The sequence below is a fragment of the Botryllus schlosseri genome, chromosome 12 (assembly GCF_051294905.1).
Source record: "Botryllus schlosseri isolate E-star chromosome 12, Bs_hap1, whole genome shotgun sequence".
Taxonomy (NCBI): domain Eukaryota; kingdom Metazoa; phylum Chordata; class Ascidiacea; order Stolidobranchia; family Styelidae; genus Botryllus; species Botryllus schlosseri.
Genome location: NC_137247.1, coordinates 20788253 through 20860341, shown reverse-complemented (window position 1 = coordinate 20860341; position 72089 = coordinate 20788253). Strand labels below are relative to the sequence as shown.

Below are 72089 nucleotides of genomic sequence, written 5' to 3'. Positions count from 1 at the left end.
ATACAAGAGGGTTGGCTAAGGTGGGCTCTTCGCGATGTAAGTACTGAGCCGTCCAACAAACAGAGATACGTTGCTAGTAGGTTATTCTACAGCTAGTACATAAACGTAAGCTGTGATCATTTCGTTTTCGGTCAATTTATTTGTGATGTAACAATGGACGATCGGTGAAAATTACAATCAGTGAATGACTGATTGCTCTCACAAGTCACACCGGCGTATTGCGAACAATCCGAACATCAAAATGACGCAGCGATTTAATCGACACCGTTTACTAGATGATTTGAAATTGACTCGTAAATTTTGCTCCGAGTCATGAGTCAATCCACATTTCTGAAGCGCCGAGTCAAGTCAGTCAAATCATTTTTGCAAATTGACTCCAGTCAAGTCAAGTCATGCGAAAAAGTTGACTCGAGTCTGACTTAATTATGGATTGCACCGTGTGTTAATTGATAAGAGAGAAGCAGGCATGGCGGCGGCTGTATGAAAATGCTGTTCTCAAATCCACATTGTATTCGTCATTATCGTCGAGAAATGGCTTTGAAATGACATTGCTGTCGTTAAAATACATTCATTAAATACGATTTATTCCTTGTATATGTGGATACATGGGCGGATAATGTATCGATTTAGCAATCCGGCCCGCCAAGCACTTAATTTTCCTACATCCGGCCCGCCGACTGGAGAAGTTGCCCGCCCCTGCCATACATACTCTGATGATGATGAAATGCGGCTTCGACATCCAAAAAGGTTGGGAACCACGGATGTAGACTAGGGTTATGACTAGAAAAAAAATTTCAAAATTTTGTGTGTCCTGTAGTCACAAATGATGAGCTTTTGTGTCCTGATTTCAAAACTCACAAAAGTTAAGACTGTTTGAACAAAAACCTCCCGCACAAAAAATTTCCAGTTTTCACTGTATGGAGGATAGGCTTTCTTTTGTAGATACAGACTATATAATTTATTTATCTACTGATTTGAATTTAACTGACCCAATTCCAATTGCGAAGATTTAAAATAGTATTTTGGTACATTTTGAACGCCCAGATTGAATTATTCCTATCGTGTTCTTGTTTACAGTCAATATTAAATAATTAATAAATAATTATTAATTCCGATTTTAGATGTAGACTGTATATATCGTATGATTTCAATTTGTCTGGCAAAAATCAAACTGGGTGTTCGAAAAGCCGAAAGTAGAACAACTCTAGGTATTTTCAGCGGTCTAGAAAACCGCTTAGAAGAATATGATGTAGAGGAAAATTTGAAAATCTCATATATCATATGTGACACCGTAGCATCTGTTGATACTGGACGGCAGAATGGCGTTGTTTCGAAACTGCGAAATGCAATGATGAGCATGGGTTTTCATATCCCTTGCCAACATCATATTATCGATTCTTAAAGCATATATTAGAGTTCTTCGATCCAACGTCTTCAAGAAATCCAACTCTCAGCTACAAATTTGGAGATGATGTGGTAAAACACTACGAAAACTAGGTGCAATCCACCAAGCACGAATTTCAGATGAAAATATTAGAAAACCGAGGATGTATAGATCATTTTAAGTTTATCTATGGCATGTGCAGAACATACCGTTCTTTCAAAGAAAATAGTATAGATTACCACTGATCAAATGGCATAAACTTCCATCTCTACGCAATGCGAGAGGGTGCTCAAGGGTTGCGTTGCGTACTTCCACTTCCCCAGATAGAGAATAACTCTGGAGATGCTTATTTATCGCAAATGCGTGTCAGGAAGACTGGTATTCTAACCAGATGTCTAAAGATGGAATATACTAGAGCCCGACCGATTATCGGTTCGTCGATATTATCGAGACGATATCACACTTTGAAAGAATTATCGGTATCGGCCATTGGAGTTGAAAAATTAACGGCAATTTGCGTGTGACGTCACAACATGGCGGAAGGAAGCCAGAAAACTATAATCTTTGATCGCTAGACTGAGAATATTGATATATTTCATATAGCTTACACTTTACAGGTGTCCAGATGCAGCCTTTCTAGTTCATTTCATGTTCAAGTGTAACAATGGCTGTAAAGATGTTCAAATAAATGCCCTCTGAAGATTTGCTTATGTATACATCCAACTTCTTTTGAATATCGGCTGAATGTATTGGGGTTATCGGCTAAGATGTGAGATATTGGTTTTATCGGTATCGACCCCAAAATCCAATATCGGTCGGGCTCTAGAATATATCAAAGATTATTTGCTGCTATCTTTGCGGTCGAATGTCCTGCAGCGATAAAGTGCCCCAAAACCCCATTGGAAGTCGGATATGTCCGTCGTGGATGTCCCTAGCTTTAACATAATAACAGAAAGGGAAGTCAAATTGATGAATGAACTTTACAATAAGTGTAAAAGGACATATATTTGAAGATTAAATTTGTAGCAAAGAATATCTTTGAATTTTAAATTTTTCCCATATTTGGACCAGTGTCGAAAATTGATGTTAGTTTGTGCGGGACATTTTTTTCGATTTGAACAAAATGATTATAATTTTATTAATTTATACCAAAATGTTCATCTATTCCTGCTACAGGCAAATTTTTTTTTTTTAGTCATAACCCTAATGTAGACATATGATATTTGACTGCTCCCTAGATTTCGTTTCTGACCATAGTTTATTGGTAGTGAGAGAGTGTGTAGATATACTTGTCATCAGTATAGTGTATAGTTTAATCACCCATACATATTAGAGCTGTGGTTCTCAACCGGTGGTCCGCGAAGCAATTTCAGGGGATCCGTGAAACCTTCAAATTTGCAAAATGTTTGATCGCCTAATTTTTATTTATTTTTTTCATTAGAGAAATCACGAAGCAGTTTTGCTTCATAACAACTAAGACTTAACGACTCACGTAAACAGAATGGCAGTCAGAGATGAAATATTCTACTGTGTAAACTGATTTTAATCGCAAAATTTCCAATAGCCTACTGATAGAAACATATTGCAGTTTAGAGATGTTTTGTTGAGGTCTCGGAACAAATTCGCTTGCAAAAATCCACTTTCTCCTGTGATATAATAACCGCTATTACAGAATAACTTCAAGATGAGCTGCTCCATAGAAATGAATAGGCTGAACGTTACATCAGTAATAAAATAATGATGATGGTGATTATATTGGTGCTATGTTTATTGCGATCAGACCTAAAGGTGTCATTGGGAGCGTTACGTGTACTCGCGACCATCTATATCTGTGGATTTTTGGCACTGGTTCATTTCAAATCTACGGCGCGGATATTCGAGACACGCAGTGTCTTTCAAGAAATGCAGCAACAGAATTCGCTTCGAAATATTGAATGTCCTCCCAATTTCTACAAAAATAGTGTGATGTTAATTTCAAGAAAGTTCATTTTGTTGCTGTTTATCACTACCCTACAGTTAATATTTGCACAAGACAGATGACGTTTGCACAGTAATCGTTAAATTTGAACTAAAACTCGTGGGGTCCGCGGGGGTCCGAGACTGTCCAAAGGAGTCCGCGAAGACAAAAAGGTTGAAAAACACTGTATTAGAGTATTTGTGGATTGTCCATGTTATAAAAACTTGTAACATATGAATATAAAGAAGGGCATTTTGAAATGAATACTATCTTAATTTCACATTGAGTATTTTGAGACGTGTACCACAAGGATACGATTTTGCAGGCCATCGTGAAGAATATGTTTGCATATGTCGAATGGTTTTGTGAAAGTCATTTCACCGTCATCGTGGAATATAATTTTCGAACTAAATTTGTAGTAGCCTATACTATTGGAGTCGGAGTTCTATGAGGAAAGTGGTCGTAGTCGGAGCAGGAGTTGGTACATTTAAAGACTCTGGAGTCGGAGCCAGAGTTGAAGTCGGTCTATTGAAAATGTCTGGAGTTGGAGTCGGTGGTAAAATTAACCGACTCCACAGCCCTGATCAGAGGCAATGGGGATGGGTAAAGTGACAATTTTGTATTTCAGGATATTTCTCGTACAAAGTTTCGGGAACCTCTTCGAATTTGTTTATTGCATAGAAAGTCACATAGACAAGTATATGATGTTCTGCTAGTGACACTGCTGTTGATAATTTCATCATTTCAATACACCACAAAACTTCGAGAGTACCCTGCATACATATTCCGACCAGTCAACAATCTCGCTCGAACCACTTCTTGGATTTTAATTTATAAATTTTGATTCATTAAATACACTTGTAAACACGCTTTTCTGGCTTGTAAATTTCAAGTTACCTGAACCACAATCCTGCGCAAATATTGATAACAAGACCAACAGGCTAAAGAGCAACCAGTAATTTCGGTTCATGTATTACCCTTCCACGCGACGAATGTATCCAGATCCACAGCTTTATTTTGAAATTGCACGTAGGGGAGATGTGGTACCGATGGATCACTGGGACCGAAAATACTTGAAAAATTCTCCATTATAATTCCATGATTACACTCCGTGAATTTGTCTACAATTATATGCTGACAGAATCTTTCCTCACATGCAAAAAAAAATCGACCTGCGTGAGTTATGGGGTCTGTGACGAATGATTTACGTTTTAGGGGGTGTAAAGTAAATTTGGATTGACATTTGCATTTTTCTATATCCCCTTGCAGACTAACAAACCCGCCATGATTTTTGATGTGAAGTATAGGGCTTGTATCAGCGTATATAATGGCATATATTTTTTGAATCAATGCGATCCTCGAGTGAACTATTTTCAAGTCAATTACAATATTTAGGGAGTGGGGGACCTACGGTACCGTAGCCAAATCAAGCAAAATAGATGGACCAACTAATCACTTAGCAACTGAAACTCGCCTACCCATATGATAGGCTGTAAATCATAGTTACCTGTGGTGTTTTATCGCTATTACGAGGTATTTGAAAGTCAAATTGTCGATTTGCGGGTGATATGTATGTGACATTAATTTTGTAAGTTTAGGCATAAATCAAAACATGATTTTATGCCAACATTTGAGTTGATATAATCTATTTTATTCTTGAAGGTCGCGACGAAACATTCCTCATTGGCTTGCTGTAGCTTAGCTTATAGTACACAACAATACAAGGTAACTAATTTGAGTTTTTGAGGGTATGTCTCATAGGTCCCATATGGTCGTGTGCCTTTGGACCCACCGGGTGGGGACCGATGACACGTTCGAGCAACAAACTTTAAACGTTTATAAATAATTTTTGAAAAGGCGGATATTCATGTAAATGTCCGCCGTAGGTAGAGCTTGTATGGCAGTGTTGAGACAGCAAAAGATCTGCTATTCTCGGCTGACGATTTGAGGGCCAGAGATCATTTTGCAATTTTTGATCCATCGGTACCACATCTCTCCTACTTCCTGCATGAACAATTTTTGCGAATGAGGATCAATTGCCGTATGACGTATGAGACCACATCGAAGTGATTGGTGTGTATTGCGTGGGAGTGTCGACTTGTGATGTGGATATTTTCGGTCCGGTTTTAACAGTTTGCGCTAAACTCATACAGATTGGGCTCGATGCTGAATCCTCATTCGTCGACTTACAGCAGAATCAACCAGGACAGGAGTCATAATTCACATCCGACTTGTAATCGGGTCATTGCCATTCCTCGCCAAGTTATATGACTCAGGTTTTCTTGAAAAATACACCTCAACAAATGTTATTTTGATGTGCTTTATGCAAACTAAAACAGAGGGTTTTTAAGAAACGTGTGCTACTACGTAGCACAAGGGCAGGCCCTATGTCACTGGTTCTCAACCTTTTCATCTTCGCGGACCCTTTGGACCGTCACAGACGGTCTGCGGACAACAGAAGTTTTAGTTCAGATTTCACTCAATTATCGTGCAATCGTCATCTGTATTGTCCAAATGATAAGCAACAAATTGATTTCTCTTGAAAATAACATCATAGCCTACTATCCATGCAGCAATTTGGTTGAGTTTTATTATTTCCAAGCGAATTGCATTTCTTTAATACGAGGTCGGGTCTTGAAAATCCGCGCCTTCGATTCGATATTAACGAGTGCCGAAAATCCATATCCACCAAGATAGGTGGTGGCGAATGTAATAATATCGCTTAACGCTTCCAACTACACGTTTCGGTCTGATCGCAGCCAATATGGCACCAAAATTGACAAACAATTTTTTTAATGTACATAAAACGCCAAGCCTGGTCATTTCTACCCCGCAGCTTATCTTGAAGTTATTATGGAAAATGATTATGTACATCACAGGAGGAAACGAATTTTTATAAACATTTCGAGGTCACCGTGATAGACTACCCATCCAACTTTTTATTTTTCCACAATCCCCAACAAAACACCTAAACAGCAAAAGTTTGTATCAGTAGGTTATTCGCAATTTAGCAATTGAAATGAATGTGTGGGTCGATCTCGGACTATAAAGGGGCGATAATTTATTGCATAATGAGCGGTGATTACCAACCGCGGCTCCCCTTGACGTTTGAAAATCCCCAAAAAATATATAAAAAAAAATCAATTTATAACAAAAGAATTAAATTCATATTCAAAAATCGCCCTCGCTTGGCTTAGAGTCAGGAGTTTAAAATCAAGGATGGAGACCAATTCCTCTGCTGTCGAGTAGCGATTTTCTATAGTTCAGTAATGATTTCGTTACTAAACTCACGCCAAAAAGTATACTCACACTCAAGTGCGCTGGGGTCGGCACTCACCTCACCACCAGACTTGAGTGCAGGTGGTGTTACAACACATTTTCCAACGGTATCTGACCATCAAACCAATATATCCATTGATGCATACAGCAGGCTTATCACCAACTTCATTAATGAGTTCAACCGCCGCATTGACGGAATGAATGCTTTCTTGCCCATGATGAATATGTTTTCAAATCCTATTGCAGTTAATGTGGCCACTGTCCCTTGTAACTTTCAACTTCAGTTGCAAGACATGCAGTCAGATATCGAACTCAAGCAATTATTTAATAGTGAATACTTACTTGAATTTTTGAGACAAATTCCAGAGGCAAAGTATCCCAACTTGATAACCAATGCCCGGAAAAATGATTCTCTATTGTGATCAACTTATGTATGATATGACCACCTCAAGCAGCTACTTCGTACTGCATTCTCTGCAAATACGCCTCGCTTCGACACTAGTTCTTGAAGCTCAAACCTAATGCCAAGTTGGACATTAAATTGATTAGTGTCTTTTTTCTTGTTAGTGTTGCTATTCGTTTGTACGTGCTTATATGCTTTATAAATTTTCTTGTACCTAACGAGTGTATTCGTGCGGCTCCAAACGTACTATGAAATTTTGAAACGCGGCTCCGACACCAAAAAAGGTTGGGTACAGCTGATAATGAGGTATCATCACGAATATTCATTGTGACCAATGTTCCCTCTAAGCTGCGCACGTGAGCAAATGCGCAGTGCTGAAGCGGTCTCTGCGCACAAAAAATCAGAAATGATGTTTTTTTTTATAGTTGTTGCGCACTGTTGTCCAATGGACCACGCAGGTGCGCAGATTCGTGAAAATTAAGATGGAACTTTGCCAGGGCCAAATAGTGTTATCACTGAAGTCTGAAACCGAGCTACAAGTGCGCCCCGCAAAGGTAACTATTGCGCTCCGTGAAGAAATTAGAGTTCACAATCACCTGCGCCTCACGGAATATATTTTTTTAGTATGGCCTCGTACACGTGAGCGATACTGATATCATTTCAATAGCGCATTATTTTCTGGGAATGGCGAAATAACATGGTTTAACAAAGTTATAAATAACAATGGGCTAGCTCGAAGTTAATCTGCGAGAAACTAACGAATGATAGTCTTCTTCGCGTGGCATGAACATTGCGTAAGATTTACTCAGGACCGTAATTTTCGCACCCCAAAACCCCCCAATTTGGAGGGGCCGAGCTCGAAGGGGGTCAAAAATTATTTCGAGAATTAACATAAATCATGGTGTATATTTTGAAATTTTTCAGGAATTTTTTTTCGCGCTACGCGCGTTTTGTTATTGTAAGATATCTGATTATTGGGTACCCTTTCCCAACAAAAATTAGGCATGATTTATAGAAATGAGCAGTTGGGCGTCGGCCATTACCGCACCATGACGCGCCAAGACATATGAAGTTAAAGGCTATGTAACATGCGAATCCAAGAAGTGCGCCAGAACGATCAGCAGCGAGAAAACCTTGGGCGAAAAAGGCTGCCCCGGTGCTGACTGAAAACTTCGATATATACAAATATATGTGTAATTGTCCATGTCCATGGGCGCCTAAATGGCTGGCGCCGAATGTTCCTGTCCTGGCGATCCGAGTCCCACAACAAGACAAATGCCATATCGAGGGAACATTATTTTCCAGTTAAGAAATACCAATTTGAAATCGTCTTTTACTTTAGTACGTTTTGGCGATTTCAATATCTTTTGACCTAGCAGATAGGGGGTCACGAAATAGCATCATGTAACGAAGTCATTATATCAACGGGTACGCCCGAAGATGTTTTATTATTATTTAGAGGGCCTATCTATTTCAACACACCTCACTGGATCAGCTCTACCGTTAAATCTGAATATGTGAGCAGGGAGAGGATAAAAATTGATAGCAATATATATGCAATTCCCGATCATATTGGCCGATGCAATCATGAATTATAGAAAAAATTTTAGCGCTTCGCGCGTTTAGGGACGCAACTACTAAATGGGCACCCAATGTACATGAAAAGTACCGGAAGAAGCCTAGAGCCGTAGGGAGGTCTGGGGGGCGAAGCCCCCCAGTAGTTAGTATTATTACCCTATTGGAGGATGGTTGCGCACTGTTGTCCGAGGGCCTGCGCAGTGAGTTGGCGTGTTTGCGCAGACTCTTGAAAAATTAGAGGGAACATTGATTGTGACATAGTGAAAATGAATGACTCCATAATGTCTATCAGTCTATGCGGCAGAGATGAGCTTGGAGAAGGATTAGAATTTGAGGAAACGGGATTTGTGAAATTTTGGAGGATTAGGATTGGATTAGGATTTCAGATTTTTTAATGGGTTAGGATTAGGATTGCATTTACCGATTTTCGGGGAGTTTAATGTCCTGTGGCAAATGGTAACGAACCTTTTTCGGATCAATATTATGAAGGTGATTCAGAGTGTGGTGATTCGTATACTCTTTTGTATTCAAGCCATCGTGCATCATGTAATCATTGCTTTTCTAATCATTAGTTTCCAATTCCTCTGTTACTTAAATCGCTACTGTTACTGTTACTGTTCTATTTGACGCCGAGATTTAAGTTAGTAAAAGCCAACGAAACAAGAGTCTTCTGTTTACTGGTACGACACAGAGTGATAGTGATATTCTGGGAGTAGGAGCACAAAATGAAATGAAAACTTACGCCGAAGCTATATTCGAAAACGCATTGACGAATCAGTCTTGAGGTACTGGATGCTTTGACAGCCTGAAGTTTTGGTTATGCGAAAAGACTGTGGGAATGTTCCATCGACTGAGCAAACTATAGGTGTATCATTTCCAGAGGTGATCAAAGTAGTCAAGAAGGCTACTCAAGTAGAAGTAGAAGTAGCGACGCAAACATCTACTCAAGTACGAGTAGAAGTACTTCTTACATAAGCAACCTAAAACTACTTGAAGTAGAAGTAGAATTGACTGACTTTAAATCTACTAGGCTATAAGTAAGTAGTGAAACGATCGTAATTCGTTCGCATGAACTGTCAAAAGCTGCAAATGAAGCTATGCGGAAGATGTAGAGAGCTGATTCATATATTGATGCATACCAGGAGGTGTCAAATTTTGACAGAATAAGCAGTCGTCCACATCATGGGATGTAAATGATAGCATTGATATGGAAATGCGATACTAACCCTTCGTTTACTCGAACATCCCGTTTTAGATAATACCATGGCATTGCGCCCTCCCTCATATTATAAGGAGAAGTTTTGTCGGATACAGCTTTTAACACTGCGCGATTAGTATACGTTAATTAAATATATGGCAGATCGTAAAATTGTCATATAGTGTATAACTTTATTTTCGGAAAATATAAAGGCATTACTACAATTGCTTTTTACTTCAACATGCAGGCTATGTTCCCCAGACAAAAAAACTGAAACTGTAATTAGAACTCAACGTATAATGCTCGCGATCGTAATTGGAAGAAAAATACAAATACTACTTCTAAAAAGCGGACAATATATTTCATGTCTTTTGTCCAGAAAGTTTCAACGGCAGTCTGCTAAGACAGGTCTAACGTTGAAAAAGTCAAGTTCCACTTTTTCAGATTAGGACACGTCATGGGAAATTGGGATGCTAGGTATAATAGGTAGGCTAATAGAAAGATTGCGAAACGGTAGTTTCAAACGTGATAGGGGGCCATATACTTACTGTGATGAAATATTTGATATAGGCGACAATGCGGTGTGAAAGGAACCACGCAACCCGGTATCTAAATTATATTCAGCGATACTTTCGTTAAAACATATTTGCCACTAAATATCTACAGTGCGCGAAGCGCAACGAAAATTCTGGGTATTACATGACTTTTATGAAAATTACATGTTTTTATGCTTTCTTATTGGGGATTAAACTACTTCTACTTGACAAACTCAAAATAGCGAAAAGAAAGTCAGTAGTTCACAAAATAATACGAAGTAGAAGTAGAAGTAGCGAAAAAATATCTACTTTAGTCAGTACCAGAAGTAGAGGAAACTACTTGAGTACTTCAAAAAAGTAGAAGTACTTCGTTACTTACCACCTCTGATCATTTCTGCATCCAGCGCTGCAGTTGAGCGGGCTTTCAATGCTGCTGGCAACACAGTAAGACGCGTTCACAGTTAACACCATCGACTGTCGATGGAACTCTTGTATAGCATTCGGAATTAATCAGGTGTAAAAAGCTAGTTGATCTATTTTACATCCGCATTGTTTAGAGTAGACACTGGACAGCCTCAGCGCTGTGCTACTGTCTCGTTCTAGTGCAGCGGTTCTCAACCTTTTTGGACATGCGCCCCCTTGGCGATGGTCAAAAAATTTGCGCCCCCCCCCTGACTCCCCCCTGCATCTAATACTGCGGTGGGCAACCTTTTTGCTAATCACGGCCTCATCTCGATTACTTATGTAGCTCAAGGCCGCATTCCAGGGCATAGCCGTAATGAATTAACTGGACGCAAAATACCTATGTAAATCTGTCCATATCCATTCCCGGTGAACTCCGGACTATTCTAATTTTCACAGCGGTCATTGTACGCACCGAAATCGCGAGTGCCAATATTATGAATAGTTGCTGGGATTGAATATTGTCGCGCCGCGCGCGAAAATTTTTCAGATTCACGAATGAATTCCGTAATTAATAGTAGCAGTATCACATATCAAATATTTATCCTTTCTCAGCCCATATGATCAGATTCACCGTTAGAGTTTTATGGAGGGACTGCTTTCGAAAATTTAAGGCAAATAACAAATGATAATGCATCTTCGGGTGGGCCAATTGCTATTAGTCACTTTGTTGCATGCTGTTATTTCTTGATCCCCCATCAGGATTATCGAATGTATCGGTAGTGGAAATATATCGAAATCTCCCAAATGTACCATGAACAAATTTATTTCGTGAGAGCACACGATTCTGATTCCGGCTCAGTTTGAGAAGGGCGCTACTATATTAAAATCGAAAAATGACGTAATGTTGAATTCCGCGGAGCGCGAAGAAAATTTCAAGATTTAATAAAATCTCTTAAAAATTCGGGAGGGAATTCGCAATTTCAATTTGCATGTCGACGGCCGCCAATAGGCTATATACTAATTGAATTAGGTGTCGACGGTCGCACAAATTCCCTTCTACGGCCGCAGGTTGCCCATCCCTGATCTAATAGTATACATATGGTATATCTTACGCCAAGTTTGAATCCGCATTCCGGTTGTTGAGTCTTTAACATTTTTGACAAATTTCCCCAAACTTGTTTGAAAATAACAAAAAACATTTAACAGGGCATCAATTTAATTCAAGGTAGGTTGCGCTTAAGCTAATCCTAATGCTGGTAGTGACCAGAGACAGCACGGCATCGCTCTGTATACTGCCATGCTAAATTTGATCAGTTTTGGAATTGAATTAAATTGTGTTGATTTAGGGTAGCCTAATTGCGGGCGAAACCGGGCAACCTATATTGCATCTAAGTCTGTCTTACGCAGTGCAGTTTGCCAGCTACCAAGCGCACCGATCTTTAGGCTACTGCCAAAGCTATGAAGTAATGAGTGACTTACACGTGGTAATTGCTCTAAATCTTCATAGAACATCAAAAATTTGCTCAAATGAAGTTGAAATCAGCCTATACTCTATTGAGCGCGACTGCTGTCGTTTGAATTTGGCAAGCTTTCTTGAATACGAAATAAGTTTCATCTTCATTACAATTGTCTTCTCAGAATGGCTGTGAAACACAGAATTCATACAGACTTTGTCAATTTCTCGCGCCCCTCCTGTGAGCCTCCCGCGCCCCCCAGGTTTGAGAACCCCTGTTCTAGTGTGTCCATCCTGTTCGGTTCTGAACACTGCGACGATTGGTTTGCAAATAAGTTACGTCGTGTACTTTGGCGCTCATTGAGCGTTATACTTGTTTTTACAGAATTATAGGAATAAGATAAAGGCTATAGCTATAGACAGATGACAGTTACACGATAATTGTGCTAAATTTGAACCAAAATTTTGGGGGTCCGCGGGGGTCCGTGACGGTTCAAAAGGGGTCCGCGAACACAAAAAGGTTGAGAACTACTGGATTAGGATATGGACTAGGATTTGAAGCTTCGGATTTGGATTGGATTAGGACATATCAATTTCAAACTTGCTCATCGCTTCTATGTGGGGCATTCCCGCCTTTCGCCCCACCTAACTACGTCGCTGGTGGATACGGTGTTTCCGATTCATTTTGGTGATCTCGTGTAGCTCCCTTTTCTAAAAGCCATCTGATTACGGAAATAAAGCAGTAAAATCAGCAGAAGTGCCCAATAGTCTGCGTTTTCTACTCTTGTAGAAAGTAATGCTGTAAAATTCTACAAAATTGCCAAGCAGAACACCAAGGATACCAAGCACAAGACAGAAGTGTGACATTCTGAGACATACCAGAACTACTTCAAGAGGGTCTTTTTCAAAGCCACAGAGGGTCCACATTGCCTTTCTATTTTATGAGAGATGTGATCTCGCTCGGGTGAGCTTGAATATAGTGGATAATATGTTCACGAGATGTCGTTTTCATTTTAGCGGACGTAAAAGTTTGTAATGGCTATATAAAACACGTGGATATATAATGTCTATTGTCAAGAGCTTGTAGAAGACATGTTTAATTTGCCATTGCAGAAGGCAAATCTACTTGAAGTACTTAAAAAAGTCGAAGTACTTCGATACTCACCATCTCTATTTGCAGCGCAATTTATCAATTAATATCGACATCGTCAGAATGATCCATATAGATTCCTTTATCAAGATATATAATACGAAATTTTGTTATCTTGTTCTTCTCCAACTCCGCCGGTGAAAAGCCCTTTCACTAATTCACGCAAAGCGGATGGTCTTAGAGCTATGGCTGCCCATCCAATAAGTCGCTGCTGAAGAGATTCGGCGTCCTAAACATAGAAGATATGCGGAAACTAGAAATCGCCAAGTTTATGTATCAGTTTCACTGCGGTCGTTGCCCCGAATATTTCAATGACTTCTTTACCTCTGAATCAAAAGCGCACAAGTACAACACACGCGCGTCCACGTCGTCCAAATATCATATGATCGACCGAAAAGATCATCGCTCCATCAAATATGCCGGACCTGATGTGTGGAACAGTATCCCGCCGGCCATCCGACAGTCGACGAGCATGTCCACATTCAAGTCGAAATACAAGCAATTACTACTAAATAAATACAGTCCATCCTCAAGATTACCGGACCACGACTGACCTATCGATCTCGCTTCCCATGACATGCCGCCCTATTTCTTGTCGGATTCTTCTTCTATACTATCTTCTTTACTTTCATTCAGTGTGCATGCCTCCTCTTTACATCGCCTAGGCCAAGGTGGGTGTCAGATTCCATAGACTACTCCTTGTCGCTTCGACATCTTCCTGTCTTTTCATTGTATCGCATTTTGTGGTGTATTGAACTGATAAAATTGCTAATAAACCAATGATGATGATGATGTCACAGCCTTGAAAATCGGGACAGTGTTAGATGCCTTCATCAAGCTATATAATACGAAATTTTGTTATCCATCGCGGTATAAAACGGTAGATAACTAAGATTTGTCTTAATTATCCAAAATAAAACAGGCTGATAAAACGGCATGCGCATGCCATCGTGCGGGCATTTCTCAGCGGAATATAATATAATATGACCTCTGATGACCGTGAGTAAATTTGTTGAGTCATATCATTATGTAATCTATAAATGACGATGCATCGCACGAGACATTCAGTTTGAGTTGCCCGCTTGCCCATAACTCTTGTCGTCGTGTCACACGTGTGTAGCGCATTGTCGTCTTCGTCTAATTTGTAATCCTTTTTGCATTAGCGGCTACGTTAGATTATTGACATACTCGGACAAAATGTCACAGGCTCAAGTACAGGCACCAGCCCCAGATTTCAGTGCGACCGCTTTGGTTGACGGCGATTTTGAGGAAGTGTCGCTGAGTAAATACCGAGGTATGTATCAATGTCATCGTCATTTCGATCTAGTGCGATTTTGACTGATGAATGTTTTATGGTCAGGTCGGTACGTCGTACTGTTTTTCTACCCGTTGGATTTCACATTTGTCTGCCCAACTGAGATCATCGCATTCAGTGATCGCGTTCAAGAGTTCAAAAACATTGGGTGTGAAGTTATTGCTTGCTCGACAGATTCCGAGTTCTCACATCTTGCATGGTAAGCCAGATGACTTGACCCTTTGTAGTAGCATAGTTAGCCTCTCAACTATTACACTCAATGCATATTTTCGAAATGACTCTTGAGCTTGAGGTTACACGAGTTATATCGACACTGAAATTAATCCAAATATTTTGTGCTGACACTCGTTAAGAGACCCTGATCCTAAAGTACATCTGCATCCGCGGATAACCCGGAAGCTAGTTGTTCTCAAAGGTAAAACTGTCAGTCTTGAGCTGTGTTGAGAGCTGGAATGCTTATGATGAAAGTATTGTAATGTGATGGAAATTGTCATTAAAGAATGCACCCACAACCCAATGGGCGCAGGAATCATGTGACATCCAATGTCCTGGGTCCTGCCACAGTTGATGAATTCCCCTCATAATTGGTTCAGTGAACGAGCAAAATTGGAAATTTCAGCAAATTTGTTGTGCGTGATTAGATGGATTACTCACATAGACCTACTGTGTAGGTGCATAATAGAGAAGAGTCATACATACAGTTTTCAGTTATGATTTCCATGTCAAATCGTGGGGAAATCATGGTTGGGATCAATCAATCCGAAGCGAAGGCACATTTATCAAAAGATTGAATTATTGACAGATATATGAAAAAAGGAGCAGCTGAAACGTAGTCGTTATATTCCAATTGTTGCCCTGAAAATTAGTCTCTTCGTCGGTACTCGCCGCAAATCAAACCAGTGTTCCCCCATGAAATCAAATGTTTCCCATGAACACCATGCCAAAATTTATAAATGTAAAAATTCATCACATTTTGAGTTGCGGGTAAGGATAATAGGATTGGTGATGATGGATATTTGATTTGGGGTTAGTGATATCATCTCCGACAGCAACTGTTTTGTGAATTGTCGCCTAACTCACAACCCCGACCTAACTCTAACGTTCGTCACCCAGACCCTAATATCCCTAAACTTGATATCAGTCATCCCCCAACCCTAATGTCTTGGAACCCAACCCAAAACACAATAAATTTTGACTTGATGTTCATAGTTCATGGGAAACGTTTATTGGGTTCACAGAGAATGTTGGCTGGATATGGGGCGTACTTCGAAAAAGCGCAGAAAATTGTCCCATAGCTGCTGTACTCTTATGGAGATAATAAGTAGATTTACTGCTAAATATTGTGTTATCTCATCGTTGACCTGAAATGAACAAGCATCGTGTGCGCCTGATGAATTTCTTCAGAGAACTGTTCAATAATGTTGGTTGGTGGCCACAGGGAACACTGCAAGATTGTATCTTTGCAAAAATCTCTTCAAGTATGAGTGAACTCTGTTAGTCGCACTTGCACTTTGCCTACTGCTCTGTTACTGAATACAGTGATATATTCATCAATTCATGTACAGTCGTAGATTGGGAAGAGCCATGCTTGCTGGGTCATGTAAAGTTATGAATAGGCCAGATAGTCGAGACACTTCAAGTAACAATCTTGATATTCCAGGTTGTGATTGTGGGATACGGTAACAGCCTATTGCCTGGTATGTTAGGCTGAACTGAAATGTAGTCTCAGATACTTTTAGATGCATTATTCATGAGAAATTGCCAAAAATCGATATGGAGATACTGCCACTGGGAAGAAAAATTACATCCCGGTATATTTATTCGCAGATGTAAAATTCTAAAGAGCATATTTATTTAGCGGTGCACTCTATTATTCATTATCATACCTTCAGTGTGTACTGTTTCAATTTCCTATTTATATTCTACCAGGGTAAACACTCCAAGGAAATTGGGCGGTTTGGGACAAATGAACATACCAATTCTTGCAGATAAAAATCACGAAATTTCTAGAAAATATGGTGTTTTGATTGAGAAACAAGGAATCGCACTCAGGTAATACTGGCATCTTGCTGGGGAGTTGTTTTAGCCCTATTTGTTTTGTTTCTTGTTGGACCTAATCCACATGAAAATTTGAGAAGGATCAACATTATCTTCTTATATTGCTTATGGACCCCTACTCCTACTGATTGATGATGTAGAGCAGGGATGTCCAACCTGTGGTCCGTGCGGCATTTTTTGAAATGATTTATTTTCAACACAATATCTTATGTAATTAATTGCTTGGAGAAAATGGTGTAAAATTTACATTTGAAATGTTGACTTCTGGTTAAAACGTGGCTGACGTTTACTCATGGTCTATGTTTGTTCTTGTAGTCGTAAAAGGGACAATTACACATTCTAACATTAGAATGTTGGTGTGACAAAAACCATTTCTACGATTACAAATTAGCAGCGAACACTAGTGATCTTTAACGCAAAATGTTGGACACCCCTGATCTAGAAAATGCCAATATATTCTCAATTCACCGTTTTGCTGATTATACTTTGATATGGCTATCTTGTCACTGTCCGCTTGATCTGGAATCAAGTTGTAACTTCCAACACAAAAGGGGTCACACTTACAGGCTTTATGTGTGGTCCACCAGTAATAGAAATTAACATTTTACAGATAGTATTCCATTGCATCACATTCCTGTTATACGACAATGCATCATCGCAAAATTCATATACTCTATCTTTGTTCTCAGAGGATTATTTATCATCGACCATAACGGAATATTGCGGCAAATCACTGTAAACGATCTTCCTGTCGGTCGATCTGTGGATGAAACCATTCGTCTAGTGCAGGCGTTCAAGTTTACAGATGAACACGGAGAAGGTATTGTTATTATTTTCCGAAATGGTTTCTTTGTTATTGTGGTTGGTTGAATGTGATTTAGCACTCTGCGAGGATTTCAAATTGGTTCAGATATTGAATGGTAGTGTACTGTGGTACTGATTTACTGGATTTTATTTAGTCATTGGCATGACATTTTTTAGTTGATGTTGATAGCCATAGTAGTCTGTATAGCAGTACATCAGGCCATGTTTTGCAGTAAATAGCTAGTTTGGCTTCATTGGTAGAATTCGTAAGCCATGTATTGCAGTAAATAGCTAGTTTGGTTTCATTGGTAGAATTCGTAAATCTAAAAGGCCCATCCAATTGATTGCATTGGATTGTTGGTAATATTATACAAGACTGTTCTGTACGAATATGATACTTCCTGCAGGAAAAGTCGTCTATTCACCGTAGTATCTGTGCCTTATGTTCAGGATGTGCTCGAGTGAATAGCATCACTAGGTATCCTCAGTAAAGACATTGTGATAGAATCAGGTAGCAGTTCCTCTGCTGCATAGATGGCGTGTTGCCGAATCAGATGCATTCCATAAACTTTACAAACTACTTTTTTGGGACCTCTTTTATTCACTTGAAATTTTTCATGACCCCAATAATGCATGTGATGAACAGAGTGGAAAAGGGTTCACAGTCTGGTTGCATTAAAACCACGCCTAGTGTTGTGATCTAGTTTCAACTTCAACCTATTTTTTTCAAATCTATTTTGGAATTTCCATGCGCAAGTTGGAATCTGCCTCTACCACTGCTTTATTATTATCTGCATTCTAAAGGTTAACTAATGACTACCGCTGTTGAAGTATTCTTGAAGCGCCACTGCGCTCTTTACCTCAAAAAGCCACTGTGATCTAACTGCAGTTAATCGGCTGGCACCGGTGGATTTTTCCGAAAAATTTTGACCCCTAGCCTTCTACCATGTTTTGATAGTATCGATCGAATTAGTTAAGGAAAAGCGGTCACTCATAGCTTGTTTGCAAGAAGACATCTCTGTCGCAGGCAATAGCACGTCCTTATTCACACTTGGCATACGTTGTGGACTCTAAAGGAAGTAACCAAAACTTGTCTATTATTACAACAAGGTTATCTGGTCTTCTTGATAATATACACAGTACACACTCGATTAACCTGCTCTCGTCTAGCTTCGTGGCGTAGTTGGTTAGGCGTTGACATTCTGAATCCAATGATATATTACTTGATGGTTTCGCATCCCATTGAGGTCGTGTTTTACAGTTTTGGAAAGTGGAGCAAAATTTTTCAGAAAAACCCGCCTTTGCCTGCCGGTTCAAGATATTTTTGCTAGCGTTACGATCCCACTACATCAATCTCTATGATATCAAAGGCATGCGTCATCACTTCTTGCCCGTCTCTGACGCACAGCTCTTCACCGTTGCACTTTCTCAGTGCGATTGAGGCGGAGAAGGAATTTAGATGTTTCGTACCACCATATTCTACGACCATTACCGATTTTGCAACGATGCAGTAATAATTTTGCAGTAATGAATTGGAAATTCAATCATTTTCAAAACACCAAGATAGTTGTACTAAACAAGATAATGATTACTGATCAGCACGCACATAAATGTATCGGTATTGAACGTCCATAGTTTTGTAGTAAATGTGGCATTCATCATTATCGAGAGACGAAGCGAAATATTTTTGTTGACTTTCAGTGTCAAGCTGGGACCAAAATCAATCAACTGAACTTTCCATGTTGTTTTTACTGGTGTACTGCAGGGTAGCATTAAATATCTCTATATGTGAGAATAACATTGTTTATAAACTCTGACTGCCGCGTAATCATGCAAGTGGATTGTTATAATTTGATTTACTCGAAGACACCCTTGCCACGTGGCTGGATTTAAACACTGTCATCTTAGTTCTATAGGTCATGATGGATGTGTGTCGTCAAGTCGTCACACACATTGCGGAAACTATTTCGACATTCCCAGATTTTCATTGTGGGAGGTTAGAATGAATATGTATTGGACTTTAACATCACTTTTGGTTTCCCATATTTGCAAAACACTGTCGACACTACTCTGATTTTATAACGGGATCGTCGTCAGATTTCACCCACCACTAACGAATGTATAGGCATAATGCAACACAATGATACTTTCTATTTTTATTGTAATCATATTTGTGAAGCTGCAATGGTCTCCCAACATATCCCTCAAATTAAGAATTCATGTTGAATTGTGTGTGTGCCAGAATTCGTATTGAATATTTCCGTGTGAAATTCCAAGTTGCATGCTTGTGGGTTTATTGTTTGTGGATTTTCCAAGACGCTTCGGAAAGGAATGCCGTTGAGCCTCCTTGCAAGAGACTGCGATTGTAAAAGATTTCACTGTTGAAGGTCTGGACTTGTTTGTAGTTTGCTGCATGCGTGTGATGCTAGTGGACTGTCATCCATCTAGTAGCATGCGGTAACTTTCTTTTGCCAGCATCATGCGTATCGTGCATTTTCCAATGTAATTTGGGAGTATGCTACTTGATCTTGGTCCACCTAGCGCAGGGGCGGGCAACTTCTCCAGTCGGCGGGCCGGATATAGGAAAATTAAGTACTCGGCGGGCCGGATTGCTGAATCGATAGAATATTGGCCCATTTTATCCACATATACAAGGAATAAATCGTATTTAATGAATGTATTTTAACGACAGCATTGTCACTTCAAAGCCATTTCTCGCCGATAATGACAAAGACAATGTGGATTTGAGAATAGCATTGTCATACTGGCGCCGCCATGTGTGCTCCTCTCTGATCAATCAACGCACGGTGCAATAGTGGCAAGATAGCGTAGTGGTATAATCCATAGCTACAACACCAATGGGTGTGGGTTCGAGTCCGGCCGAGGTTGACTCCAGAAATACTACCAAAGTATTGGAGGTTTATCTAGGCGTCACAATACCAAACTCCAGTAAAATTTAACATTCCAGGCTGATTTTGGGGGGTTCCAGGACCACGATCAGATGAAAATTTACATTTTCGCAATCAGTACCGCAGTAGCTTTCGATTGATACCCGTTTTATCAAATTTCGCGCTCGGTAAGCAGTTCAAAAGTTACCGTAAAATTGCTTTTGGCCAAATTGAAAGTGTGATGTAGACCAATTTCACTGAGCCGTGAGATTTGCTTGTGTCCACACCATATAGGACACTACGGTGCACTCCTTGATTAAGATTTCAAGGCATTCGATAAGCCCGGTAGCCCAAATTTACCAACATATCAATTCATTATGGTTGAGTAGGTGACGAGATAGCGTCGTTGTTGAACTGTGTGGCCTAATTAATCTCGATATTGAATTTATGTGGCCCGCGTCCTCTATACGAAATTTGAAAAGTGACCCGTGATCCATTTTGAGTTGGCGACCCCTGGCAAAAGCGGTGCCTTACAAAAGCCTAGAAGTGTGCCGTGCTACAAGTCGGCGGTTACGGAATCAAAAATAAGAAATAGCAGTCTGGTGTAAACGACCATTGCAGTCGACAAACACCGTGATTACCACTGACAACATTAGGGTTGAGTACATCATAAATGCCGATAATGCAAGTCTTCTCGCTTCGACGAACTTACGCGTAAGCTCCACTCTCGCACGCTGCGCATACACGTATATAAAATCATACACTCACTGAAATTTGACATAGCAAGCAAGTAGTGGGGAATCTCGGCTGACTGGGGGCGCAGACCACATTATCATGTAAGACGGAAAACTGTCCGCGGGCCGGACAAAATCCCTTCGCGGCCGGATCCGGCCCGCGGGCCGTATGTTGTCCGCCCCTGACCTAGCAGGTGCAAATGATGGTTTCGATTAATTTCTCAATTCCATGATACCTAGAATGGAATGCTCTACTTTTTTGTATTTTTCTGCATGTCTTACCACCAATCATACGTCAATCCACTTGGCTATTCACGACCGTATATGTATAGTCGTGTATGCTCCTGGTGACTTCATGGTCAGTAAAAGAGTTGCAAGCCATCATATAATGTTAGTCCAACTGCCCAGCAAATTTCATTCTATAATATTCCATAATAGTGTGATACCTCAAGCAAAATGATCGAGAATTGACTAGGATGGGTTTATTTCAGTGTTATGCTCATGTTCTTTTTCTGGCAGTCAACCATCATGCATTGTGCTAGGAGGTTTCAGTTCAAGGAATTTCTCTGAAATGTGCTAATATTACTGTAGAATTATGCTGTCCCAGATGAATACTCGCAGTGCGGAACGTTTGAGGTACTTTGATGAACACAAACCTCCAAAATATCGAGGTTCGCATGACAAATATGAACAGACCGATCGCACAATCCCTAGTATTTACCAGCTGGTCATTCAAATGTTTGACCAGTCTGGACTGCCTGTGGTGGGAGTTGCTTAACCCCAGTAATTTTGCTAGTAATTTGCATTTCGAAAAGGGAAACAGGATTTTGACTGGTGTTTGTATTTGATAATTATTCAAATTGCACGCAGGCTACCTTAAACCTTGGCCGTCTTAATAGTTTTTTTTTACCAATATGTTACTTACCGTCATCCTTTCATTGATTAATATAGGCCCACCAACCAGGACGGTTTGCAGTATATCGGGAATGAGCATGGATTTGCATTCGAGAATAGGATTTACGATTTTTGCGTAATTTTAGACGGTAAATTTTTGATTTTTATGCGACTGAAACATCTACGTACGATAATACCTGGTACAAAATTATATTTTCGCATGATGCGAAATAGATTTTCAATTTGTGGGTGTTGAGAGTTATCACCTCGTATCGTCCTACTTCGTTTAAAAATCACATCATTGGGTGTTCAAAGTTCAAACCATCCCTCATTTCTATCAACAATTGTTCACGATATGTTAGTATACGTTATATACAGAACGACTGTTGATTTTGGATTCGTGCGATTTGATAACTGGCGGCATTGACTCGACGTTGTGCGTATGCGTAGGATGAGTTTTTTAATCTGGACTGTAGTCATAATTTATGCTAGACGCGTACATTTTCATTTCGGTATGATCACTATCAATGCCTTACTTATCTTGCGGTTACGTTTTGATGATACACATCCTGTCTATTTGTACGAATGAAAGGCAAGGAATTCGACACCTATTGTGTAAGGCGACCTCCACATTCATTCGCTCATCTAAACATACAATCATTGATTGTATCTTTTGGTAATACGAAGTTGTCCTGTGAAGCAATTCACATAGCCGCGCTGTGAAACGACAACGCAGTGTTGAATTGCGCGCTTTTGGACGAGACGATTCACAGAAACTTTGAGATTTATAAAATCAATTTCCTGTCCGTCGCCTTTTCTGCTTCATGGTTCTCATTTGCAATTATTTGGCTCGTCCGTCTTGTCCCGATTTGAGATTATATCATCCACGTTTTACGGTTTGTGATTTTTATCTTTTGGGTCCTTAGACACGGAACATGACTGGTAGCCGTATTATCCTATGTAGTTGTGCAGTACCAAGTGACAGCGCCACATTACCATTATCTCACGAAGAAACGTTTCGCGTCCAGCTGTTTAGTCCAGTAAGTCCACGTATATGCTGGATGTCGAAACTGTTCGCGTTATCGTGGACCCAATGCGTTTCTGGTTAATTATCCGCTACCGCAGAATCAGTTCCGGTGCGTTAGTCTACGGGAGATTGATGAAATGGCGTACGATATCACCCCATCTGTTGCCACGACTCTCGAGAGTTTAACAGTACGTCTATTGGTATAGTATAAAACAAAAAGCTGTTTCAAAAATTGCCGACATTTCCCGCGACTATTCACAGCCCTCCATTGTGGGATACATCGCATATACTAATTTCGCGAAAGCAGGGAAACGTCGTTTTTGGTGCTCACATTTATTCTCGGGTGCCTCGCAGTGGAGCGTTGGATTTTCGCGAATTCATCTTAGTTTCAAGCTAAAATTAAAGAGGCGAAATAAGTTTTGCAACAGAAACTGCCAGCTCGTTTTAGAGATATGCTCCGTTACGCGAACCTTGCTAATCTCTTCGCGGTGTGGTGGCGGGAAATTGTAGCAATTATGACCTCTTCTGCGCAGATGAGCGACATTATGCGCTATCATGTGGTTTCCTGGATTTCCGCGCGGCGCTATGATTAGCCACGCCGCGTTGCGTCCACGGCATAATCTGTAAGAGATACATTGTAGGGTCTATCATCTTTTCATAACTTTGCATAGAAATGATGGATGATTCTCATCATGCTTATTCTTATATCAATTTTTCCGTATCAAAATATAGATCCCCGAATCAGGTTGTGGTCTTGTAGTTTCTTCTATAACCGGTGTTGCATGTTTTTGCAGTGTGCCCAGCAGGATGGAAACCTGGAGCTGACACGATCGACCCGGACGTGAAGAAAAGCAAGGAATACTTCAAAAGTCGATAGTGCCGTCTGTCGGCTTTCATCGGTACGAAGGGCGAAGCTCCCTGGGACCTGTTGTAGTGTCTGTGTTATTCTTTCCACTGATTAAGATTATGTTCCCGGTGTTACTGTGTTCAGCTGCTGTGTAGTTTGCGACTGTGGTGCTCCTAGTGATGAATAATGATTATTGCGAATATGCGTCGCGAAAATGCCGAGTTTCAATTCCGTTTCGTTTCCCTAATACACATATTCCAGACTTATCGTGTCGTTGGTTATCGCTTTGGACATGTTGACTTGTGAGAAACTGCGGCCGGTGATAGTACTGCTGGTAACTAGGGCTGGGCATAATGATTCGAGTACTCGAATCTGAATCGAGTGTTAATTGTGATGATTCGAGTCGAGTAGTAAAAGACGATTTTTTCGAGTACCGGAATTATTCGCTCCTCGCAACTCGAAGTTTATTTTTCAACGAGAATTATAGTCTCGACAGTAATCTTCATTGTTGAAGCCTTAAAACCTTAATTGGTCGTATCGTAAGATACGAAACATAGTACAAAGCTACGAACGTTACTGGAACTAGCAGCTCGTTTCCGAAGTCATGATCGTCCCACAACATTGCCACCAAGTGCAATAACATCGTTATAGTCGAAAAAATACCAAAGTATCTTTAATGTGACAGATAACAGGCACTATATTCTTTGTGGTGGCATAAAATATACATATTTGAATTTTCACATAATACGTTATGTTATGACGTCATAATGAGTGATACTCGATTACTCGAATCACAGTACGTGATTCAGAATCAAATCACTCAGGTGCTCGATTTTGCACAGCCCTACTGGTAATTAACAGAGATCCAATGTGAAGATGCTACAAGTATGGTATGGTTAGCTACAGCTGCAGGCACAGCAGTGACGTGCGGTGAGGTTCATGGCTGGTGAGGCACGCCCCCCCCTCCACACACAACACGCACACAAGCACGTAAAGCACCTGATAAAGAGACCTAAAATGTGAATAACAACAGCAGCGGGTATAGAGAGCATTTTCTTTGCACACTAATCGCCGTTGCAATTCCACATTCTATGATACATGTAGGACTGGTCCTATTGTGCTAAATGGGCAAGTTTAGACAATAATTACTATCTCTTCAAGTAGGCCTTCCGGTATAAATTGTTCGAAGAACATCAAAAAACCATCCTCACTTACATTTTTTTCAGTGAAAAAACACTAGATTTGCCGAATTTCGAAAGAAAATGCACTGACTAGGTCAAGTCAAAATACACTAGATCCAGTGTTTAGGAGTGGCACTATACTGACCACAAACAACAACGCAGGCTTTGTAGGTATATGGCTATGGCTATCACATACCACAATAAGGGGTTAAAGGGATTGCAGTCGAACACAGCATAAAGGACACGAACAACGACAATGAAGCGTTATGCAAGTAGCTATCACATACCACAATTTAACGTAGCTATGGATGCAAAATACATAACAGCTACATAAGTAAGGGAATGTATTAGCTTCGCATTACGCATTGGCCGTCGCTTCTTATATAATTCCTTCAAGACTGTTGGATTCGAAAATCGATAGCGCGTTTCAAAATGTTTCGATTGTCCAGTTGTTGGCGAATAGTGCATGAAGCAGATTCGTTAGTGCCTCACCTAGCCATTGTTTTTCTACGATGGCATTGTCTGTAATAAAGGCGAAAGTCCCCTTCCTTGGCGATTTTTGGGGGTTCTGGTGCCTTGACACTGGTAATATTCAGATTTCCGGAATCAGTGTGACCATAGTGTTTCATTGATACCAGTTATTAAGAATTCCGAGCTATTTATGATCAATAGGCCTTTTGCAGGACTTCGATCACGTGACTAGATACGCATAGCAACAACAAATTGGTTAGCAAGCTACTTTCTCGCGCACCTGCTTCAGTGCTAAATATCGCATATTGTACTGTTGATTTCTGGTTGTAAACGTTTCGGAAATTTGTTGTAGAAGTCATCAGAGATTTACCTATGCTAGATGTCAATCCTGTACAAAGCACATAGAATGATATCGTCAGAATTACGCAGAAATCCGTCGTTAACGTAGCCGTATTTCGGATACAGTATATTATCGTTTTCGGGCTGTCAACGTTCGCAAGTGTCATGGAGATGCGCAAGGATTCAAATATGTTGGATGTCTTTGATTCATGAACTATGTAAACTCCTTGCGTCAAAATGATCGACATTGTAGCCGTTATTTGGTAGTCAACTATGATTTTATGACACAAAATTCGACATTGCAGGACATTGACTGCGTGATATTTATTGCAGCATCAAGTTAGGTGTGGATAGTATACTATAGTTGTATTGTAGCGGTAGTTGGTAATCATTGCAGCATTTTGATGATTGATATCGATTGCAATATATATAGGATACTGCTATTTTTAAGCCTAAGAGACAATGACTGCCAGAGCCAGTACGTTGATGTGTTATGAATTCATGCAATGTGCTACATACCATATATATAATAAATATCCTAAGCTATTGTATGACTTCTCAGTTAAACAATTCAAAATATTTAGACCTCTACACCTATATTACAAAGTTATTGATCATTCTGTCATGCTGCCAAGTACCACTACCCGAAGGAAAATGATCATCAGCTCCAATTGAGGGTGAAACAAACTGTCCCGGGGCCTGGATTACTTGATTGATTGCCTGGATTGGATTACTTCACTCTATGGCACAGTGCAAATATCTTGAGTTTCAAGACATATGGCTATACCACATGCATACGGATTAATGATCTGATGGATTATCCCAAGAGAGCCGAACATAGGCAACTAAGAAATTAATGATGCCCTCGTCAAGAATTCAGCCTGGAGCCAATTATTATCACCACATAAAATTTGGTCATGCGGTGGAAGGCAGCGTGGTTTCATGCCAACAGAAAATGTCAGCAGATGATCTGACCACTGACTAACTGTCCTGAACTTCTTTTCCGATGTTGATGTCTGCTTTGAAAATGATATTTCATTTGTGTACAGCAAGACAAGCGCTCTTCCGTGGATGCTATGAATATGTCTAGACAAGTGGCTATGGAGGTAGAGGAAAATACATACGCATAACAGTCTCGGCAGTTATTGAACTTGATAAGGTTAACATCCATTTTTCTTCAACTATTTCTTATGCTCTGGGTATCGAATGCACAAAAATTAATAAATCGATCTTCTTTGCAAGTTTATTTGTAAATTCAATGAATCAAAGAATATCATAAATTCAATGAATCAAAGAATATCATAAGTTCAGAATATTACGAAGTCAATGCGAAAGAAACAATGTTAGTCGTCTTTAGAGGATGTTTCTGAGTTGGTTGAGCCAATACACAGAGGGGTCAGCAACGAAGTACTATTTTACCTGAGTACTAGCGTCATTATGAGTTTAGGCTACTTCCACTTCTACTTGACACTTTTTAGGTAGTACTTTTTTGCCAGGTTTGGGATTTTGTCAACTAGAAAGTAGCTTTGGCGCATGATTGCATCCCCTTCAAGCGTGAGGTTGTCATAACAACTGGGCAAAATAGCCCCAGTACCACGGTAACTAAATTAATTTTTGAAAATTGCACTTATTTGTGGTGTCATCACCAGGCCGTGTTATTTTTGGCATATGCCAAAACTGCCAAAAATAACTTATTTTTGGCATTTTCAAATTTTTATTTTTGGCAGTTTTGGCATCTGGCTCCTGAAATGCCAAAAATAACACGGCCTGGTCATCACCCTTTTGCGTTGATCAAGAAGATGCAACATGCAATGTTTACAGTTGTCACATGGCATCAATTTCTAAAACTAAGTGACCCTCAACCAAATCTACTTTAGGTAACGAATTTCTTGACCGCTTTTCAGAAATTCATTTCTACTTCCACTTGAAGTACTTTGGACATGTCCTGGAAGTAATTAGTGCTACTTGTACTGGAGAATAAATTAAGGCATTACTTCTACTCGGTTCCCAACAATGACCACGTTGACCACGTCTGGGTATAGGATGACCGATCTTGTCACTGCGTTTGAGCTGCTCTAAGAGATATATGATAGTTACTTCCCTTAGTTCGCTAAATATCGCACATATATGTGACATCAACTATTTATAAAAATCGAGTGTGATTTGCCAAATCCACTTCAATCGCAGTTGCGAAGTAGTGCTGATAAAATCGGCATTGTATAAGGCAACAATAAAGTGCACTGATTTGCTTAGTCTTGACGGCAGGTTCTCCCAAAAGATACTTCCGATGTGTTCAGCGACATTTGTTTTATAGCAGCACGCCAGCAGACAGTATATCCTGATCCTTGCGGGTCCCGGCTGCTTCAGCCATGTCTTCCATCCAAAATCAGGCTCCACAACAGACAAATAGCACTGCTTGAACTAACAAATACTCTTACCAGAATATAAGCCAATCGCTTTACTTCAAATGCATAAATTTAAGTACATATGATCAGAGTTGAGTACCGTAATACGACTACGTTACCGATGGATTTCTGCGTAATTCTGACGATATCATTCTATGTGCTTTGTACAGGATTGACATCTCGCATAGGTAAATCTCTGATGACTTCTACAACAAATTTCCGAAACGTTTACAACCAGAAATCAACAGTACACTATGCGATATTTAGCACTGAAGCAGGTGCGCGAGAAAGTAGCTTGCTAACCAATTTGTTGTTGCTATGCGTATCTAGTCACGTGATCGAAGTCCTGCAAAAGGCCTATTGCATTGTTGCAGATGAGGCACGACTCGCCCGTGCCTCACCTGTGCCTCACCTCTCTTTTCGCGGTGTATTTTTGATGATAATGATGTAAATTGATGATGTTGGATGAAAAAAATGTTAAAATTTAGTTATTTATGAACGTGGATGTGTAACATCAATATAATCATCGACTCATGGAGGGGATTCACAATTTTCACTTACTCATCCAGACGACAGGTGAGGCACTCTCTCACCTGCCTCATTGGACCGCACGTCACTGAGGCACAGTAATTGGAGTACTGAACTTGTGCGCTCCTTGCTACTAAGAAATAATTTATCCAAGAATTGTAGTTTCCACAGTGGAATCCTTGAAACTTTGGTAGGTCGTTTCGTGAAATAATAAGGAACATGTATTGCAAAGCTATACGCACGGCGATGGAGATGACAAATTTGTGACGTCGTTATCGAACTCGAACTGTAGCACTATCGAGTACCCCCTCACTATGAAACCATAACCGTATGGGTGATGTAGAACGTTGAAATGTGTAGGCCAGGGGTCGGCAACCTTTTGCTAGTCGCGGGCCAAATTTCGGGTGTACAACTTTTTGGCGGGCCGGAATTTTTCTTAGTACTATATTTTACGCTCACTTCGGTATATTATCCTACAGTGCTCCAATCTCAATCATACCAATCAGAAGACACATGTATTTACACTTCAACAACACAGAATAATTGTGACAATTGACGCAGCTTGCTTTGTGAAAGGTTTTCAACTTCTGGTAACAAGTCAGATGAAACAAGAATCAGACCCTATTCAAAATGGACGTCAGAAATACGTGATCTTAGCTTGCTCTTCGTGAATTTCATTGTTCAAAACTATTGTTCACATGCGTACGTGCTTCCAAAAATCGATGCAATTTCTTTTGTATTGCTGGTCAAGCTGGGATAAAGACCAATTTCAAGAACGTACTCTTTGTCAAAGTCATGCAGCGATATGCTCTTTGTATGAAATTTGTCATTCAATTCAACTGCATCGCATTTCAGAAAGGCCCATTTGAAATTTTCAGGCAATGGTATTGGCGTCCGCAGTAAACAGAGTACTGAATAGTCAGAATTCATTTTGTAGAGAAGGAATGTCGGAAAAGCGGGAGAATATTCAGTAGTTAAATTTCGTATCACAGTTACAAATGTAGTGTTGGTACTAGGTTTTCCCTCCTCCAGTAAAGGAAAGTGAGCATAATTTTCTTTGTACTGTTGATATTTCCAGAGTCACAAATTTGTTTTGAATGTGCCTTAACATCTCATGTATTTAGTTGTTTTCCCCCTGAAGTTGCAAATTCAATTTGTTCAGATGTGACGTTAAATGTACCAGGAAAGCAAGATGAGATACCCATTTTCGATTACAAGATTATGAGCAATGTTCCCTCTAAGCTGCGCACGTGCGCAAATGCGCAGTGCTGAAGCGGTCTCTGCGCACAGAAAATCTAAGTTGCGCACAAAAAAATCCGAAGCGATGTTTTTTTTAAGTCGTTGCGCACTGTTGTCCAAGGGACCACGCAGGCGCACAAACTCGGGAAAAATTAGAGGGAACATTGCCAAGGGCAAATAGCGTTATCGCTGAAGTCTTACACCGACGTACAAGTGCGGCCCGCAAAGGTAAATATTGCGCTCCGTGAAGAAATGAGACTTTGCAATCACGAGCGCCTAACGAAAAATCTTTTCTTTTAGTATGGTCTCGTACGCGTGAGCGATACTGATATCATTTCAATAGCGCATTATTTTCTGGGAATGGCGAAATAACATGGTTTAACAAAGTTATAAACAACAATGGGCTAGCTCGAAGTTAATCTGCGAGAAACTAGCGCATAGTCTTCTCCGCGTGTCATGAACATTGCGTAAGATTTCTTTAGGACCGTAACTGCCGCACCCAAACCCTCAATTAGTGGGCCGAGATCGAAGTGAGCCCAAAATTATTTCGTGAATTAACAAAATCATGGTGTATATTTTGGGAATTTTTCAAAATATTTTTCTCGCCGCGCGCGAATTAATTTTGTCGAATATCTTGATTATTGGGTACCCTTCCCACAACAAAAAATACGCGTGATTAAGAGAAATGGGTACTTGGGCGTCGGCCATTACCTTGCGGTGTCCGGTCAATACCGAGAAAATCATTACCGAGAATGCCATTACCGAGAATGGGCACCACCGAGAATGAACATTACCGAGAATGGACACCACAGAGAATGGACATTACCGAGAATGGACACCACCGAGAATGAACATTACCGAGAATGTAATATATGCAATGCAGGCATGTTATGCATATGCACAGGTCGTGTCTGTGCATCACGGCGTCGCCACATTCGGTATCGATGCTCAGGTATAAATTTCTCGACAACGTCGGTCCCAGTAAGCTGTATTCTTGACATTGGTCATTCTCGGTAATGTCCATTCTCGGTGGTGTCATATTGTCATAGACAGGATAGGAGGTCACGAAATAGCATCATCTAACGAAGTCATTATACCAACGGGTGCGCGCGAAGATGTTTAATTAATATTTAGAGGACCTGCCTTTTCTAACACTCCTCACTCGATCAGCTTTACCGGTAAATCTGATTATGTGAGCAGAGAGCGGATAAAAGGGATAGCAATAGATATATGCATTTATGCAATTCCCGATCATATTGACCGATTCAATCATGAATCCTATAAAATTTTCGCGCTTCGCGCGTTCAGGCGTGACAACCACCAAACCGGCCCCCCAACGTAGATGATAAGTATCGGCAAAGAGCGCAGAGTCCGATAGGGAGGTCTGGGGGGCGTAGCCCCCACAAGTTCGATTTATCACGTTATGTGGGGGGCTGGTTGCGCACTATTGTCCAAGGGCCTGCGCAGTGAGTTAACGTGTTTGCGCAGACTCGTGAAAAATTAGAGGGAACATTGATTATGAGTCGGCGATATTTGTGTTTTCGAGGAAAGTTGCTATTTCATTTCTCAGTTCATACACTCGTGTAAGCATAGCTGCTCGACTCAGTGAGCGAACATGACAGATATAGGCCTGCATGACATCGCCATATTGATTCTCTGCTTCGAGTAATATCTGGCGTAACTCATTCAGTTATTGAGACAAAAATCATATTAACAGTTTTCACCATTGTGGTCAAAACACTATTCAGGTTTTTTTGTCTTGGCACACAATGCCTTCTGGAAAATTAAACTATAGATAGGCTAACTAACATACGGAGGCTAGTTATCTATAATCGAACAGTTTGAGATTCCGTCATTGCGTCTGAGATGTTCCAAGCGTTTTTGAAGCAAAGGAAGAACACCTTTATTGTCACACCCCGTTAGAGTGGTAAACCCTTTAAAAAAAGTATGGAACACCTTCGGTTGCGAGATAGGCTACACCCGATTGATAAGCACTGATCCAGTCTAGTCTATCTCCATCTCCTACTTCAACCACCTTCGTTTTATGGCGTACCAATAGACTAATACGATGTAGGCTACTATTATATCGTAGCAATGCCGCATTTTTTTCATGTAGTGCTGCACTGCAGATTGAAACTCATATGAAACAGCGGGCCGTTTCACAATGCTTTTCAATCTGCAGTGCCGCACTGCCTGTTAAGAATGCGGTATTGCTACGATATAAATTTCCTACATCGTATTAGTCTATTGTGACGCCATAAAACGAAGGCGGTCGAAGCAGAAGATGAAGATTGTCTGTACAGAGTAGAATAGATCAGTGCTTATCAATCGGGTGTATCTCGCAACCGAAGGTGTACCATACTTTTTAACGGGTTTACCGATGGGGTGTGACAATAAAGGTGTCCTTCCTCTGCTTCAAAAACGCTTGGAACATCTCAGACGCAATGACAAAATCTCAAACTTACACTGTTTAATTAGAGATAACTAGCCTCCGTAGGTTAGTTTTCCATAGTTTAATTCCCAAAAGGCATTGTGCGCCAAAACAACAAACCTGAAGTGTTCTGGCTACAATGATGAAAACTGTTAATATGATTTTGTCTCACAAACTGAATCACCAACATTGTTACGCAAAATATTACTAGAAGCAGAATCAATATGGCGCTGTAATGTATATCTGGCATGTTCGCGCATTAAGTCGAGCAGCTATGCTCGCACGAGTCTATGAACTGAGAAATGAAATAACAGCTTTCCTCGAAACTACAAATATCGCCGACTCATAACCTTATAATCGAAAATGGGTATCTAATCTTGCTCTCCTGGTACATTTAACGTCACATCTGAACAAATTGAATTCGCAACTTCGGGGGGAAAACAACTGAATACATGAGATGATGAGGCGCATTCGAAACAAATCTGCGTCTCGGGGAATTTCAACAGTACAAAGAAAATTATACTCACTTTCACTGGAGGAGAGAACACCTAGTACCAACGCTATATTTGTAACTGTGATACGAAATTTAATTTCTGAATATTCACCCGCTTTACCGACGTTCCTTCTATACAAAATAAATTCTGAATATTCAGTACTCCATTTAATGGGAACGCCAATAGCATTGCCTGAAAATTTCAAATGGGATTTTTTGAAATGCGATGCAGTTGGATTGAATGACAAATTTCATGCAAAGAGCATATCGCTGCATGACTTTGATAAAGAGTACGTTCTATAAATTTATCTTTATCCCAGCTTGTCCAACAATGCAAAAGACATTGCATCGATTTTTGGTAGCACGTACGCATGTGAGAAATAGTTTTGAACAATAAAATTCACGAAGAGCAAGCTAAGATCACGTATTTTTGACGCCCATTTAGAATATGGTCTGATTCTTGCTTCCTCTGTCTTGTTATCAGAAGTTGAAAACCTTTCACAAAGCAAGCTGCGTCAATTGTCACATTTATTCTGCGTTGTTGAAGTGTAAATACATGTGTTTTATGATTGGTATGATTGAGATTGCAGCAATGTAGGATAATATACCGAAGTAAGCACCGAAGTAAGCGTAAAATATAGTATTAAGAAAAATCCCGGCCCGCCAAAAAGTTGCACACTCGAAATTTGGCCCGTGACTAGCAAAAGGTTGCCGACCCCTGGCGAAGCGAGAATAATTTTTTTGTAGTTCTTCAAGTATTGAATACATACTAACAAATCGCTCGGGTACCGTAATATACCCTTTGCGACCCATATTTTATAACGCTTAAAGGAAGGGAATTTGCGTTACACTAACTTGCAAATGTAGATCTGAAAAGGTTGTATTTACTGCTATCTTCGTCCCTCGTACGAATCAAACCGTTATTACGAGAATATCATAAATCTTCAGACAAAAAGCAGAAAGTCAATTTTACATCATTTTTCCCGCATGTCGCTTACTCGGACGGGCTGATGCTTTGTTGAGCGAGATAAATGGTTATACGTCCGGCTTCTCGATCGGTAGTTCGTGGGTTCGATCACCGGCCGGGTCATACCAAAGACTCGAAAATTGGTACCCGCAGCTATATATATCCTGCTAGGCGCTCAGCAATCACGGATAGCATGGAGGAGAAAATAAACGGGGTATCATATCATATATCTCTCTCTCTCAGAGATGAGCATAGATTAGGATTAGGATTTGAAAAAAACGGATTTGTGAATTTTTGTTGGATTTGGATTGGATTAGAATTAGAGATTTTTTCAGAACGGATCAGGACTTGGATTGGATTTACCGGTTTTCTGGGAGATTGATATGTCGTGTGGCGAATGGCGACAAACTTTATCTAGATCAGTTATTAATGTACTTATGGCACACTACACTATGGTACACTCGGTGCCAATGAACATGAGAGGTGCATCCCTATGCTAAGTTATCTTAAATAAAGAGAATTATTGGTTGTGAAAGAAAAATTAGTAATTCCGTCCTTGCATCACCAAAGATGTTATAATGAAGTGAAAATTGTAATATATGAAAAAGGTTCACAGTGCAGAACCTACCGAGGTTCGTTTGTGAACGTGAGCCTCTGAATATCGGAGGTGCACACACAGAACGCGAACGTGAACCTCACGTACACACCATTCCTACTGCTAACTACCCAGAATCTACTTTTCTGGCAGTCGTTGTAGAAATTTGATTGGGTTAACTATAAATGGTATTTTATATTGGTCTTCACATTCAGGGAATGCACTCGAATTCAAATCCAGTTTCGACGAGACTGCTGCTGTGCAGTGTGCAGTGCATATATACAAGCTGTGTCCCTTTTCTATAGGCCGCAGATCGTCAAATCGTTGGTATTAGTAAACTTCGGTGATAAATATCATGATAAACAATCATTTGCGATATTAAGGTAATCCTTGGCGCAGAAATATAGTTTCTAAAGAGATGACAATAGTTTTGGTATCTGCATTTTTTATCAACACATCATATTTGTGAACAAATATTCTCGCGCACTGATTAATATTATTAATATTATTCCACATCGCAGTCAACGTACGGACGAATATTTCACTTTTACATTTGACCCCGGGTCGCACTCAAACTCTAACCCACTGTAGCAAGGCGTGAAAATAGAAAAATGTTGAAAAATGTTAAAAGCAGTCAATATCTGGGAATCATAATCAAGTGTTTTCATGCCTGTGTGAGTGTGAATCAAATGTTGAAAACTATAATAATGGTTTTATTCACATTTCCTCTTGGATGATTATCATAAATTTGCCACGAAAGTGAAACGGGTAGTTGATTATACATTTGTAATTTCGTAATGTCGAATGACTTTGGCATGCTTCGTCCAGACTATTATTCAGAACACATTGCATCACATCCGTTAAGGTAAAATCATCACCAACTATGATTTACGGCATATGATGATTTGATATTTGCAATATCCTGAATCCAATGACAACTTACGTAAGGAAATGTCATGTGAATGGTGCGAAAAAACTTAGCTGAGGGGGCCGTCGCTTATCTAATTGTTGTTACCAGTGCAGAAACAGCAAGTATCTCTGAGAGCAGATAATTTTACATAACTTCAGATGGATAGACTCTGGTTTTCAGCATATCGGCTGTACGCTGTGAGTGTGTTCGACAAACATGAGGTAGAGGCCGCACTCATTTCCATCTGTCTGCACTGGAATCGACTTATAATAAAATCCACCGACCGCGCTTGTGTCAGCAGAAGGAATTTTTGATCAATCTAAAAATTGGTTTCTAGCTGCGCTCGCGGTTTGCCTGTATTTCATGTTGTTGTGCTACCAATCGTTATTTCGCTATTATTCACTAAATATTCGAATCTGTTCCCATATCCAACAACTTATACAAGTTATTAGCATGGGTGGTAGTTGGAATGAAAATCGTTGGTGGCGATAAATCATCATCTATAATGACGGAAATGTGTATATTGTTACATAACAAGAAAATGACGTCACATTTAAAAACGAAATTGTTCTCTTATGAGGCCTTTTACTTCGTCACATTGCGTCCAACATAAACATGGCCAAGATATGACCGAAAAAATGAAAAACCTGATTTTCCTAAGATGTTAAAAATGGTCATGAGCTAATCTGATCCATTGTGACGACACTGTCTTCCAGTATGTGTTCACGGTTCCTGTCCTAAGAAGCAAAATAAATGTAATCGGGAAGTAATCGTGATTACTTTACCATGTAATCGTAATCGATATCGAATTCTTGGATATTTTGCTGCGATCGTAATCGCTTGGAGTTTGTCAAATAAACTTTATTTGCGTTCATGCAACTCAGTTGAGGGAAACACATTCTAGCTAGGTTAGTTACAGCTCTAATATATGGACGCGGTCCTTACCCAGGAATCTGCCACTCTATTTTCAACCTTTCATTTTGATATTGTTTATCATTTGAACCCTTTTCAGATCCGTAATGCATTACGAATTCCTTTTGTTAATATGGAGCTACCTTCTGTTTGACAAGGACCTGGCGTTTGCGGAAATATTCGTGAATTACAACGTTCGTTTGAAGACGTGTCCTGAAAAAAACTTATATTCTTGTAGCATCCGGAGAGAACGGTATGAATATATATTTTTTATATTCGTAAAGGTTCATGACGGAAGGTTTCCAAAGATCAATATCCTAATGATTAAGAAATGGCAACCCCTGGCTTAGGCCAAGGTGGGTGTCTGATTTCAAAGACTACTCCAAGTCGTTTCGATACATTCCTACCTTTTCATTATAGCGCAATTATGTAGTGTATTGAACTGATTAACATTTCTAATAAAACCGAGCCGAACGTATAACAATATTTATAAAAATAAGATTCTACCAAACGTTTGTTGAACGTCAAACTGAAAGTACATAGTTACTATTTTACTGGTGTTTTATATAGTCTTATTGTTGGTGTTCATTACATTATGTGACAATGGATGGATGTGCGATACTTATTGCAAATACGCCTATACTGGCAATGAGGCTATGATTAGTACTAGAAAGTGAGGATCTGACATTTTGTTGATCTAGCCAGAAGTAGTATCGAATAGACCTCAACTGCATAACAAACAGCAAAGTCATTAGGGCAGAGTAAAAGATATTACTGTTTTCGCAAGACTACTTCGGTGCATATAAATACTACCCAGAATTTTCGGCTATCCTGATTTTAGTATCCGTCTCGATAACAATCCCGCATAAATTCCGCTAAAAGATTTGAGGCATTTTACCATATATATTAATCCAGAATCTGCAAAGCCGAAAGGGGAACTGCGAAGGTTCTTTGCAGTCGCGGGGTGTTTTACGAAGAATTTAAGGACTGCTCACAGTACGAACTATCAAAAGATTACTGTAGCGGAGGATATGAATTCGAACAAATTCTGCAATCCTGCGAAGGGAAATGTCGCGGCCGCCGCGAAAAGGTAAATCTTATTTGTGCAACATGTAGCCTATACTATAAATATTTCTCTGCCACTTTTTGTCGGACGTGGAATCAGTGGACGGTGCTGCAATAAAATTCGGTAGACAGTAATTCGTTGTTGCTTTAATTTCATTGTGTTCAAAATCGATGGTCGTTTACGGCCCGTCACGGGAATGTTACTAAATCCATTTACCGATTATTATCAAGGTCCACTTCCGCTCCGTAGCATTTGTTCTTTACCTTTTGTCGTCGCGGACCCCATTTGCACCATCACGGACCCCCGTAGACCCCCCCAAGTTTTAGTTCAAATTTAGCTCAATTATCGTGCAACCGCCATCTGTCTTGTGCAAATATTACCTGTAGGCTAGTGATGAACAGCGAAAAAATGACTTGCAAATAACATCTTACTATTTATGGAAAAATTTTATTACAAAACGAATTCTGTAGCTGTATTTTTTTTGAAATACGCAGTCATGTCTTTAAAATCCGCGCTGTCAATTTGATATGAAGGATTGCCGAAAATCCAATCCCACAAAGATAGATGCTGGTGGTGGTGGCGAATGTAATAATAACGCGAAACGCGACCGACGACACCTTTGGGTATGATCGCAACATATATGGACCAAAATTGAGGAACATATTTTAATAAACGTGTAAAGTCGGACCTAGTCGTTTCTATCTAGCAGCTCATCTTGAAGTTACTCTAGAATACCGGTTATGTATTCAACAGGGGAATTAGATTTTTACAAACAAGGTACTTCCGAAACCAGAACAAAAATCTATATACAGCAATATATGTTTGTGGTAGTAGGCCATTGGCGATTTGACAATTAAAATGAGTTCGCACAGTTGAATATTTTATCTCAGACGGCCATTCTGTTTATGTGCGTCCTGAAGTTTTAGCAGTTATGGAGTGAAACTGCCTCGTGATTTCTCTACTTAAAAAAATACAAATTAGGAGGTTTCGCGGTTCCCCTGCAAATGCTTCGCGGACCCCCGGTTGAGAACCCCTGCTCTATAGAGTATTGTATTACATTATATACGCCGGTGGTTCTCACCGCTCGACTCATATTCGGGTTCTCGAATCGCTGTCTCCAATTCTACTCGTGATGCATTTGTACCCATGGGACCATCGGTATCGCTTCTAAAACCTGACAATTGTGAGAATTCTCGGAGAAGTTCAAAATATTTCGTAATCAAATTTAAATCGAGTAATTTTAGGCATATTTCCTAAACCTTTAAGAAATTTCTTCCAAACTCAAATCATATAATGTTCCAGTGCCTCTTTATAGTCAAGACGGAATCCCCGCGAAGCACATATAAACTCATAGAACATGCTCGAACTGTCTGCCCCAGTGTACATTGTAAAGAAAGTGAGCTGTAAGCTAGTCTTCGTGCTGATTGTGGTCTTTGGTATTCTCATGAATATATTATTCTCCTGACAAAATCACGCCGCTATATAGTAAAATTGCAAACAAAGCCTTTAGATCAGTGGTTCCCAACCTTTTTTAGACACGCCCCCTTTATGATAGTGAAAAATTTCGCGACCCCCTTATCGTCATATCACAAAATCCAACCGGCATGCTAGCAACCTCAACCGATTCTTTGATGGCATGGAAGGTCATAACTGTTTAAGAAAGAATTTGGAGGTAAATCGCGCAAAGCGCGAAATTTTTTTCAGTTGACTGCTTCTTCGCGCCATCCTTCCGAGCTTTTACGCCCCCCGGGGGCCCGCCCCCCAGGTTGGGAACAACTGCTTTAGATACTGAGCCAAAATATATAGATTAGAAGTACTTCCTTGCTGACAATCTTTGCTTGTTATGTCTATACGAGTCACGATTAGGTTCTTGCGTAAATCGCGTTATACAGGCTTCATGTCGTTACGGAAAGGATATGTGTATATTATTACACAATCATGCATTTATTTGTTACTCAACTTTATACCGCGCATATGAATCTAAGTAACAGATGCTGAAACTGAATGCGGTTGTTGTGACTTGTGTATATTCAGGTACAATTCAGATGCAAATCAAATCCCTCCTGTTCGAAAGTAGTTCACAGGCACTGCTCATGCAGCGGGACTGTGGGAGCATGGTGTCAATGGAGTTCTTATAGCGAATGCTCAACAACCTGCGAAGGAGGCACAAAGACAAGAGTACGCTAGTAAGTGCATGAGTAGTCCTGCAGAATATAAGTCGCGGAATATCACTGCTGTTACTCATTGATAGGTCTTGAAGATGTGACCTATCTAGTAGGCTATGTGCAACTCACATTGTACAGAGTGCATGCCACTGCCACAAATAGTAATGATTAGTGAATTCAACTTATATTTTGCGTTATTTATTCTACCAGAGATAATTAAATAAGCCATACTAGGGCGCTGAAACACTGCAACTGAATTCACATTGCACACCATCTTTATTGCAAAGCGTTTTTAATGACGGCATGACTTGATGGTTCGAGTTGGTGGCAGGGAAATGCAACTAACGGTTGAACAAGAAAGTTGTTACTTATTCTACCAAGTCACGTAATACGCTGCAAATATTTCATTACAACAATATTTTTAATCCTTCCAGTAAATGTCGCGATCAGTCCGACGGGACCATCAGCAGTGACTGTGGGACGATATCGTGTAATGAAACAGACACAAGTCAATGCAACACGCAGTCATGTAGATGGACTACGCCGTAAGTACACTTACGTCTTTTATATACATTGTGTTTGGTCGGAGACCCACAATCAAATTAGAATTGACGATTTTGCTACTCTTTTCATGTGTTCGATCACGATATTATAAATGGCCGGACGCTCCACCGTTACGCTATCTTGACATAAACTAGAAAGTCGGCATTCGGACACTTGTAATCTATTACAAATATTCAATAATTCTATTCTAGCTGTGGCAGATTATATTTCTCTGTCTCTATACTACCATGTTGTGACGACACGAAACTTGGAGATATGTTGTACCTCTAATGGCCGATACCTATATTTCTTTCAAAGTATATAATATCAACTCGATGTTATCAGCGAACCGATATTGGTCTGGATCTTGCAGTATAATTAGTATCGTTTTAGGCCGTTCGTTTCATCTACAACGCCTACAACAACCACAACAACTACAAGCACAACTACAACGACAAGAGCAACAACAACTACAACAACAACAACAACGGTTCCTAATCCAGTCTCCGAAAAATACATCGTTCCTGTTTGTGAGAGATCATGTGGTGCAACTCTAAACGGCAATCTGGATATTTCAAGAGCTTGCGCTAACTGCTTCATATGTAACAGGTTTGGTTTTACGAGACATTTATAATCAATCGCGGTTGTAGGAACGTTCAAAGCAACATTCCATTTTATTTGACACCTTGACACCGTTTTGTTCAAAATGTACCAGTTCGCGAGGCTGTAGGCTACTGCCACGTTTTGCTATTGATGTGGAAAATATCTATTTATATAATAAGCGGTTCTCAAACTGCATTTGCGTAGTAATTATTGAAGAATGGTAGACGTACCAGAAATAAATGATAAGGCTGGACCCACTAATATATGGATAAGGGTACATTCATCCCCTTCCAAACATCGCATGGAATGCCGGAGTTTTGAAAGGTCACCCAGCATTAACTTGCAGTTAGTGATTCACTGAATATACTGCGATGACCATTCAACCGTTACGCTTGGGTACCTACCTACACCAAAAAGTTAAATCAAATAATTCAAGTGTGCCTGCCACCTGGAAACGCAGGCGATTTGATGGCACTATGACTACGCCTTATAATAAACTTAAATTGAGTTTTTCAAAAGATATTTAACCTTATGTGCGCAGCATTAGTGATGGTTCTATATGTTTTTAAACTTCTGTCGTTCGTCAGATATCTCAGTTAGCAGAATGAGTATTGTTATCCATCTTTACCATAAAGAATTTTACTAAATGATGATATATTTCACTATCGACCATTGTCTTTCAAGCAATAAGAATATCATTTTGTCGTGCGACAAGAATCCAACCTGCAGAAGAGCGATGTCGCCAGCGTGTCCAGTGTATCGAAAATGGTCTGACTGGTCAGAATGGAATGCAACATCACCACCACAGGTGAGCCTGCAGTGAATCAGTTTTATCCAATGGAGAATGCGACTGGATCGTGTGCTGTGCCATTGCAGAGACGGCACCGTTACCAACTGTGTCATCATTCCGCTATTGGATATCAAAACGCATGCCATAGAGAGGCTATTTTACAAACAGAATGCAGGAGTGAGACAGGTATGTATATAATTCGGCCGATGGATTGGTTCACATTTCTAAAGAACCAAACATTATTAAACAGTGGTTTCTACTCTCTGTTAACTGCGGATGGACGTGGAAATAATGCAGTTCCCCAACATATTTCGGTATTTGTAACATCACCGCAAACGAAATTACACAGATAGTTTACAGTCAGGCTTCAATTTCCTAAGAAACCCGGTTGTATGATTAACAGCTAATGTGGTGTGGTGTCATTTTATTTCAAATGATTCATGCTTTACTGGGCATCATTTACTCGTTGTAATTAGAGAGGAATTGTTGCTGGGGTCTGTTACAATCGATGTAAGAGTCCCCGACATAAATCCACTCAAGTTCGATTCTCATTCATTCGCATTCTTTGATTTCCAAGTGGTGGTACTGAGTAAACATCGGTGCACCAGTGCAGTGTTTGGACGACTCGATTAACTTTTTCAGATTACTTGACTTGACCCAAGTCACTTTGCAAAATGACTTGACTTGACTTGATTCGGCGTTTCAAAATGTGGATAGACTCGTGACTCGTATCAAAATGTAAGAGTCAATTTCAAGTCATCCAAGCAATCGGTGTCGATGAAAATCTTGCATATGTTCGTATTGTTCTCGATAACCAATCATTGATTCGTTCAATTATTGTGCGTTTTACTGAGCCTCCATTGTTTTATCACAAACAAATTGACCGCAAATAAGTTATCGGTGCTTTTTATGGACCGCTCATTGTGTTCGATGCTCAGTTGCTCACCTGAACCAATAGCCTATCTCTTGTATGATTTAAATCGAACTCGAATATAGTTTATTAGTTTATATTACTCTCATTAGCGCAGACTTAAATTGTATCTCATGGGTGTTCCGATGGGTATTGTATCATATCAATTCGTCTCAACTGTCTGAGTTTTCGTTTTCGTATAATTTAGCTATACAACGCCTTTTTTCATGTACGTCTATATCCAACTCTATATTCGTTACTCGATTCAAAGTAAATGATGACTCAGTCTGTGTTTCAAACAGTCAATCGTGAAACGTATTCTGAAAAGACAACTTGACTGGAATTGTGACTTAACTCGTGACTGGACTTGACTTCACTCGAGTCACCTCCGAAAATCGAGTGACTTGACTGGGCTTGAATCACTTTCAAAAATCGATGAACATGACTCGAGTCAAAATGCACAATGAGTCGAGGTGACTTGTGACTCGAAGGTGACTTGATCCCAACACTGATGGCTATCATGTCCATTCTGTACACGCAGTTTACCCGTTGTAACACATAATCGTGTAGTTAGTAATTATGCTTCGATCAGTTCCGGCATAAGTGCTTAAATGAGAATTAGCCTTCTCGGGGCCAGTCCGTGAATTATAACAATAGCGATTCCTTCAACTAAACAAGCTAATGAATCGCTCGATATTATTTAGAACCGATTCCTCAGGAGCAGAGATGGATAATCTGGCTTATTATCGGCGTCGCTCTCGTAATTTTGTTTCTATGCTGTTGTGGCGTTACTTGCTATTGTTTCGGAAAGAATCAACGCAGGAACAAAACGATCGCGCCTTCTCACGCTCATGCTGCAACTGGACCAGATGACGTTTTCATTCAAACAGGAGGAGCTAGAGGTATACAGAATTAGAAGTTGAATAGACCTACACTCCAGAATATGGATTTTAAAAGTAACGCTTTTTCTGCACTAATACCCAAAGGTGGTCAAAGTAGTCAGTGTTGGGAACCAAGTAGAAATAAGAGTAACATCGTAATTTCTACTCAACTACAAGTAGAAGTAGCGATTACAAGGACCTTTCAAAACAACTTCTAATAGAAGTTTAAAATGAAATGCCTGGACGTACTCAATTATGTAATTATAAAATATACATTGGCCGAGGCGTCGCATAGCTTTAGCAGTTAATCTGAGATAATTTGATTCGAATCTGCAACATGCATCTTCGTCACTAACCCAAAATGATCATTTGATCAATGACATTACAAATAGTGGCAACTGTCGGATATATATTCAGGCACCATGGCACGGGGCTGTTTCACGCGCGGTTATTAGAATAATTGCACTCATAAAGTGGCACAAATTTATCCCTAGACTACTTCGTAATTTTATAAATCAAAAATGTAAAAATGTAATTCATTCTGCCGCAGTAATTGATAAGTAGCATTGGCCATATAGCCACTCGAGTAAATATTGGCATTATGCAAAACCTAGTTGTGTACTCTGAAAAAGTGGATCGGCCTATACTTCGTTACTGACCTTTCATTCCGTTGCTAAAAACAAGTCTTTGGTATGACCCAGCTACGGTTCGAACCCACGACCGACTGACATGGCGGCGTTCTACCAACACGCTGTGTTGTCTGTCTGTACGTTGCCGCCATTCGAGATTTACATACTCTATTTCAGAGCCAGCTCAATCAAATAAATTGGGTATCATCAATCGACTAGAAAGGATATCAGAACATATGTACGAAGCAATATCTGGCCAGAGCTCGAGATTATTGTCCAGAATATCAACAGCAAGCAGTACCAGAAGTAAGACGATAATGCGTTTTGGAAAGTATCCAACCTTCATAAGCCTTCCGAAAATGTGCTATGGTAGCCGTCAATATATTAGTCATGAATTTTTATTGCGTGCAACCGTGCTGTTTAGGGCATAGGCGTAGGCCTACTGCACAATTCATGATTGATTTTGTAAAAAAGGGTCGACACAGCTCTAGGGTTACCGTAGACAACGTAAGCACCTCCACCTATAGCAGTCAGGAGCCTAGCCAGAATGAGAATTCTGGACGCTAATTTTTATCAATTTTGTGACGTCATATGCTCAATGTGGCGTGCCAAATGGGTCACAACGCCTAGGGCAGGAGAGCCTTTTACACCGCTGAATACGTCGGATAAGAGTAGGATTGTAAGATCGTTCCCACCAACGGTGTAGCCAGGGACGCAAGGGTGCCTTGGTCATCATTAGGTTTTGTATTTTAGACATTGTTTAATCACTAAATCATTAAAGCGATTTTTTCACATGTCAAAATAAGTCAAAATTTTGTCGAAATTTTAGCGTCCGGTCAAAAAATGTTGTCGAAATTTTAGCGTCCGGTCAAAAAATGTAACTTGTAAAAAGTAAAAAAATGCCACTTGCATTTCGTTTGCATGGTAAATATTTGCATTGTCGGTGAACTTATCATTTGGCATTTTACAGCTTTTAGCCTACTTTATAGGCCCACTGTTGTAGAGGGCCATTATCTGCTCATTGTGAATCATAAACGGTCAAATGAAACAAATAGGTTGACATGGTGTTATGCGGAACGTACCGCAATATCCTAACTAAAGCGAGACTGCGTGGGCATTGGTTCTCAAATCAAGAAGCGCATGATGGAAAATTGTGACGTAGACAACATTGTCAGAATGAAGCAACGCGCTGTGTCACCAGCGTTGTACGCACAACTCAGTGTTGGGATGACTCGAGTCATGACTTGACTCGAGTCACTTTGCTAAAATGACTCGACTTGACTTGACTCGGAGTATCAGAAATGTGGATTGACTCGTGACTCGGAGGAAAATTCACGAGTCAATTTCAAGTCATCAAGCAATCGATGTCGATAAAAATCACTGTATCTTGCATATGATAGATAGATAGATAGATCATTTATTAAATTCGTCTCACCAGGAAAATTTGAAACATTCAAATAATCGGTATGGACAGGGAAGGGACGATACGACCGAGAAGTCATCTAGTCAATCCCTTCCCTATAGAGCATCCAAATATAACTCACGAGACAGACGAACACAATGATAAGTTTCGAAAACACAAAAATAAAAGAGATCGGTATAAACGAACAACATACACATAAGAAATATGGTCGAATTGTTCGCGAAACGATGCTGTAACCCGTGAGTGCGATCAATCATTCAATGAGCGTGCGTTTTACTGAGCCTCCATTGTTCTTTCACAAATGAATTGACCGCAAATGAAGTGATCGAAGCTTACAGCTGACGCTGTCGTAAACTAGTAGTAATTTAATAGCAAAATCTTTATTTCTATTCTCTGTTCTTACCTTAACCAAACCTCTTGTTTTATTGAAATTGAATTCGAATATAGTCCTCAACCATTGGCGCAGGCTCGAATTGTATCATATCATTTTGTTAATGGGTAATGTATTGCATCTTATCAATTCGTTTCCCTATTCTCTATTTTGGCTGGTAACTATATAAACAGAGCCTATGCAATTACTTATGTAGTTCAGCATTTCTACGTATATGTAAGCGATAAAGCACTTTCTTGCGTGTATGTTTAACTCTATATTCGTTCATCGGTTCAGAATCAATGACCACTCAATCTGTATTTCAGACAGCTAGCAAAGTGCAATGACGTAAGCATGCCTCATACTTCGAAAAGGCAACTTGACTTGAATTGTGACTTGACTCGTGACTTGACTTGACTTGACTCGAGTCACCTCCAAAAATCGAGTAATTTGTCTTGACTCGAGTCAGCTTCGAAAATCGATTGACTTGACTTGACTCGAGTCAAAATGTGCAATGACTCGAAATGACTCGTGACTCGAAGGTATAGTGACTTGATCCCATGAAATTATTTCACCACCCGCTGACCAAATCCTTCAACTCTTTTTCCACACCGCCTTTATTTCGACGTTTAGAGCATAAAGTAATTTAGAATATAATGTTCATATCAATTTGTTAGGAAGTGCAAATAAAGGTAAAAGGTCAGAAACAGGACAGAGACTAAGGTCAACTGACAAGGTGGAAAACGAATACACTGGTGACGAAGACGTGAGTATTCGAAATTATGAAGAGTTGGTGGCTTTGGTATGGTGCTCTGGTCCTATTTCAACCCAAGCGCTATAGTTACTCACTTCATTAAAATGATGTACAACATATTTGTATTGCAATGTATTGTGGGAGTCGGAAACAAAGCTGGCCCGTGACGAAGTATTTCTGCTTTGTCGAAGTACTTAAGTAGATTTTGCCTCCGTTTAATTGCCAAAAACATGCGAATCCTCGACCTAACCGACTTTTCGAAACTACCTTCTTGCGTACTTTTGAAATCACATTAATAACTTTGACGCGTCTTGAAAATCGCTACTTCTATTTGAAATTGAGTGGAAATTACCGGGCAGCGCCTCAGACTATTTTGGTCACCTCTGATCAGATCTAACTGTTATTGATTTTTGGGATTTACAGGTAAATGGTGATAACGAAGGAATCACGTTCCGTCAACGTGACATCAGTCAACAACAGTCCAGAGTATCTGTGCTTATAACAGATCCAGACGGAATAGAGGTATTCAACGATAGCCACGGGAAGTCAATGAAGGTACAGCAACTGCGACACAGCAGTCCGATCTTTTATGGAGATGTTTCAACGGTTTCTGTCGAAAACCTGTTGCAGAGTACGTCACACACCACATCATCACTGCTTTCTGCTCCTAACACACATCCGATTGATTACGTTGAGATGAAAAAGAGTCCGCAGAAGAACGCATCGCAAGAAAATCTATCAGTAGGAATATAGGCAACGGAAATATCTTAAAGTAGAATAACTCCACACCTAGGCATGTATATGTAGACAAGTGGTTCGTAACCAGTGTTGCAGGGAACACTGGCGTCTCTTTGTGTCAGTCTCAGGGGTTCCCTTCAGGTCAAGACGCTGACTCAACTCATAGGCCTATATATGATTTGTGATAACACCCCTGCCTTAGTTAAATGTGTGTTTTGGTAGATTTCAGTTTCCATGACTCAACGAATGTTTGGAGTTCCGCGAAGGCTTGCAGATTGGTGCACTGTATACCCACCGATATCGAATAATGTAACATAATATATTGTATATTGGAGATGGGCACTATGTAGTTTCACATATCAAACACCCAATGTGTGTCATTCTCGTTTATTTATACAATTTCGTTTAAAACTTTTGGATTTCCAACTAATGATGATATGTCCAATTTACATCGAATAGGCCTACATTCGGATCATCAGTCCTGGGGTTTTATCTGATTTGCAATTATGGTCATCCTTTTCGAATTCATTCGAATTTGCGGTAAATATATATTCCGTTCCCTAAGAGTCATTATTTTCTGCATGCGGTCCGTTAAATGGCAATGCCTGTTATGAGACACCTCGCGCCATTTAGGAACTGACACTGTTTTAGAGCTCACGCGGCCAGAAGACACAGTGGGACCGAATCCCTTCTCCGCCTTCTCGCGAAATTCCCCAGCCCAAGTTCTTTCAGGGATACCACAATGAGAACGGTAACGATAATATACAATGAGTGTGATAGATGTGATCGATAAATGTAGAATATAAGCAGAAAACTGCCTTAACAATCTTGACGTCTTATTTGTATTGCTTATTTAGTGTTACGTTTATCGATGTGCATGTGCAGTGCATGTGCATGTGCATCATAGTTGACACCAGAAACCTCATGAATATCAAGCTCTTGTAGCCTATACATTCTTGTTAAATACATGATCATTGATCACCAGTTAAACACATACGCGCACATTAAAACACGCATTGTTGTGTCATAAAGTGGCCACCGACGCCGGCCATTGATATTACCAGGCGGTGTAGTTCAACTGTACTATCTTTTTACACTTTTTATTAATTGCTGCCAAAACCCTCCCTTTTGCGGTGCTGTTCGTTAATGATGACAGTTTTCCGACGACGCATACCATGAATGCTCAATCCTGAACTGATTAACGATACTATTACTTTACAAAAAGAGAATATGTATGCAAAAATTGTAAATGATTGCCAATTGATTCAAATGCACAGCCACCATCAAAAGCAACAAATTAATTTAATTATCATGACTGGTGGCACCAGGTCAATTGTCACCCATCCCTACGAGTCAAACCATTTTGTTGGTTGGTAAAGAGAGAATAAAGATGGAGTGACATTGATAGTAGAAACGTTAATACAAAATCGACTTTCTTCGACAGATGCTGATCCATTACAATCAGCTCTGGCAGAACTGGAAATGACCGCATCTCAGGCAACATTTTTGACTTCACTTGATGATGGCGATTGGCCAGCCGCTGATAATGTTTCGGTGTGGTCTGACAGCAGTTTCGAAAGTGCAAATTACTCGGGTGAGGAATTACCGAATGCATTCTTTCCGTCGTAACTTATTCAACTCATGCATACACGGAGGTTGAACTTTGTTTTACAGATTCTGACGTGAGTGATCAGTTGACTTCTGATAGGCGATCATGTCAAAGCTCACGAAAAAAATCCAGAACAAACGCTTCTCCACAAAACCTTGATCACATCGCCCCGAAAGCAAACAAGAACGTTGGCTACCTCGCACCAGGCAACGTTCCGGTGGTTCAGTACCTTTCTCCAAGGCCTGCAAATCCAGTACTAAAAAAACTGAAGGCACCGTCCGAAGACGGGAATTGCGAGAAGCCTGGTATTTACTTGAAAATGAACAGTGACCGAGCCACAGTTAAGAGCTGGTTGAATTTAGGAGTCGCCCCTGCTCCTGAAAACAAAACAGATAGCGGGTATTGTGACGCCAATGAATTGAACCAAACACCAAATCGCGACTTGAAAATGAAGAAATTGTCGAGGGAGCAGAGTTTGGATGAAAAATACACATCGGCACCTTATCCAAGGCCCGCGATACAAGATAACTCTCACGCCATACCGCATGATACCGAAGGTTATTTCAACGTCAACTTTCCGGAGCCATCTCCTAGAAGGCAGAAGTAGTGATTTTGATCTACCTCAAGAATGACTCATTCGAACGCCAAGATAAACACAGACTTAACAACGCGACCATCTCACATGAAACGTATTATAGTTTGCGTACGTCTATGATAACGTCAGTACATTTCTGCATATTCAAAGCTGTGAATATAGGCCATGTTTTGTAGTTTTTGAGACGGCTTGTCTGCATGGGATTGGGATTGTCATCATCATTATATTATATATGATATGTAATACATCTTTTTCGATACAGAATACAAATACAAGACTTGTGATACAATGTAGAAATGAGGCATATAGTCGAAACGTTTTATCGTGGTCCTTTGATCAAACTCATGTCTCCGATTAACCGTAGGAGCGGTCCTTCTGTGGCTCTGATCGTTAGATTGCGGCTATTGGCTGCACAAATGCACATGCATTTCCCATATTGGCGGGAACGCAATTATAAAGCAATGCTTATCGTCTCCAGGATTTACGTAAAAATCGGATACTTTACGTGAGTTCACGAGAACATTGTATGTGCAACAATGGTGAATATACGACCAATGTTCCCTCTAAGCTGCGCACGTGCGCAAATGCGCAGTGCTGAAACGGTCTCTGCTCACAGAAAATCTGACTTGCGCACAAAATATCCGAAGTGATGAATTTTTTCTTAGTCGTTGCGCACTGTCCAAGGGACTGAGCAGGCGCGCAGACTCGTGAAAAATTAGAGGGAACATTGTCAGGGGCAAATAGTGATATCGCTGAAGTCTGAAACTGAGGTACAAGTGCGGCCCACAAAGGTACATATTGTGATCCGTGAAGAAATGAGAATTTGTAATCACGTGCGGCTCACGAAATAAATTTTTCTTTTAGTATGGTCTCGTACGCGTGAGCGATACCGATATCATTTCAATAGCGAAATCTTTTCTGGGAATGGCGAAATAACATGGTTTAACAAAGTTGAGTAAGATTTACTGTACAATTGCATGCCGTGAATTTTCGAAGTCATCAATTCCATCGGGCAAATCTGATCAGGTCTGGGGAGATAGGATAATATGCAGAATATGCAAGTACAAGCCCCAATATTGTTGAAAAAATCCATCCCTTTGCAAAAGTTGATCGGGAAATACTGCAACTGTGCACTGTTGGGCGTTGAATTACATCAGCTTCTCAGCAGCACAAATGTTGATTTTATTCGATTCGTTTGAACGGGAATCTTCTGTTGATAAGCTCATACGCTGATATTGTTCTTGCTTGCATCATGTTTAGAGCGCAGTTCCTCTTCTTCACTCATAATGTGATTATCTAGTGCAGTCAGTGGTTCTCAACCTTTTTGTCTTCGCGGACCCATTTTGGACCGTCACGGACCCCCGCGGACCCCCAAAAGTTTCAGTTCAAATTTAGTTCAGTTACGGTGCAGTCGTCATCTGTCTTGTGCAAATGATAACTGTAGGCTAGTGATAAACAGTAACAAAATGACTTTTGTTGAAAAAAAAATCATACTATTTATGTAGGAATTGTGTTGACTTTTAATGTTTCAAAGCGAATTCCACAACTGCCCCGAAGTTTCACTTCAACTTTAGCTCTTTTATCGTGCGACCGTTTTCTGTCTTGTGCAAATAACAGCTGTAGGATAGTAATAAGCGGCAACGAAGTGACCACTTACCATTCTTGAGAATAACATCATAGCCTTTTATTCATGTAGAAATTGGGAAGACTTTTATTAATTCAAAGCGAATTCTGAAGCTGAATGTTTTGGAATACGAGGTCGTGTCTTGAAAATCCGCGCGTTCGATTTGATATAAATGAGTGTTGAAAATCCGTTTTCACAAAGAGGGGCGGGGGCCAATGTAATAATATAGCGCAACGCTTCCAACGACACATTTGGGTATGATCGCAACAATTATTGCGCTAAAATTGCAAAGTAATTTTTTATTAAACATAAAACGTCAAGCCTTGTCATTTTATCTAGCGGATCACATTGAAGTTATTATGAAAAAATGATTATGTACATCACAGAAGAAATGGATTTTTATAAACATTTCGAAGTCACCGTGATTGACTAATCGGACTTTTTATTTTTACACGATCCCCACCAAAACACCTCCATACAGCGAAATATTTGTATCAGTAGATTATTGGCAACAGCAGGACATTTTATCTGAGACGGTCATTCTGTTTATGTTGAGTTCTACTAGTGATGAAGCGAAACTGCCTCGTGATTTTCTCAATTAAAAAAGAAAGGAAAATGAGGTTATCAACTATTATGTAGATTAAGGGCGGATTGCACAGATGTCGATTAAACCCTAATCGCCGATTAAACGTCAGTAATCGGCTGGCTTCCGTGGCACAGATGCCGATTTGCCACTAATCGGTGAATTTTAATCGGCCAAATATTATCCGCCGAGCGAGGTGTCTAGAAAGTTAATCGGCTGTGTGCTTCGCGTTGACTGCGGTCTGGGCTGGCTACAGGTACACTAGTATTTGGTATTGAGATGGTGTTAACTGGATGCTCTGACGTGCAGTTGCGGTATTAGCTGAAAACATTGTACTCAGACACTACTACAACTGTTGGCGCATATTATGGGCGTGGGCCTACCACAGCCGATAGTACCTTATGCTATGATTACCGGTATGACATTTTTTACAGACTGTACTGTACACTGTGCAGAATTCGATAGTATACTTTGGAAATAAAATACGAGGACGGAAAATTGCAACAGACAGGAAAAGTTTAGAATAATTGAATTGATAGAAGAATACATTGAAACCAAAGAAGACAAAAAGACTGACGGCATAACAAAAAGATGCGGCCTGAGATGTAATCAGTAAGAAATATGCAGCTATGAATACTGGTCCTGCGCGTGCAGCCGTACAACTGGCCAACTCCAGAATGTATTGAAAACTTTGAAACATAAAGCAAAAAAGTTATATGCATCACGACGCGTCGAACGGGCCAAAACTGGCCCACCTCCAGTTGACGAACTCCTTGGAAAAGGTTTTTGATAGGTAATTTTACAGACAATTCTTTAAAATTCGCAGTAGGAGATGTATTGTTTCCATCTGTGTTTATCGTGACACTCTGCGTGCTTCATACTCGCGTTTTAACGCTCGTTTTGAACTGAATAGACAAATTGTGATGATCATGAGAAACATGGATTTATTGTCTTATTTATTGTCTTTTTGTAATTGCCAACAAACTAACCATATCCAGAGACTGCTGCACGTCATCAGCTATACGAAAACGACACATGGGGAACACTGCTCAGCAAATTCCTAATCTGAAACGCTCCTTGATCAATCTGCAATTGATTTTTATAGCACTGGTATATTTATTATAACTTTTCAGACCTTATTCCATCTCAAATTGAATGTTTGAAACATCGGTATGACTACGATTGCGTATTCGATAGTCACACGAACAATGGTGAGTGCATTTAGGACATATGTTACAACCAACAACAGAGGAACTTGCATCCAATTTTAACTTGCAACAGTCTGGCTTTGCTACTGTGATGTGCAGGTGCCTGAGCAGTATCGTTGGCCATATTATTGTTAGGCTTGCAACTTGACTTGAAGATTTGACTTCGAGTCAGGATTTCTCATACCGTATGTCATATTGAAGCAGTGACTCGAGTCAAATCCATTCATCCTATTCCAACTCGAGTCAAGTCATGATTTTAGTCATCCATCCTTCCTATGTTTCGCGAGGTTAAGATAAACCGTGAAAAAATAATTTGAAATTAACTTTTCTAATGTATTTCTGACTACAATTTTTAAATAAAATGTTTATTCAGATGCATATTCCGAAGATTCAGTTTGCACCTTCATCATCGACGAGGATGTGAACACAGAGGCTGGTTGTTCATGTCACAACAGCGATGGTAAGTTGAGGTACTAATTTGAAATCCATATGAATCGTGTTGGTACTAACATAGCCACACGAATACTTCAAATAGAACATTGCGGGTTGTTTTGATTGACATTAACATTGCTCTGTTGAATTTGAACTCTATTGAATCAATACAACTGTTGTTAACCATAGTTTTCTTGCAGCAAATGAAATTGCTGCCCTTTTCGTTGTTGATGGCGATGTGACGCTTCCTTCAGTTCCCTCGACAGACTTCAGGATGGAACACCAGACCGGTAAGTGTTAGCACCAGACCGGTAAGTGTTAGCATACAATGATGGTGATGCAACCCACAGTTTATTCATGACTACATTCAGATATGCAAGATGAAACAGAGAACACAAAAAGCTCAACGCCAATTGTCGCGAAAAAGAGAGCCAGGTGTGTTGATGAAAAAAAATCATATTTTACCTATAATGTTGGTGATCAAAATGTGGTGTTCAGAAATGAGCGTCCTGGAAATGGCAAAGGAGCAGCATGATATCAGAATGAAATATTTTGAATTACAGATGCATGTCAAGTACCAGAAACTGGAAATGGAAAAAGAACTGCAAAATTGAGAAAATACAGCAACGAATCGAAATAGCACAAAAACCAGACTTGGACAACTAGTTAATTGGCTGTATAATTAGAATAGTAAGAATTATATTGCTGACATTTTGCACTAACTTAATTTCTGGTTTTGCTGAAAATTCTACAGTAGAACTCTACAATACTAAGCGAGTTGTGCAGATTCAATTTCCAAATTTTCACATATTCAGTAATCCCTATTCTAATTTAATTGAAAAATAACTACTGTGTCTATAATTCTATTCTAATTTGGAAAAATATGCAGCCATAATTATCATTATAGTCTAATTTTGAAAAGCTGATTTTCTAGTTGTTCAATTCTGACTACAGCATAGGCTACTGGATCTCGTAATAAAAATAATTGACGAGGAATTGAATGTGTGGTTATTGGTGTTCAAACACGAGATGAAATACTCAGACATTCCAGAGAAGTGATTTTGAACTATCTGTCTGCGCTGAAGTCGTGCCGTCACGTTATCGGTGTCGCTAACCTCCAGGGTATATTCCAATGGATTTGCTCTGTCTTTGACCAATCTTCTTGGCACTCTCTCTTCTGCTAGGCTCTCTAACATCTGGAGGGTAGCAAGAACATTGAGGTATGGATCCATTGTTATTTTAAGTCGATATTGCACTATATTAATGTAGCTCTCTATAAAACAGGTTGTATTGAATTTTATGGTTGACCAAAATCTTGATAAACTGAAGTGCGGTTTGGCTGTCAACAAACAAGATTACTCAACTGGATACAGCAGATAACTTTGCATTGCAAAATTTTAACATAAATGCATTACTGTTTGTACAGCACTTGAGCACATGAATGCATATGACTTGTGCAATGTGACGATGCACAACGGTTAGATCCTTGCAATGGCTGAAATTTACTTCTACACTCCTGCAGAGCCAAATGTCATTGGTATGGAGTCAAAATCGTATGCAAAAGTGTGTGTATGAACTCAATTTGTATATCTTCACATTGGTGAAGCGACTATCATGACTAATGCACCAATAAACGGAAAATAAAATTCTATCTGAAAAGTATCTACCTAACTAAAGGAAAGGAAAGGACGTAGTTTATCCCTGAGGAATGAGATAAATGTCCTGCAATATACGAAATTTGTAGTAGAGTTTCTGGCATAGCAATACCGGTATAAGACGATGATTTTGGTGTGCTATTCCTACAATACCTCTTTTCATAACCTCAAAACGTTTGTTCTGACGCGTTCTTGCGTTCATAACCTTACACTGTGCAGTAGCAACAGTTTAGTTAGCTGCTATACGCACATGACATCAACTAAACATACATATCTGTGAAGAGCGCATCTCTCCCTTCTGACGACACAGTTAATATCGCCACCGACCGAAAACAGCTGATTGCTAACGTACGTCATTTGCGTCGATTTGCGTCAGTAATCCGCGATAAGATAACTCACAGGCGAATCCGTATCTGTACCACAGAGTCACCAGCTGACCTTGCTCGCTGATTAAATTATCGCCGATTAAGGCAATCGGTGATTACTTTTTAATCGACATCTGTGCAATCCACCCTAAGAGGCTTCGCGTACCCCCTGAAAACGCCTCGCGTACCCCAGGTTGAGAACCGCTGATCTAGTGTCATGCACTAAAACTAAATGTAAATGCTGTAGTTAGATTCTATATCAATAAATCATGCGACTCGAACGGATACACGCGCGTCTGGTGTTACGCACAGTGCCGTAACTGCCGCACCCCAAACCCTCAATTGTGGCGCTCGAGCTCGAAGGGGAAACGCCAAACGCCGTCCTTTTGAAATGACCATTCTGACGCTAATATTTAGTTGCAATTCAACAAGTCGTATCATCAGTGACCGATCCGCGAGATTCGTCTGTGCACGCATATCGCATCGCACAATGCCATGCGACGTTATTGATTATCGCGCGCTCGGCATTCATCGCTAGACTGAGCACTGAGCATGAACACAGCGCGACAATTCTGGAACACGAAAGACAGACAAGAATGATGATTACAAACGTGCGCGGCGAATCAGTATTTATCCCTTACCGTCAACAATGGGTTTTTATTTAGTATTGAGTCGCTCGCATCGCGACAATTATTATTATTATTATATTTAAAAGCAATTTTAGTGACGCATATAACAAATATGGTCTTTTGCGTCACGACATAACGGTTGCTAATCGAATCGATATTGCGATAAGTAAATACAGTCAACTAAACATTTAGTACTGTCTCTTTGTAACAAAGGTAATATATATTCAATAGTTATTATATTTTCCATGGTGAAGGGTACTCTCAGGTCCATTACAGCAGCTCTAAACTGGCATCTTTCGTTGGCGTACTTTGCACACTCGATAATAACGTGCGCTGCAGTTTCTTCAACATGGCATGTGGTACAATCAGGGGTATCGGAGCATCCAATTTTGCTAAGATGGGAGTTGAGACGACAGTGTCCGGTCCGTAATCTGAAAATGGTGGTTTCGGCACGGCGTGGCGTGGTTAAAGTAGGTAGTTTTGTGTATATGTCAGGGCAGAGAACTGTTTGAAATGTGCTCAGAGGCGGTTTCGATGAAACGTTGGTTCCAGTCTTGCCTACAGCGACCTAAAATCAATGAGTTGGCTTCGCTAGAAGTAAGATCTACACTTTGGTCAGCTAAGTCATGGGCCGCAGCCTCTTTCGCAAGTCGGTCAGCGACTTCATTCCCTTCAATACCACAGTGTCCTGGAATCCATACAAAGGAAATATCTCTATGACTTTCATGTAAGAGATGGTGAGTTAGTTCAACTAATATTTGATTGGTAATATAGATATTTTCACCAAGATGGTTTTTCAACGACAGCAATGCACTCAACGAGTCACTCAGAATAGCAACTCGTTCGATGGAATTTTCTGAAATCCATATCAGTGCATCGAATATTGCTTTCAGCTCAATTGAGAAGATTGATAGGAGTTTCGAACATACTTTTGATGTTCTTATATTGCGATCGGGGATGTAGAGGGAGTACCCAGCACCGTTGATGTTTTTAGATCCATCGGTGTAAATTAGCATTCTGTTTGGGTATTGCTCAAAAATATAATCTCTGAATATAGCATCGACAATGTGACGTGGTGGATCGCGTCCGAGGGCTGTTTGCAATGATGTATCAATCATAGCGCATATCAATAACCAAGGGCATATAGTTAGAGGGTGGTTACCTCTGACTTGCAAATCATCCAATATTTGAAGTCGGGATAAGAGATTGAAAGTCACAAATCGGTCTGAGAGTAGATTGTAGATTTCCTCCCATGAACCCTCCAATAAACTACGTGCTGGGTTTGATTGTTGTGTTCTGATCTTGGAACGGTATTTGAGACAAAGATATTGGTGCCTGAGAAAAAGGGGCATGTCGTTACACGAGGCCTCTAATACGCATATAGGGGTGCTGGACATGGCACCGCAAGAAAGTCTCAGAGCTTGATTGCGGATTGCAATTATTTTCGTGAGGTGTGATTTCGGTGCGAAGAAGTACGCTTCCATGCCATACTCTATGATGGATCTTATCAGGCTCCTATACAGGGTTAATAGCGTTCGAGTGGATGCACCCCAAGATGTGCCGGATACCATTTTGAGTAAATTCATGCGCTTTGCGCATTTGGATGCAACGTTAGATGTGTGTATCTTATAGTTGAGTCTTTTGTCAAAGGTAACATCTAAATATTTGAAGGATTCCACATACCTCAGCTGACGACTTCCTAGTTTGAGTACAGGTTGTACATAATTTCGCTTTTTCGTGAAAACCATTGCTACGGATTTCTCGACCGATACCATAAAACCCCACTTTACACACCATCGATGGATCTGATCAAGGGATGACTGAATGTTTTGAGCAAGTTGGTCAACAGCAAGACCGGCCTCCCAAATGGCACAAGCGTCCGCATAGAGTCCCATGTCTGACTCGATAACTATTGGGAGGTCATTTATCATAATGCTGAATAACAAAGGGCTAAGCACACTCCCCTGTGGAATACCATTTTCTGTGATGAAAATGTCGGATAACGTTGTCCCGATTCGAACTTGAAAGGTACGGTCGTGTATGAAATTGTTGATCCAAGAAAGACAAGGCCCCGAAATACCCATTTCCCGTAATTTATGGATGACAGCAGCCCTCCACACCATGTCATATGCTCTCTCGATGTCCAAGAAGACAGCTAAAACCGATCTTCCATTATGAATAGCTTTGTAAGTGGCATCGTGTAAACGGAGCACATGATCCAGGGCCCGCCGTCCCCGACGAAAGCCACTTTGAGCTAGGTGGAGTAAGCCGTGCTTTTCTAGATACCAAGATAGTCGCTTCATAATCATCGTCTCCATCACTTTACAGAGGTGGCTGGTTAAGGCTATAGGACGATATGACTGTGGGTCTGATCGGTCCTTGTTTCCTTTGGGAATTGGAATAACAATCGAGTGCTTCCAGCTGCGAGGGACAGTGCCATTGCACCATGAGTTATTTATCACCGAAAGCATACTGAGTAGGGCATCTGGAGGGAAGTTTTTGAACATGGAGTAGCAAAGAGTGTCATGTCCCGGAGACGTGTCTTTTTTCAACTTCAGTGCTTTCTCAAGCTCTGCAATCGTGAAAGGATTGTTCAGAAGAGTATCGTTCCTATGGTGTTCGATTTTTATGAGGAATGAGGCTCTCAAGTCCAACCTATGACGGTAATTCAAAGAGCTGCTACAACGTTGGAATGTCTTCGCTAGTATTTGTGCTTTCCCTCTTTCATCAGTAATATAATTGCTCTCAACTTTCAAAGATGCCACCGAACTATTAGAAAGATTTCCCGAAATAGAACGGACGACACTCCACACTTTTTGGAAATTTCCCCTGGTGCCAAGTGTTTCACAAAAGGATCTCCATGATTCACGTTTTGCTGTTAGTATCACTCGTCTGCACTGTGCGCGGCTACGTTTAAATTCAGCGATGTATTGCGGATCAAACGTTTGCCTCATTTTTAAAAACGCTGCCTTCTTCCTTCTCACAGCCCTGACACAATCGTCGTTCCACCATGGTACTGATGAGCGACTGTGACTTCTTTTGATTGGAATGGACAGGCTGGCCGCACATAATACATCACTAGTGAATTTGTCGACCATGGCGTCTATGTTGTTCCCAAAATTTGGCACTTCGGGTAGATCAATCATCTGGCGAAAGCTCGCCCAATCTGCCTTCGAAAGGGCCCAAGTAAGCGGACGTTTGTTAGAGCGGGGTAGTTTAGCCAATAAAGATGTCAGTATGACAAAATGATGACTGCCTAATAGGGAGTTTGTCACGTTGGTAGAGCACGAGTGTGCGATATCTGCCGACGCCAGTGACAAGTCGATGAGTGAGGCCCTGCTCACTGCGTTGTATGCAGTATTGATGCGAGTTGGACTCGTTGCGTTCAGGGTTACCAATCCGTGCCGGTTTATCGAATCATACAACATGTGACCTCTGCGATTCGAGTTTCCAGCACTCCATGACCAGTGATGGGCATTGAAATCACCTAATATCAAAGACCTGTCTGACAGGTCACCCAAGAAGTCTAAGTCACCATCAACAACTCGGTACTCGGGAGAGCAGTATATGTTACAGATCCGCAAACCGTTCACTTCGATGCACAGCGTATCTATACCACCACCGGTGACTGAATATCGAGAATTCGATTAGACAATTGCTTATTAATTAGAATGGCTAGCCCACCACTGCGAAGTGTTTTATCTTTTCTTTCAATGATGTACCCTTTAATCTTTGGAACATATTTATCAATAAGATGTGTCTATTGAATTAACATAATATCAGGAGGCCTAGGGAGTTGTTCTATAAAGTTCTTCAGTTCAGGTAACTTCCTATATATTCCTCTGCAGTTCCATTGCAGTATAAGAACACCAGCGTTCTTATACATTTTGTGGAACTGCGCTCAAGAGGCTTTTCAGTGATTCAGGGTCGAAAGAAACGCTTAGCCACTTCTGAGCCGCGGAGGTAATCAATGACGGAAGATCAATATCATCGCTTGAACGACAAGTTTTAGCTGTGAGGTCCACAATTTCGCATATGAATGCGAAGAATAGTAACGGATGTGTAGAAGACATGATAGATAGAATTGACGAGTCGTGGTCTGATTCGGACGGGGTACTGGCGGCCTCGGTAGCCTCGTTTACATGAGAAGAGGTCTCCAATAAGGATAAGTTGGCATCATTTGGAAGGGGTTGTCGCGGTGGACTGATTTTCGCCGAAGTTGACTTAGCAGAGGCATTCTGACGTTGGTGTACACTGTACAGCCTGACTATAAGTTTTACCGCTGGGAGTTGGCGACAATTGTGTATGTGAAGATCTTTCTGGTGCTTTCGCTATAGCATCGACATGCGATACTTTTGCTTTAGCATCGACATACGATAGACTCTCTCGTTCTCGAATTATTTGTATTTTGGCTTCCCTCTTATACACTGGGCACCCACCGTAAGCTGCGCTATGGGGCATTTTGCAGTTGACACACCTCTTTTCCTGATCGCACTGATGATGCTCATGTTCATGACTCCCACATTTGGAGCACGTTTTTCTTCCACCGCAATTTGCCTTCGTGTGACCGAATCGATTGCATCGGTGGCACCTCAATGGGGGAGGATTATAGGGATTGGTCTTGAATCGAAGATATCCAATATACAACTCATCTGGAGGTGTTGGAACATCAAACCCTAGCAGCATTGACAAACTATCAACATAGCCATCAGTGGACTTGCGTTTTAGACGTTTAGCAAAGCACACGTGTGATTCGCTGAGGAATTCAACAACTTCGTATTCTGACATGTCAGCTGGCACACCTCGGATGACGGCCCTAGACGCATGCTGATGCAGTTTACTCTCATCGTAACATCCCGTATTAACGGGAATTGACACTACTCCGTCCGTAAACATATCTAGAGATAGGAGCTTATCGGCCTGCATGCGATTGTGGCAGGTGACGAGTAAGTCTCCCGACGGGAAGACACGGATCCCTTCATAATTACCAATCACTGCGTGTAAGCACTTGTTCACTGTGGTAGGATGATAGTGTTTCATCTTCCTATCTTTACCCTTAACAACTATTTTCAAATTTTCGGTGCGAGTTGAATCGGCTGAGTGGCCAGAATAGTCTGCATCAGACTTATTATTCATTGTTTTCAATGGCGGACTATCACAATCAGACTCGCTTTGTGAACCCCTTTTACTGCGTTTTGATGTGACAACAGTAAACTCCATGTCATCGTTACCAACATCCGCTGCCATCAGGCGGGATGGTGGCTTATACAGCTAATAACTTCTCACTGCACGTAATCCTATCCGAGTACCGCTAGAGTATTACTACAAGTAAGCCTTTACACCAGTAAACCAAAACCTCGCAACAAGCTCTCGACGCTGATTGCAGGATGAGCTGCTCAATCTAGACACGTCCGCACACCTCGGCGGTCAGACGCGAATGATGATCGCGACAATTGGTTGCTAATTAAAACATCGATTTTGACTGCATTGCTGTATTTCCCGATTTACGTTCGCAAAAGATAATTGGATTAATATTATGGGCACTGGAATAAATTCCAACTAGCCGGCACACACAATAAGACACTGTTCAACTTTGCGCTCCGAAAATGATTATAACAAAAATGGTTCACACAATATTTTAAACGAGGCTTGCGGCCCTCATCGATGCAAATGATGCACTTTAATTTGTAGAAGGCGGACGTATATTTGGTCGTCAAAACGCGATAGGAGATGGTGTTTCTCGGAGCGCGTGATAAAATCTACGTTTCTAACGATGAGGTCGAATTTGCACATTGTAGGGCTCTGGCCCCTTCTCTCTCATATCTGTATATCACGTGATTTATGTCTTTCTTCTCGTACCACGTAACTTACCATTTATCAGCACGTGCATCTCAAATTACGAACTAGACTCATCTGCGATATCCTACTGTATATTCCATGCATATTCGACCAATATATCTGGAAAAGGCAATTGTTTGTGTCTATTGAACTACAGTCAAGAACTACACAGAACACAGGACGTTCGTGTCAGCTACTGCGGAAGTGCCAGTTAAGTATTAGCTATAAGCGGATATCCGTTGACCACGGACTTGCCGCATACTTATCGCAGACTAACTGACGGCTACTACCTGATGTCGCAACATCTAATAAGGATCGTTAGTTTGCTGAAATCAGCAGGGTGCAGGGTGCGCTAGTCATGCCTAAATACCCAGATTCGGCAATGGCAACGAGCACAATTTGTTCAGACGCGGGCATAAGTTTTAATAAAAAAGATGCATTAACAAAAACAATATCACACTCAGAGATTGTTACTGTTTTGCGAAAGTGTTTCTGCGGACGGTAGCAGGCCTGCATGCGGACGCGCTAAATCAAACCACCAACGATAGTGCACATGAAATATCGATGACCCATTTCGCATACAACTGATTCTCGCTAATTTGCAGTACGCAGCATCGATATACGAATTAGTGAATTGGCATTTCAAAAGGACGGGAGTTGTAGTATAAATGAGAAACTCACTGGCTACGCATCTGGTTTTTTTATGCCGACAACGCACTGGGGCCCGGGGCCCGCAGCCTACATAGGCCCCGATCAGCCAGTCGAATTTGATCGTGAAATGGTGCGGTTTTGATTATCCACGTGTTATTGCAGTAAGAGCAATATGGGCGCATACCGCGACCTTATCAATAGAAATACATATCCCAAAGGTTTTAAATTCTATCCGCGATACGGTTTCGCTCGATAGAGTCCGTCCAGCAATGAAGTTTATTGGGACATAGAAGGTTTCCGTTCAAACTAATCAAATCAATTCAGAATTTGCGCCACCGAGAATCTCGCGTAGCATCAATTTTTGACAACGTAATTCAACGCCGTGCACTGCACAATGCACATAGTATTAATAACAAATCAAGCACTGGCATGTCATACCGAGGGAATACGAGTGTATAAAGCAGACAAGAATTAGTAGCAAATATGAAAGCGGATGATAGCAAATATGAAAGTGCGCATTTAATCAGTAATTCCTTATTCCTCAACTTGCGTACAGCACAATGGAATTCCAAGTCTGACATCGCGAAAATTGTTTGCTCATTATAACGACGTTTGAGCTGCATTGTTGCGTTTCCTGATAAAAGGTATGGCAATGCCTTGTTAGAGTAATGAATATGCGCTCTTTGCGCAGGAATGACTTCCAATTCGCAGGCATACACAAGCACACTGTCCTATTTCGCGCCCCAAGCCTACAATTAAAGAGACTATCACGGAATTAACTCAATAATTATTTTGTAAACGAATATAGGCGTAAATACAATTTAATTGAGAGAAGGAGAACGTGAATTCGCTCGTCTGGTCGACAGAACCAGCGCAAGCGTGTCGAAATCGACGTCGTAAACGAGGTTGCTTTGAATGTCTGATTACGAATCACAGATTACAATTTATTGGGCCGTTTTAAGCACTAGTTCGTCGTCGCCAACGAAGCTGCGTATTCAATTATTCGCGCGCGTATCGGTTAATGGTAAATAGTTGGCATTTATGCGCTATCGCGGACTCGCTAACTGGCAGCGCTTATGATTTGAAATCGCAGACGGCGGGCGTTTAATCTTATTATATGGGGTGGCCGCCACCCCATAAATGTGTCATGAGGTGACTGCGCCACCCAGCCACCCCGTAACTCGGCGCCTATGCCAACGGATACGCCCGTAGATGTGTAATTATTATTTAGGGGTCCTACCTTTTCCAACACACCTCACTCGATCAGCTCTACCGGTAAATCTGATTACGTGAGCAGAGAGAGGATGAAAATTGATTGCAATATATATGCAATTCCCGATCATATTGACCGATTCAGTCATGAATTATAGAAATTTATCGCGTTATGCGAGTTTAGGCGACACGCCCACTAAACGGGCACCCAATGTAGGTCACGACAATAACCGGCAAAAAGTGCAGAGCCCGAGGTAGACCCAGAAGTTCGGATTATCACCCTATGGGGGGGGGGCTGCTTGCGCACTGTTGTCCAAGGGTCTGCGCTGTGAGTTGGTGTGTTTGCGCAGACTCGTTAAAAATTAGAGGGAACATTGTATACGATCCTCATATTTTATTGTACGCTGATATTAACAATAAATGCCTTCAGCCTCACACTTAGGGTTGTGTTTATAACAACATTCAATTTGCAAACAAAATTTTTAAAACAAGACCCTTGATTAAAACATGTTTTTTACTGTTTTTATAGCCATGACGTCACGCATATTCGATTGTGCCGTCATAACGGATTGATATTAACAATTGGAAATATAGGTAAATATATACCCCCTTTGACGAAATAGGCTTCCAAGTTCTAACCCGCTGTCACATACGACCAAAATATCTTTAACCTTTACTGCATCCTCTTGCAGCATTTTACGGTCGGCGGTCATCATCCTCAGAACATTCATTCCGTACCAATGATCTATAACTCTACTATAGCTGTTGAACCGACAATTTCGACGGTTCCAACCATCCCATATCGGATATGTCGGCTATCGGATGATAATCGTCGTCCGTAGGCTCTTACAACCTGTTTTTTAAAAGTATTCACGCAATTATGGCATAGTTACAGAACTTCACAAAAACATAATTTTTGTAAAGGCCTTTGTTTCAACACTGTTTAAAAAACTGATCAGGGCAATGGAACCCCTCGAAATACCGCTCAAAGTCTGAAAATTGGCATTGTGCTGAACAATCGCAACCACGCAAGGACCATTGTTATGGTCATTGTGCTGCGTCGTTGCAATTGTTTAGAACAATGCCGATTTTCAGATTTTGAAGTAGGGATGGTGTGAACCTCTGAAAGGTTCAGGTTCGTGTGAACGCGAACCTTTTTGAAAGGTTCTGTGTGAACACGAACATGAACCTCGTGACGTCACGTGGCGTCATATTGCTAATTTCATCTCTATCTTTCAATGAAGCGATAACCTATATTAATGTACACGATACCTAGCGACGACTCGGGCCACATAAGACCACAATGCTGTTTTAAACGCCGCTAAATGTATCAACTGAGGCAATCAAAGGATATAATACTCCCATAAAATCAATATCTTCCGTCGCTTTGCCAACAATTTCGACGAGGACTTACGAAGAAATATAAGCTTACGCCTTAAAGGTCTAGGCCAGACCGGACAATGTATCCGGCGTCAGGGTATTGCTACATTGATATTGTGCAGAGTGTAAAACGGGTTTCTAACTATACTTGCTACAGATATTACCACATTAACAAGTTCTACAGCAGTAGCCAACACCTCAATCGCACGGATTTGGTTTTATTGATGCAGTAAAGATATGAATTCAAGATTGACCCCGTACGCCTGCTAGATGTTTTGCATCAGTAAACGATATCAATCTCATTGATTGGTTGAATAGGCATCATTCGCTGACTTCGTATTCGGCTCGTGATACTGTGTGATTGCAGCTCAAGCTCACAGCAGAGTGTCACTAAATATACACAAACGGAAAGCTGGATATTTCGAGCAAACTTTTGTAACAAAGCAAGTATAACTTTTGAGATGGTCGAGGTGCATGCTCGTTTAGTGTTGATTTTAATGCTGCCAGCGCCATACATAGAGTGGCCCGCAGATGAAATGTAATATATTTGAACCAAAGATGTTACGATGAAGTGAAAATTGTAATCTATGAAAAAGGTTCACAGTGCAGAACCTACCGAGGTTCTGTTGTGAACGCGAACCTCTAAATTTCTGAGGTTCACAGACAGAACACGAACGTGAACCTCGCGTTCACACCATCCCTATTTTGAAGGCTATTTCAGGGTGGTTCCATTGCATTGATGAAAATTTAATGAATATTATCAGAATCAGCGCGACTGTAGCTTTCGAATAATATCAACGTTTATAAATTTGAGCGCTCGATTCGTCATCTATGGGATTAGCAATTACGTTGCCGTTTCATGCTATGAAGCGACGACAAATCTGCGACTGTAGCATCACTCGACCATGAATCACGTGATGCGGATCTATCCGTCCGTAGGTTAGTTATCTATGATGGGGTTCTATACCAATACCGAGAAAACCATTACCGAGAACGGACATTACCGAGAACGCTATTACCGAGAATGGACATTACCGAGAATGGACACCACAGAGAATGGACATTACCGAGAATGGACACCACCGAGAATGGACATTACCGAGAATTGACACCACCGAGAATGGACACTACCGAGAATGGACACCACAGAGAATGGACATTACCGAGAATGGACACCACAGAGAATGGACACTACCGAGAATGGACACCACAGAGAATGGACACTACCGAGAATGGACACCACCGAGAATGGACATTACCGAGAATTGACACCACCGAGAATGGACATTACCAAGAATGGACACAACCGAGAATGGACATTACCGAGAATATTGACATTACAGAGAATGGACATTACCGAGAATGGACATTACCGAGAATATTGACATTGCAGTGAATGGACATAACCGAGAATGGTCATTACCGAGAACGGACATTACCGAGAATGGCCAATGTCGAGAATCTAACTTAATGAGACGGACTTTGTCGGGAATATTTTACCTGAGAATTGACACCGAATGTGGCAACGCCATGATGCACATACACGCGATCTGTACCTACATATGCATGACATGCCTGCATGAGTGCATGCATAAATTGTACATGTGGACTTATAGTCCTAAAGCATGTGATCATCGATGAGTAGGGTTGGTTTTTAAGCTGTTTTACAATATCAGCTGATTGTCTCCAACGCTTCCGATTCGATACCAACCATTACATACGAATTAGCCTACTCCGCTCCACTGATACGGAAATCTATAGCATCCAGCTGTGATGCATATCTCAAATGGTTGAAATCGAGAAGGCATCAACTCTCACAGAGCTCGCAAAGAGAGTAACAAATATGCTGGCAAATCATGGTCTACATTTTTCATTTACGGCATACTCATTTTCAGTAGACGGTTAGTCATTCTATACATTGGTCAACACATATGTTTAGGCTGACGAGACAGTGTACACTGCGTAATATTCCTATACGCAGAAATATATCCGATTATGACCGTGACGATTGATTCCTAGGTAATGGCTTCGCTCAACAATCGGACAATCAACGAATTATACACTCAGTTGTGCAATATATCATATCTATATTCAATGATACGTTGGGTCCAGTGGTGGCTTTTGGGGTGGGCGTGGTGAGCGGTCGCCCGCCCCCCCCCCTGGTCGAAGGGGCCCCCCTATTCGGATTATGCGCTTTTTTTTAAGGATAATAACGAATAAACATGGAAATCCGTGTACCAAGCAAGAATATGATTCTGTACGGATGTGTCAATCATCATCAAATCTCTGCATTTGTTAGAAAAGTCCCGTATCCCGATGATGATCACGTCTCTGCATGCGGTAGAATTACTTAGTCCTAATGTAGTCTATTATCCTTAGACACATGCAATAATAGACATAACCGAATCCAGCACCTGGGAAAACCTTACCGCGGTAAAGGGGGTCTGGGGGGCGGAGCCCCCCAGAAGTTACGGTTAGATACTTATAGCCCCCCCCCCGTTCGTAAGGCCACCACTGGCTGGGTCGCTGTATCGTACTAATTGGACACGAATTTCATTTCGCGATGATGATAATTCTACCTGTTACAATCGCAGAATATTTTGTCAGTACGCTGCCGTTTTACTCAGCAACCTGACAACTGACAGCCAACCATTACGCTATCTTGTCTGTGGTCATGCTATATTTCCTTGTCGCTCCTTTCCTACTGTTTTAAAACTTCTACGGCTCGCAGAAATAAGAGACTGATAATTTCTGAATTTACTGTGAGCCCAGAAACTCTAGTTTCAACATTATAAGCAATCATTTTCCAGGTTAGTTGCATTTTATTACTTGTCTGTGGCATGCTACAATGAAAGACACTGAAGTCTTTAATTTACACGAAACATCCAGCGGATAAATAGGTACAGTAGTGCTCACCAACACAGACTTGGCGTTTCTTCATCAGAAAGGATGCTAAATATGTGGTGATCGCTATTATCTATTTATTCACTTAGATTGTATGCAACTCTTGGCAGAAAATTTGTAGTCATGTCGGTTGACCACGTTTCATCACAAAGCCGCTTCAATTTGTCGCTAATGTCGACGTATTTCTTCTTTCTTTTAGGCGTTGCCTGGCCTGTAGAAGTTTGTAACAGCTGCACTCGATTTTGCATGACATCCATCCTTCAAAATTATATATGAACATATATATTAAAGTTGAAACCAAGTACACATATACATCTTCCATTGTTTATACTCACTTCATACACTCTAAAAATTTCCAAATGGTTACGTGACACCCCCCAACTAGAACGCGAAAGCCGTGATGCCATCCTTCAACAGAATTGTCGGTTCGGTGCATGCCATCGATGGTACGTTGTCGCACTTTCCAAATGCTGGGTGGGAACAGTGGCCGCCTATTACTGCCTTGTTGATCATTCGTGATACCTATGACAGAAACAATAATGAGTTAAATACTTCTTATATTCGCGACGCAAATCCGTACTATCAATGTTCGATATAATGTGGTAATGAAAAGACGTTAGTCATGGACTATTCGCAAAAGTGTCATTAATCGTCAGAGGTGAAGCAAAAGGGGGGAGAGGAGTGCTTTTTTGCAATCAGGCAATGTTTTAAATTGTAATAGATTAATCGGGTTAAATCTATGAACGTACCAATGCCAGTTCGCGTTTACGTCTCTGCATAAACATATGCCAGTTAAGTTATATATTAAAATATAGAGTTATATGGATTATTTTATTCAATTCAGTACTGATATATGAATAATGACTTGCTCACAAAGCGGTGGAAGTGAATCGCAAACAAATTTCGGCACCGCTATTGATGACTGAATGTGCGAATCGATTCGTGTTGTTGGTATGTAAATGCATCGTAGGCATTATCTAGTCCAGGGGTTCTCAAAGGGTGGGCCACAGAGCATTTTGAGGTGGGCCACAAAGCTATTTAGAAAATTTTAGAATAAATGTAAGTTAAGTAATATTTGTTATTTTAAACGATAGAAATATATTCATAAATTTTTCATCCGACTCTGATGAGACGTAGTGGCACGTATGGAGTCAGCATGTACAAGTCGAAAACGGGAGGGACAATCGGCAATTTTTTCCACTGGCTATGACAATCTACGACTAACACCAACTAAAGTAATTTCGAGTATATGATAACTTGAGGGTAATGCTGAAGTAACCAAGTATTCCGGCAGGGTCATATGTCGTATGCCGTTGAAATGGGGTGCAATAAACTTGGAATTGAGTGTAATTGATGTATACATTCACTGTACGCCAGGCCGTAATATTGTAAGACAAAAATAGCCATAATTGAAAATTATTAGCAAATTCTGGTAAAGGTATACTGTACCACCGCAACGAATCGTAATGGATTGAGGATTTAGCGGAGCGCATTAATCTTTGGAGTTGGTTTGAAATGTCCCGCCTGGAAATCATTGAACATAATGTAAGAGCCACATTAATTGATTGTATTATTGGATTGAATATTCTGACATCGCAACTTCAGTTGGTTTGGTACAAGACATACAATGTACATTGTACAGCATGCATATTATAAAAACTCTTTCTTCACTTCTCTGTAGTACTAGCACCGAATTCAATATTGAATGTTCGAAGCTGACCCAGAATGATTATATTATTTTCCACAATAGTGGAACTAAAACCCTATAATCACACAGTGGATGCGGGGATTTGATCATTGTGTTTCGCGACGCGAATAGAGCAGCGGACGATCATGATATACACAGGAGTTTTAGCGTATGATCTACCAGGGCTGTAACTGCCGCACCCAAACCCCCAATTGGGGGAGCTCGAAGAGGCCCAAGATTATTTCGTTGGTCGTTCGTTGGAGGATATTTATTCAACTCGAAAATTTTTGTCGCGCATGGCGCGATTTCTTGTCCCTAGAGGTATGGATTTAAATATCATCAGTAAATTAAGAGAACAATGCGCATATTTTAGATAAGTAGGCATATCGGCGACGTCGACTACCACACATTGAACAGGATTATGATTCTAAGATAAGAGGTGGGCCACAGCACACTTTGAAACGGGAAAATGGGCCACGGCCAAGAAAGGGCTGAGAACCCCTGATCTAGTCTGACGGATGGTAATTATAAGGATTTGGGTGGTTACGATAGAACAACAAGGTCGTGAAGGTACAATAATAACAATATGAACATTGTTAGAGTAGTCTTCGATTCTACCCCATAGTTTTAGACATCCCAACACACCAAAAATGCTATACATACACTGATTCAAACCTGATGACGCAATACAAAATAATCCAGATCAGCAAGAATTTCAATGTGGCCAATCCAATCCACAACAGTGAAAAAGATTGCATCTGTTATTATAGCCTACCTATACATGTATCCCTGAAATAATTAGCCAAGTCTTCGGCAAAACTTGGCCAGCCCGAGTTAGAAGAAGTCAATATTTCGAAGCACTGTTTGACGTCACACAAAAGCAAGGGCCGTCAAGCACTTCACCTGGAAGCAATCATCCCGTTTTGCACTTAGCGTTGACGCCGTAGCCAAAATGAACGCTTACCTGAGCGGAGAAACCGTTTATCAGGATTTTTCCTTTTCATATATTTAATTCCAGCGACTAGTTTTGTGAATAACATTCAACCATTTCAAATTCAAATTCAACCCCCGAAAACTGTTGATCACCACTCTTTATGCATTCGGTTTACAAACGGTATTGCGTGATTCACGAACGAGCCGAAATAGCAAACAGCAGACTCAATATTATTAGTGAATTTTTTGGAACGTGTTTCGCGGTCTCGAAAAATTGTCTCGCGGACCCCAGTTTGAGAACCACTGGTCTGGATAGACGTTAATACATTTCCCATAAAACGATGTTGAAATAACATCATACCTTCGAACCATTTCTTTCGCCTCTACTATGCCAAACGTAGCACAGTGATTGTGTTCTTGAGATTGCTTCAGAACGATTGGTGGCTCTGATCCTTCAAGGACTTTCAATGAACACCGACATTTTTTTTCTGTCCTGATGCGTGCATATCCAGTACGAAGTACCATTCGAAACTTTCATTCTCCTAAATACGAACTCGCCAACAGCGATCAACTTATTTCCTCGCGTCGAAGGAATGTATTTTGCTAATACATAAAGTTCCTGATTGTTCTGCCATTTCGTAGGGTTGGTTTTAAAGCAGCTTAACAATATCAGCTGATTGTCTCGAACACTCCACATTCGTGTGGTGATGATACCAACTACGGCATAACAATGAATACTTTCAATATACTTTCAATAACTTTCAATAACAATGACAATAACAACAATGACAATGACAATAACAATAACAACTTTCAATAACAATGAATACTTTCGCTGGCGCATAAATCTGTAATAACCCGCTGTGATTCGAATCTCAGAAGAGCATAATATGGTTAAGAGCCACTACAGAAACTATGGTACGACAACGAATTTCTTCGCTTCACCGGCATGGATACCTCTAATAACCCATCAACCTGCTGTGATTCGTATCTCAATTCGTTTTATCTGCTTGAAAGCGAAAAGGCAAACTATGACATATAGTTTCTTCAAAGGAACGGGTATCTGTAATACTATCGGAACTCATCGAGCTGCTGTGATTGGCATGAAGCAAGAAGGCATCCATTCTTTCAAATGTCGAAAAGCGGATAAACAAGTATCTAGGGCTAGGCGAATCATGGCCTACATTTTCGGTTGATGCAGCTTAGTCATTTTCAGTAAACGGCTGGCCATACTATACATTAGGCTACTAGTAATGTCCTCTCAATAATGCTTACTTTGCTCGACTTAGAAAGCCTTCTAAGGCTATTTCGCACCTTCGTTGTCCAGCGGCGTATTGTTATTATTAATTGTTAGTTGTTGAGAAGGAAACAATGTGACGCTTATCACCTTATCGGTGGCAGGAAATAGTACGAGACATTTGACAGTAAACGGGTTAGATTACCACATTTCTGTCCTGTGTCATATGCACAATGTCTATAATGCACGCATGGTATGCATATGTACATTGCACTTACAAACACATTTCTTATA

At 40.5% G+C, this 72089-nt stretch overlaps 2 protein-coding genes and 2 long non-coding RNA genes across 10 annotated transcripts; 3 read left to right on the top strand and 1 right to left on the bottom strand.

The window, feature by feature from the left end:
- Nucleotides 1–14409: 14409 nt before the first annotated feature.
- LOC145452168 (peroxiredoxin-like) lies at nucleotides 14410–24176 on the top strand. Of its 2 annotated transcripts, XM_080330399.1 has the most exons (6): nucleotides 14410–14637; nucleotides 14704–14857; nucleotides 16588–16710; nucleotides 17406–17536; nucleotides 19837–19907; nucleotides 23858–24176. In XM_080330399.1, exons 1-5 carry the CDS (start codon nucleotides 14541–14543, stop codon nucleotides 19887–19889), a joined length of 558 nt encoding a protein of 185 aa, XP_080186525.1. In that variant the 5' UTR covers nucleotides 14410–14540; the 3' UTR covers nucleotides 19890–19907; nucleotides 23858–24176. The 2 variants fall into 2 exon arrangements, with proteins under 2 accessions (XP_080186525.1, XP_080186524.1); XM_080330398.1 differs by lacking the exon at nucleotides 19837–19907 and having other exon boundaries at nucleotides 14411–14637.
- Nucleotides 24177–36458: 12282 nt separating this feature from the next.
- LOC145451866 (uncharacterized) lies at nucleotides 36459–49732 on the top strand. 2 transcript variants are annotated; one of them, XM_080330088.1, is made up of 16 exons: nucleotides 36459–36634; nucleotides 37297–37471; nucleotides 39482–39633; nucleotides 40047–40157; nucleotides 40549–40764; nucleotides 41443–41566; nucleotides 41635–41734; nucleotides 43163–43360; nucleotides 44146–44274; nucleotides 46439–46527; nucleotides 46939–47070; nucleotides 47146–47256; nucleotides 47905–48004; nucleotides 48698–48847; nucleotides 48928–49167; nucleotides 49225–49732. In XM_080330088.1, the coding sequence occupies exons 1-16, from the start codon at nucleotides 36489–36491 to the stop codon at nucleotides 49467–49469; spliced, it is 2418 nt and encodes an 805-aa protein (XP_080186214.1). In that variant the 5' UTR covers nucleotides 36459–36488; the 3' UTR covers nucleotides 49470–49732. The 2 variants fall into 2 exon arrangements, with proteins under 2 accessions (XP_080186214.1, XP_080186213.1); XM_080330087.1 differs by having other exon boundaries at nucleotides 48928–49732.
- A 1989-nt stretch (nucleotides 49733–51721) lies between these two features.
- On the top strand, nucleotides 51722–54006 carry LOC145452453 (uncharacterized). Of its 5 annotated transcripts, XR_013919368.1 has the most exons (6): nucleotides 51722–52457; nucleotides 52798–52875; nucleotides 53246–53332; nucleotides 53505–53594; nucleotides 53676–53739; nucleotides 53868–54006. It is a non-coding gene; the product is annotated as an uncharacterized LOC145452453 (long non-coding RNA). The 5 variants fall into 5 exon arrangements; XR_013919373.1 differs by lacking the exon at nucleotides 53868–54006 and having other exon boundaries at nucleotides 53676–53711; XR_013919372.1 differs by lacking the exon at nucleotides 51722–52457 and having other exon boundaries at nucleotides 52631–52875.
- Nucleotides 54007–67776: 13770 nt separating this feature from the next.
- LOC145452955 (uncharacterized) lies at nucleotides 67777–70910 on the bottom strand. The gene is made up of 3 exons (XR_013919600.1): nucleotides 70401–70910; nucleotides 68274–68460; nucleotides 67777–68196 (listed from the first exon to the last, which is right to left on the bottom strand). It is a non-coding gene; the product is annotated as an uncharacterized LOC145452955 (long non-coding RNA).
- Nucleotides 70911–72089: the final 1179 nt, after the last annotated feature.

Bases quoted from the DNA above. Each gene is read 5' to 3' on its own strand.
- LOC145452168 (XM_080330398.1), top strand. From the start codon at position 14,541: ATGTCACAGGCTCAAGTACAGGCACCAGCCCCAGATTTCAGTGCGACC. The intron at 14,638-14,703 runs GTATGTATCAAT...TTTTATGGTCAG, and splicing joins GTCGCTGAGTAAATACCGAG to GTCGGTACGTCGTACTGTTT. The intron at 14,858-16,587 runs GTAAGCCAGATG...ATATTCTACCAG, and splicing joins GAGTTCTCACATCTTGCATG to GGTAAACACTCCAAGGAAAT.
- LOC145451866 (XM_080330087.1), top strand. From the start codon at position 36,489: ATGCATTACGAATTCCTTTTGTTAATATGGAGCTACCTTCTGTTTGAC. The intron at 43,361-44,145 runs GTATACAGAATT...ACTCTATTTCAG, and splicing joins TCAAACAGGAGGAGCTAGAG to AGCCAGCTCAATCAAATAAA. The intron at 46,528-46,938 runs GTGAGTATTCGA...TGGGATTTACAG, and splicing joins AATACACTGGTGACGAAGAC to GTAAATGGTGATAACGAAGG.